The following is a 72,089-nucleotide window of genomic DNA, read 5'->3' as shown; positions in this document are numbered from 1 at the left end:
CACTCAAGGACGTGAAGGTTGTGTGCACTGAATGCAGAAGGCTTTCTACTGCAGGTTTGATTGGCAACACAGATGCAGCGAGACATGCCCCATCCCCTGTCAGTCTGCTGAACTCTACCAGGGCATTGGTCTTACCATCTCAATCCCTCTGGAGCTCAGTCCTCACTTGTGATTGCTGGGAAGGGATGGTGCCGTATCCTGTATAGCCTTTCAGGAGTATGCCTTCTTCCCTGATCAAGTCCTATGCATAGAGAACAGCACAAAGGACCCTAAAGATGTCTATAGGGGAAGACAAGTTTCTATCTGGTCTGTGTCATGTATGGAGACAAAATACTGGGAGAATGACACCAACATATTGCTAGCAGGTGTCTCTCACTGACGGGCTGTGGGGATTTTGTTTTATTTCTCTTTCTTTAACTGTCTTCATTAAAATTTTATTAATGAATGTATTTTTCTCACCTGCATAAAATATTAAATTTAATAATCTATTCATTCCCAATAGATGTTGTTTATTAACCTCAAACAACTCTGATTCTCCCCGTGTTCCTTAGGCCTGTCAATCAAATCTATCGAGCTAACTAGGTATTCATCCATGACTTTTTCCCCCAAAGTAGCATACAAGCAAGGATTTCAAGTAAGGTGTAGGAAATAGAGAAAAGTCTGGAATTATAATAGTAAAAAAGGACCAGGAGAAGAGAGGATATGTAAATATGTGTGAATACTTTTTCTTTTTTGATACAGGGATTCTCTGTGTAGCCTTGGCTGTCCTAGAACTTGCTCTGTAGACCAGACTGTCCTCATATTCAAAGAGAGCCATCTGCCTCCAAGCATGTGCTACCACCACCTGGCAGTGTAAATACATTCTAAGAACAAGAATCTATTGTAATTTGAGAACAACTTTGATTCTGAGCCTCTGGGTCGACAACAAAGATGGATTAAGACAATCTCTCAGAAGCTAGGCGATCGTGGTGCACACCTTTAATCCCAGCACTTGCGAGACAGAGGCAGGTGGATATCTGTGAGTTTGAGACCAGCTTGGTCTACAAAGCGAGTCCAGGATAGCCAAGGCTACCCAGAGAAACCCTGTCATGAAGCAAACAAACAAACAAACAAATAAAATGTTCTTAGGGTAAAACACACACACACACACACACACACACACACACACACACACACACACACACACAAATGAAAACAAGAGTTTGTGGACCAAAATCTTTTCTCTGTTTAAGAGCCATAATCGCCAGTATTTTCAGAAATGGTGGTTCATGTGGGCATTCCCTAGGATTTCTCTCAGAGAAAAGCAAGGTAATAATAGAATTCAGTTAATGTTTTGTGGGCCAATAAAACATCATGGCTCAGGTAACATGGCTTTTGAATGGTTGAACATGCATAGAATCCACATAAGTAGTGAAGCATAGACAATTCCTGTTCTGGAAAGAAACCTGCTCACCTTCCACTTGCTCTTTCCACAATGATGCCAACGTCTTTCTACTTATATTGAGTTGTTGGTGTAAACCATATAGTTTATGTATGGATGGATTGCCTGGAGACAGAGAACATATTTTCTGATTTTATTTTGGTATACCCACATGTTACACACTGGGGAATTTATATCTCACTAACTGGTTTGATCCAGTGCCACAGACGGATTCCTTTTTATCTGTAGGTGTCAATATGTGAATGTCAAATGCAATTTATTTTTCACATTTCCTTTTGGACAAAAATCAGTATGATGGTTCAAATTATCTAAGGCACGATAACAACACATTAGAGCTAAGACTCCGAGAGCACGTGGCATTCAGAAATGCTTTACTGTCAGAAACTGGGGCTGGAATACCTCATTCACTTGGCACGTTCCAATCACCCTGCATGTTCAGGAGGCACTTCACGCTGATGAGGTGCTAACTCATCAGGATGTTTGATGTCAAAAGGCAGTTACTGCCCTGATTACCTTTATGCCATCTCTTTTACAATTGAAAATTTAAAGCCTCACTCATTCAGATATGATTTTTAAAAGTGTGGGGATTACCAATACGCAGAATAACCTCCTCGTTCGCTTTAGGGTTGGGTAATGGTAACAGCTGTACAATGCAATCACTTCAGTAAGCCTTCTCCCAAATAAGCATTGCAGGGTCAGTGCGGTTGCTCAGCTGGGGAGGCGTTTGCCCACAGAGTCTTAACGACCTGACTTGCGTCCCTGGATCTCACAGGGTGGCAGGACGGAACCACATCTAGAAAGTTGTCCTCTGACCTCCCCGTGCTCACTGTGGTAATTCTGCACCTGCACTCTCGCAATACAATAAATAACTAATAATACGCATTATAATATTCTAAACAAAAATCTTTGTTGATATAAGCCTAGGAAAACTGAAAACTGCAAGGTCTTAAAATATCTCCATTCCCCCCACCCCTTTTGTAGCCCCCTACCCCGTTCGTATTTGTCTGTTTGACTCTTTCTCTTTGTTTCTGTTTGTCAGTATCTTTCCCTCTCTCTGTCGTGTGTGTGTGTGTGTGTGTGTGTGTGTGTGTGTGTGTGTGTGTGTGTGTGATGTAAGTCAATGTCTGGTATGTACAGGTGCATGTTCAGGTATCGGCTAGAAAAGAACATCTCCCAAAGCCTTCCTCGGTCCCATCAGATGTGGCCCTGACACTGAGCCAGTTGTTACTCTTTCTGCTAAGCTGCTTGGTCTGTGAGTGTCTAGGATCTATCCATCTCTACCCCCAATGCTAGGGTATGGCCACTGCAGGGGCAGCTTTTTAAGGTGCCTGCCTGAGGTTCAGTCTCAGGCCCTCGGACATGCACAGCAAGTGCTCTTCCCACTGGGCCACACCCCCAGCCCTACAAACTGATTTCTGTGTCTTTATAACTGTGCCTGTCCCCTCTTCCTTCTGTCCCGCCACAGAATCACTGTAACCCATGGGAGACTACATCTGCATTTATGTTCACAGCTTATTTTAATTTGACTTCTTTCACATAGGACTTGAAGTAGTTGCAGATGAGGTATTTATTACATGTTAGATACTAATGAACGTTCTTGAGCAGTCTGAAAATTCTTATATCAAAGCCTTGCCTGCTAGTCCTGCTGCCCTTTTGAGTGAGCTGAAGGTGACTCACACTCCGAGGACAATATTCTGACTCACTGATAACTAGCCACTCTTGGAGGTGGACCAAGCTGGAGCTGCGCGGTGCCAAATTCTAAGACTGTAGTGAACTGTGCAGTCCAGAGTTTGATTTAACAAATACCGAGATGGGACTAAAAATAATCTTTTAAAAGTAAGGCACGCATTTTAGGCCTTCATAAAACTTGAAGCAGATTTCAGAAGGTAATTGCATATGTTCATATTATTATTGTATGCAATTCAGTGTTTTTTAAAAGCAGATTGGAGACAACAAAATAAAGACAATATAAAGGGTTTTTATTTTTGTGTTATATTATTGGTGATTAAATCCAAGGCCTTATATGGTCCCCTGCCACTGAGATACATACTATTTATCTATGTACTATTGATAGTATTCATTTATGGAGATCACGTCTGGCCTTTAACTCAAGATCCACTTGCCTCAGTCTCCCAAGTACTGGAAGTGTACCACCAAATCCAGCTCCCTAATTTTGGGTGTGGGTTGCTGGAAGCAGTTTAAGAGGAGGTCTCACTATGTAGCCCAGACTGCTGACCTTGAATGCAGAGAACCTCCTATCTTTGCTTCCAGACTGCTGGGATTAAAGGCATATTCTCCCGTGCTTGATTTTGTTTGTTTTTCTGGTCAGGGTCTGATTAAATTGCCTAGACTGTCCTTGAATTTACTATGTAGACCAGGCAGGCCTTGAACTTGTGACCCCTGCCTCAGCTTCCTAAACAACTGAGATTACAGGCTTGTTTCCCAGACCTGCCGGAATATCTGTATCTGACAAATAGCTTAATTATTACCAACGACAAGTACCCTCATTTTCCTATGTAATGTCATCCTCAAAGCTTCTCTGGTTCTCAGTTAATTTTTAAAGGAGCCTGATAGATTAAGAAAGCAGGTTAGTGGGTGCTGCTGGAACCAACATTAGTGAACAAGGTAACTGAGACCCAGAAAGACAAACACTGAATACTCTTTCTCACATGGAGAGGCTAGATTTGAGCCTGTTGATGTGTCCCTTTAAATTAGAGTATCAATAGGAGGCAGGAGTAAGGAGTAGTTGGGACAAGGTTTCAAAGGATGGTAAATAGAACTCAGGTAGTATGAAAGGGAAAGGGGGGAAATGGAACAGGAAGGGTTACATGGGTTGGGTTGGGAGAGCCAGGTAGAGAAGAGATGATGGGGAAAGAAAACTAACACTAAAGACCTTTGAAAATGTCATAAGCATACTAGATAGAGAAGAAGCACTTAAAATATATGCATCTACATACACATATATCTATTGTATACATGTCTCTCTCTCTCTCTCTCTCTCTCTCTCTCACACACACACACACACACACACACACACACACACACACACACACATACACACTATTTAACTGAAGTTACCCTGGAACATGGGGACAATGCTTCACTCAGATAACATATTCTACCAAATAAAAATCCCAGCATCAGCCATGAGTTACCTCTTTTTGAGTTGTTGGTCAGTAGGGTCCCTTGGATGCCCCCTAAATATTATAGTATATTGCCCTTTTTTTTTTCAGTTACCTTCCAGAATTTGATGATAAAACCCTGTTGCTGAAGACTCCACATACTTGGGTCATAGACCATGGGGAAATCAATCTGGCTCTAATATGGACGCTTCATCCACACTAGCTAGCCTTCATAGCGTTGAAAGGTACCATGTTTGCTGCCGGGCAGAAAATTTCTCAACGGTCTTACCAACCTGTGAAACCGACAAGCTGCAGCAATGACTGGCCTGGCAAGATATACCCACTGGTGCAATAGTGGCACAAATGTTGTGGGAGAAACTAACCGCTTTATGATTGGACTTCAGAACTGCTCTACAAGATGGAACCCATGCCTGGTTCTATAAACTGGGCAGCCCGTGAGAGAATCTAATACCATTACTCTTCTAAATGGGAATTGTAATGAATTGTCCCCTAAATTTCTTTTTAGCCATAGGTTAGTGAATCTCTCAACCCTCAGCAGAGACTCTTCTTTTTACAACAGTGAGCGAGTATTGTAGAGAAACGCAATTAGTCAACATGCAGAAAGTAAGAAACCGTGGAGAGCTTAGTTCTAAACTATATTATATCCCCTAAGTTCAAGACTCAGGGACCACTGAGGCAGAAGGAAGTGGGCAGAAGGCTTGTAAGAGGCAGATGTAGTGGACTTCGGCAGTATTTGTGGGACATGACAATACCACTGCTTACATGAACCCGCCACAGCTGTGCTTGAATATAGCAAGCCTGCACAGCACCAAGCCAGTCAAAATCCCAGCACGGGTGGTGGAGGGGCTTATGCACTTCCACCACTAGCTGAGGAGAACTTCTCAACTGATGGTTTGATGGCTGTTGGGGAAGAGAGAGGAGATTTTCTTCAGGCATGTGGCCCCTGGGAGGTTACCCATGCACTTGTAGGCAACGCTGAGTGGACTCAGTGGATTTTTAAAAAAAATAGCATATGAAGTGTGAAAAAAAAATAGTGGTGGTAGAGATAGAGGAAGGATTGAAAGGGATTAGAAGGGCAGATGTGTTTGATGAAGACCAATGAAATGTGTGTATGAAATTCTTTTTTTTTCTCCTTTATTAATTTATTCTTGTTACATCTCAATGGTTATCCCATCCCTTGTATCCTCCCATTCTTCCCTCCCTCCCATTTTCCCCTTATTCCCCTCCCCTATGACTGTTCCTGAGGGGGATTACCTCCCCCTGTATATGTTCATAGGGTATCAAGTCTCTTCTTGGTAGCCTGCTGTCCTTCCTCTGAGTGCCACCAGGTCTCCCCTTCCAGGGGACATGGTCAAAGGTGAGGCACCAGAGTATGTGAGAAAGTCATATCCCACTCTCCACTCTACTGTGGAGAGTGAAAAAAAAAGAGACAAGAAACATAGATAGTAAATTTATAAACTCAGAAAAAGTCAGTGGGAAAATGACTATAGAATAATTAATGACCAAAACGTTATAATTATTTAAATCTACATGGACTGCCTGGGGGTCTCCCACACATCCACTGAGGGGTTTTGTTTTTGTTATTTTTGTTTTATTTTGTTTGTTTAACTAGTTGGGGTAGTATATGAAGTATCAGGAAATTAACATGACCAAGTTTCCTAGACATTTGTTTCCTCAATAATCCTGAACTACAGCCATAGAGACAATAGAGTTTTGGTTCATTTGTGAATGAGATCATTAGAAGCATGCCACTGTTTGGATCATAGATTAAGAAGGTAGAAGCCTTTTGAGCCAGTCATCTGAAATATCTTTTTATTAATTTTAAATTAACCTCAGAATTAGAGTTGCTTTTGGTAATTATCTGAATAGTCACTAGCCTGCAGTTGCTTATGTAACCATCAAGGAGTCAATAAGTGTCTTCCAGTTTCAGGATAAAAATGAGCAAGCTTGAATTCATCCTGATTTCTAAAGGCGTAGTACTTCCCCCAAATTAGTGTGTCCCACTTACGAGAGTGTAAGGAACAGGCAATGGAAGATGTGGCTGCACAGAGTCAGCCTGGCTTCTCCTTTTGACCCACATTCTAGGTCTGGAGAAGGAAGCACTGTTACATAATGAGGTGTCATTGCAGCAGCTGCATCCAAAGCCTTGAACCCCACACTGTCTACACGGCCAGTTCTTAATCCATAGAACCTTTCCAAAGGAACACTGTCCAATACGCAGCAAACACTGTCTTCTGATTGCACGTTTAGTAATTTACCTCATTTGCACATTTATTTGTAAACATAAAAGGATTCTTAGCACAAACTATTTAAAATGAAACAGCAATAGCTGCATGTAAACACTTACGTGGTGAAGTTTCAGACATGAGGGATTTGTTGAGTGAAAGTCAGCTTCCACACTAGGCAGTGTTCTGTAGCAGTTCTAAATGCAGAATAGTCATGTGGACGCATGGTCATGGGGAAAAAAAATGATAAAATGTCATCGGTAGTCTTTCTAAAGTTTATCACATTGTATTTGTCATGCGTGCATGTATTTGTGTGCCTGTGTGCACAGGCCATGGCATGAAGTGGGGGTCAGAGGTCAACCTTCCAGAATCCTTTCTTTCCTTCCTCCATGCTGGTCTGGGGGACCACCAAGCCACCAGGCACTATTTCATGCTGTGTCTTCTCATTACTTGGGATCTGAATTACAAAACCAATAAGACCACCACCACCACCAACACCAACAACAACAAAAACTAAAATCAATATAGCAATATAACTAATATCAATATAATGTTGATATTCTGAAACTTTAAAAGATTGTCCCCGAGGAGTGAGGGTCTTATCCTCTCTGTGGATTTCCACATTCCTCTGATGTTCCTAAGTGAACAATGACACAATTTCAGGTCCTGTCTCTTTGTAAGTACTGACTCTGGGTATCAAGTGTGTTTTCTAAGTTCTCCATCTCTTCCCCAGCATCATGTAGCAGGTTCTTGTGTTGGTTCGTGTCTTTCATCTGGGCTCTGTTGGTAAGGCCAAGGGGTTGCTGTGGTAGAAAGTTCTTTTTCCTTTCAGTGGTCCTTGAATACTTATTCAGCATTGGAGCTAAGTGATTAATACAGTTAAACAACAACAACAACAACAACAACAACAACAACAAAACTTGGAATAACCGACTGTAGGAATCCTTCTCACCAGAATCTTACTAACCCTCCTGGTGTCAGGGTAGATGGAGTCCTGGGAATGATTAGGATGTGGGGATATTAACATGAACCTTGAGAATTCAGAGATGTGTCCTGTTCTGACATTCTGCTGAGATACTAGACATACTAGTAGAAATAAACCATAGTCGGTCTTGGTGCCTTTTTCTGTAGCCTGTCACCTTTGGACATTAGACCTTCTTATGTTACTCAACCAATAGGCACTTGCCAGGCTGGAGCTCCCCTGCTTTGGGGCACTGGGAGAGGTAGGAATCTACAAATTTACCCTTAGCTCAGAGTTCGAGGCTCTTTCTGGATACCACTGTGTTGGTGACTGTTAAAGCCTGGCTTGAGTCGAAAAAAAATTAAAGGTCCTCGTGTTTATTGCATTGGTATCAAATCCTGGTGGTCTTTTTTGGGGTTCTTGAGATCTGGGTACAGCACTGCCAAACTGCCTTTTACATTATAAAAATGATCCCTAAGTATGGGGCATAGAGAGAAGAAATATGTGGCCTTGCCTTTGAAGGGAGACAGGGATCAAAAGCTTCTTAAGAAGCTAGATTTCTGACTGGGTAGGTTAAGAGTCCCAGCACTAAACATGGACCAACTTAGGAGAGAGCATAGTAGAGCCTTCTCTGAGGAAACCTCATCTGAGTAGCTTGCGTGGGCTCATTTTCATGCAGTTAAGTTCACTTCCTGTAATACATCATTGTTTACATCATAGCAATTTGTTCAAAGCAGCCTAATATAATTCACGAATCAGACCTTATTTCAAGTGCAGTTCTTATGGGCTGCCTCAAATTGTCTAGGAGCATCATTCATACATGCAAACAAGCATAAATACCCTATACAAGTCTTTTGCTGTGAATTTGTGTGCAGTCAACTTTGTCCTCAGTTGGACTGGTAGGCTCAGGATCCACTGTGATTGAATTTCACAAGAACACACCTGGCTGGAAATGCAGACGTTGAGCAGATAGACTTATTTATCTGCTGCACCTGTCTACACCATGGTGCGTGAACTGTGAGTGAATGTTTTTTTTTTTAAATGCATTTGAATACTCCTAGTTCTATAACTATCTTGTAATATTGCTTCCACAATTATTTCTATATTATACTTATATACTTGTGCTTGTGTGTATGGGTGGCCATCTGTGTATATGTGTGCAAACCACAATGTGTATGTGGAGGTCAGCTATTAGCTTTGATTCTTCCTTACTGCATTGTGGGTGACAGGCATTGAATTCAGGCCATCAGGCTTAGCCATAAAGGTCTTTACCCGAAGAGCCATCTAGCAGGCCCAATCTGTTAAAGACCATTGGTAATTTGCTCTAATTTATCTTCAGATGGTACTCAAACACACTGAATTTACTAAAACATCCCTTTACTCTTGCCCATATGGGGCAGCTCATACTTTAAAAGATAAATTCTTTGAATTCTTCTATAGATGCGTACGAAGTTAACAGTCAAGCTATCTTTATGCTATTTTATGTGCCCTATCACCTATCTATCTATCTATCTATCTATCTATCTATCTATCTATCTATCTATTATTCATAAGAAGTTTCTGGAGTTATTGGTATGGATGTCTGCTCTTGTTTCTCGTCCATCTCCTCCATTTTGTACATTTCTGGAATGATTACTTCCCAATGCCAGCAAAGCAAAACCAAGAAAGATTTGGAAAACTTAGTTTATTCTAAACTTAGATTCCATGGGGCTTTGAGCAGGTCTAAAATTGGCTTTAAAAAAAAACAAAGCAACAAAACAAAACAAAACAAAACTTTTCTCCTTCCTACCATCAGCTTGTTTTACAGTCATCTGGACTTGATTTTTCAGAGAACCTGAAAACCAAAATTCAGCTGCACAGTTTGCTGCTAATTCTTGATTTTACTGGGGTTCACGTGTGTCCATTGGGCATGCTCATATGTGTGTCTTAAATAAAAACAAACTAGGTTAAAAATAGTGATGCTCATACCCAGTCTCAGTATTCCCACTGATCAAGTACTCAGTAACCCAGTCTCAGTGCCCCCACTGCCCCAGTGCTCACTGCCCCAGTCTCAGTGCCCCCACTACCCCAGTGCTCACTGCCCCAGTCTCAGTGCCCCACTGCCCCTGTGCTCACTGACCCAGTCTCAGTGCCCCACTGCCCCCGTGCTCACTGACCCAGTCTCAGTGCCCCCACTGCCCCCGTGCTCACTGACCCAGTCTCAGTGCCCCACTGCCCCCGTGCTCACTGCCCCAGTCTCAGTGCCCCCACTGCCCCCGTGCTCACTGACCCAGTCTCAGTGCCCCCACTGCCCCCGTGCTCACTGACCCAGTCTCAGTGCCCCACTGCCCCCGTGCTCACTGCCCCAGTCTCAGTGCCCCCACTGCCCCCGTGCTCACTGACCCAGTCTCAGTGCCCCCACTGCCCCCGTGCTCACTGACCCAGTCTCAGTGCCCCACTGCCCCAGTGCTCACTGACCCAGTCTCAGTGCCCCCACTGCCCCCGTGCTCACTGACCCAGTCTCAGTGCCCCCACTGCCCCCGTGCTCACTGACCCAGTCTCAGTGCCCCCACTGCCCCCGTGCTCACTGACCCAGTCTCAGTGCCCCACTGCCCCAGTGCTCACTGCCCCAGTCTCAGTGCCCCCACTGCCCCCGTGCTCACTGACCCAGTCTCAGTGCCCCCACTGCCCCCGTGCTCACTGACCCAGTCTCAGTGCCCCCATTGCCCCCGTGCTCACTGACGCAGTCTCAGTGCCCCCACTGCCCCCGTGCTCACTGACCCAGTCTCAGTGCTCCCACTGCCCCCGTGCTCACTGCCCCAGTCTCAGTGCCCCCATTGCCCCCGTGCTCACTGACGCAGTCTCAGTGCCCCCATTGCCCCCGTGCTCACTGCCCCAGTCTCAGTGCCCCCATTGCCCCCGTGCTCACTGACCCAGTCTCAGTGCCCCACTACCCCCGTGCTCACTGACGCAGTCTCAGTGCTCCCACTGCCCCCGTGCTCACTGCCCCAGTCTCAGTGCCCCACTACCCCCGTGCTCACTGACGCAGTCTCAGTGCTCCCACTACCCCAGTGCTCACTGACCCAGTCTCAGTGCCCCACTGCCCCCGTGCTCACTGACCCAGTCTCAGTGCCCCACTGCCCAGTGCTCACTGACCCAGTCTCAGTGCCCCCACTGCCCCAGTGCTCACTGACCCAGTCTCAGTGCCCCACTGCCCAGTGCTCAGTGGAAAACTGTCGGGAAGTGGGTCTGAGCATCCCAGAACTTTTCCTTTTTTGGCATAACTTTGAAGGCATTAATCCATGCAGGAAGTTTATGCTTTTCTGTGATTTCTTGGTCATAGCACCAATACCTTTATTTGTCTAGGATATATGTACATAATGAAATTTATAGATTTTCCACAGGTGCTTTTTAGCAAGGACAACAGTTTTTTAATTTCCATGACATGAGTGTTTGCATGGGTGAATTGTTTTGCCTATGAAGATATTTGGAATTTTTCATGACTAAAATAATTTTGAATTGACAAATGAATATGCTACAGTATGTACTTTTGTATAAAAACATATTGTTAGTTACTTGTTGATCCCTGAGACCACTTCACTTTTCTCTCTTTTTAGGATTTATTTTTATGTGCATCGGTGTTTTTTCATGTATGTATGTCTGTGGGACGGTACCATATGCCCTGGAGCTGGAGTTATAGGCAGTTGTGGGTGCTGGGAATTGAATCTGGATTCTATGGAAGAGCAGTGAGTGCTGTAAACCATGGAACCATCTTCCCAGCCCCAATTTGTTTTTCTTAACACAGTCATAAAAATACCCTTAAAACACACTTTTAGGCCTGTCAACATGGCTCAGTAGATAGAGATGCCTGCATGGGGAGGCCTGATAACTGGAGTTTGACTCCCAGATTCCACTAAATGGAGGAAAGAAGTGATTCCAGACAGTGTCCTCTGACCTCTGAAGGAGAGAGAAACTTCAACTTGTTTCCCAAGTGTGGGATGGTGAATGGTCTTGTGAGAGAACAGGTGAGGTTAATCCACTAGAAGACCAACCACCTCGTGCGGGCGCTTGATTGTTGCCAGCTGAAAAGATCCAGTAACCAGACTCTGGAAGGAGATATATAAATGAGCCCAGAACTGGAGGCGGAGCTTTTCGGAGACTTCAGATAGTTTTGGCTCTTCATCGCTGCACTTTGAGATGCTCCTAGAGAGAACTGCTGGAGGGAAGGCTTTGGGGCTCCAGGCTCCTGCTGAGGTTCCGGGTTCTGGTTACTCTAGGTTCCAGCAGAAGAAATCCTGCTGATTACACCAGGAGAATCATTCCTCAGAACTAATATCCTTATAGTTTTGTTATTGTATTCTTTAAATCTCTTTTCCTATGGTCTTGGTTAGTCGAGTTATAAGTGACATACGCTCTGTTAATAAGTTGTAATAAAATATATTGATTAAAAAAATTGAGCCTGCAGACCTCCACACCTATGCCTTGTCTTGGCACATCTGCACAAATACACACATGTATATATGTATATATATGTATATACATACACATGCAATAATTAATAAAATGAGTAAGTAAATAATGTAAACATTATTGGTGAATATTAATTGTACAAAATATTTTGTCTCATTTCAAAAATAATTTTAAACTAATACACAAAATGAGTTATTCATAATATTTATAATTTTGTCATATATGTGGACAGCATGTTCTTACCATGTTCTCTGCCATTGTTCTGCTCCCCAAAGCTGTCCTTCTTTCCTAATAGTCTTACTTCTATTTTTGTGTCTTTTTGGAAAATTCCTTTTTTTTTTCCCAAAAAAAATTCCTTAGGTCTCTTCTATTCACATTGTGTACTTAACAGTATTTGTATTAGTTAGTGTCTAAAACTGACCTCAGTGATTCACACTGCTTTTGATATTCACACCCTTACTCCTCCACAGCTAATGAAGGCTGTACTTTTTTCACCAAAGAGTATGGGAGAAACCATACAGGACTCTCAAAGTTGTTGCTGATTTTACACCATCACCAACCCCCAAGCCCTGAGCTCCCAGCTTGCTCAGTCTCCAAGGGAAGTTAGCATCAAGATAAGCCACTTGAAGCAGCTAATGTGGAAAGAAACTGAGGTACTAAATGGAACCACCTTGGTACTTGACACCCAGGGGCAAGTGAAGCCCCCATGCCTGTCACCCCGCCCTAATGTGACTGCAACTCTACAACAGCCCTAAGTGAAAACTAACCAACCAATGTCTTCAATCTCTAACCTAGAATTTGGCAACATATCAAAACATTATCCCATGCCATTAGCTTCTGGAGTAATTTGTTCTGTAGATACAGTAACTAGATTCATATTTACAAGTTGAATTTAAGAGATTTTTGTTTGTTTTAATTGATTAGTTCTGGTTTAGTTTTAGTTTTAGTTTGTTGAGGCAGGGTTTCATATAACCCAGACTGGTCCCAACTTTGCTATGTAAATGAAGCTAATTTTGAACTCTTGATCCACCTGCCTCAGTCTTCCAAGTTCTGGGATTACAAGGGCAGGCTTTTTCTTCCAACAAGATTCCATGCCATTTCTCTCCTTGGAAATGTTTCTGTGTGGCAAGTTTTTAGTTCCTTGCTGGCTTTGTTACTGTTTAACATTGGAAGGCTGCAAAATACCTGAACTGTTTGGATGGGTTTACTTTGTATCCATCTCCGAAGATGAGCTCTTTTTACAACTACTGTGGCCAGTGCCCTTTGGGTTTGGAGAATACATCTGATAATAAATACACCAGTAAGGGGATTAGTGACTAATATGCGATAAATATATGAACCAATGTACACACTTTGACACCTAACTTATCAGCTTCTGTGATCCATGTTTTCATAAATTAAGCCTGATTTTCCCACTCTTGAAAGCCTTTTGAATATGTACAGAGTCATTTACAGTGTTTCATGAACATTTTTATCTTCCCAATTATTTCAGTTATTAGGGTAGAGGAACAATATCAAGGACAAAATAAATTTTTTTAAAAATTTACAATCTTCCTGAGATGGTTTTCTTGTTTAAAATATAATAGGCCTTGGGTTTGTATAAATAAAACCTAAGCGCTACCCACTAGCTGTGAGAGCTCTGAATGCCCCAAGAGATATAAGCCCTGAATTCAGAGAGCTCTCTTCTTGTGGGAAAGATTACAAGAAAGAGGAGAATTATTCAAGAGCAATCAGGGCTGCACAGAGTCATAAAATAAGGTGATGGGGTTGAAGTTGTTGCGTGGGTAATTTAGATGTCAGCTAGAACGAAGTCTAAAACACGGGAGGAAGATGAAACATGTATCCCAAGCAGAAAAACACAAGGCTCAAAAGGCTGAGGCAGACTTGTGGCAAATAAGGCCAAGGGGAGAAGACTATGCAATGGCTGATCACTATGATGAGGTCAACAGGAAGACTAGGCCAGTCAGGCATCCTTATAAGAAATACAAAATGAAACCTTTCCCCTAGGAGTACTGAGAATACAACGAGAATTTTAATATAGTGATTTGACATATTTGTCCACCACCTTCTGGGTGTCCATATCTAGAGAAGAGGGTATTGGATGGGGGCAAAGTGAAGGCAAGGAATTGTTTTCCATCTAGTATGGTAGTACAAGGAGGCTGGTGAGAGCAAGAGAGGTGAATACATACGAAGCGTGCCTTGGAGGAGGACCCTTGGGGACTTGACGGATTGCATGTGGAAGACTTCCTGCCAGACCTCAGCTCATTTGTCACTGTCACCATCCTGGCCTGGCCTGCATTATGCATGTGGTCATTCCCATGTTCATTACCCTTTCTCTTCATACTTTGTAAAACAATAAACAATTGAAAGCGTCCAAATGTTCGTATTAATGATAAGGTACGAGTCTCACAAACATATCTCAACTCAAGGAAGGCTATACCATTAGCTATGCTTTAGGCAACAAATTCTAGCCTCAGTTGGTTTCTCAACTAAATATTAAGTAGTTAACAGTATGTTTAGTGTTTGAAGGGAAGAAAATTTAAATATTGGGCATAAGCTGCATAAATCTATTGTTGTAGCTTGCTTTTAAAAATCAGTCTAACATTTTGCTTTTTTTTTTTTAATCTTTTTCCTCTAGACATTTGCTGATGACAGCTAAGTCTATTGCTAAACTTCAGCATGATCTTGCTGTCTTCATGGCTTCTTACTTTGAAAGGCTGCCAGTCTACTGGTACATATTGAATTCTAAAGGACTATGTTATTTTTGGGAAGTGTTTATTTGGGCTTTAAAAAAGACTTATTTGGTTATACTGTATCCCAAGCACTTGCTATCTGTTTGAGTTATAAAAATGAAGAGATTAAGTGAACTACAGCTGTTGCCTTTTTAGGGCTAATCGTGTAATGAGTGTTCATACATACAAACAGGCAACCGACAATAATGCCTACAGCTGACATGGGCCACCCTCAGGCTGCCTTAGGAACACTGCTAGGAAAATTAAGATGGTGGATGAGGTAGGGTGAGAGATGGAATCTGAAAGCTCTTTTGGGTGGGTAATGCCCAGGCTGAGGCCTAAGCTCGACGTTTTTTTGGCCATTGATGGAGTCATTGGTAAGAAGTGGCCACTTTGATTCCAAAAGAGTCTGATATTCATTGATCCAGGGAGCACACTTCACACCTTTCCCCTCTCCAACATGGCATGTGTAGTGAATCTCCCAAAGATAAGATTATGTTTATTTTTAAAACTAGACTCGAGGGAAAAAAAATACTGGTTAAAGTCAAACATGGAAGCAAAGAAGCAAGTCAGTGTGAGAAATAATATTTCAAATGTCTCTGACTCTCTCAAAATGGTACATTTGGGTTTATCATGGCTTTCCTTTATCAGAGTATTAGTGTATCACTATGACCAAAATATCCCCGGGAACACCTTAAAAGTCAGAGGCATTTTCTTGCCTCATGGTTTCAGAGGGTTTGTAGATGACTGCTTGGCTCTAGGCACCTGGGCAGAACATCAATATGGCAGGAGCAGGAAAGAGAGAGAGACAGAGAGTCAGAGAGACAGAGATCAAAAGAAGGAGAGAAAGGGACAGACAGAGACAGATAAACACACAGAGAAAAAGAGAGATAGACAAACATATACAAACACAGACATACATACACACACACAAACAGAAAGTGAGAGAGAGGGAGGGAGGGAGGGAGGGAGGGAGAGAGAGAGAGAGAGAGAGAGAGAGAGAGAGAGAGAGAGAGAGAAATCAGACTACCCAAGCTTCTGTCCCTCGATGACCTAATTCCTCCACTGGATCTCACACTGTCAAGTTTCCACAAGCCCCCTGTGCTGACCAGTTTTTTGTTTTTTTGTTTTTGTTTTTGTTTCTGTCAATTTGACACAAGCTGGAATCATCTGGTAAGTCTGGCCCTCCATTGAAAAAACACCTCCATCACATCAGTCTGTGAAGGATTTTCTTGATTAAAGATTGATGTAAGAAGGGCCTGCTCCCTGTGGGCATTACCCACCCTGGGCAGATGCTCCTGAGATACTTCCATAGGAAAGCGAATTGACTAAGCTACGGAGAGCAAGCCACTAAGAGTTCCTCTCTGGCTTCTGCTTCTGTTCCAGCCTCTAGGTTCCTCCCTTGAATTTCTGTCCTGGCTTCCACTCCTGATGACCTATACCGGGGCATGCAAGCCAGACAAGCCTTTCCTCCCATGTTGCTTTTGCTCAGTCTTTATCACAGCAATAGACACCAAGCCAAGCCATGTCCCAGAGGAGCTCCCCCATATGCAGGAAAGAGCCAGTGGCAGCACTCATAGTCAAACCCCAACAGTGGGGCCATTCAGCATCTCTGACTTATACGCTGCATAGAAGCAAGAAAAGAAACAGGGAGCCAAGCAACAGGAACAGCAAACTCAAGAGCCAGTAACACACTCATTAACAGAGAAATAAATCATTGTGTCTGAAAAGGTACATATGTGTTCACTTGTGGTTTTGGCTTTCGTTTCGAAGGAAAGTGTTGTGATGTGGTGAAATGTACAGTTCTGATCGTTTGCAAAGTCTTGGTGACCCTGAAGGCCTGCGTGCCCTCTGGGTAGGTCTGCTATCTTCTCTAAAGACAGGCCTATAGAGAGCTCTGCACTCGGCTCTCTCTTCCCACCAGTGGCCTGGTTGCTCTGCCTCTCCACGTATAAGCTGTAACATCCTCGGAGCTAGAAATCAGAGGGCTGATTTTCAAACATCTCAACTCTTAGGCAGTCCGTTAATTTACTTTGCGCAAGCAATAGTGCACACACCTGGCAGCATCCGTTCTATAAATAGCTCCCCGGTTCGTTCCACATTCCACTTTACAACCACCCTTATTCCCAGGCTATTTGTTGGCCAGGAGGTTGGAGTGCTTATAGCGAACTGGATACCCTCAGGAGCCTTTCTTTTGAAGTTAGAACCCAGCTCCCCACACAACAAGAGAGAGCTTGCTGAGGATCAAGAGCAAATGTAGTGTAAGTTGTCATCTGCACTGTTCTTCCATGGGCCCACATTACTCCCATCCCCGAAAAAGCTCTCGCTGTATTCAATTTATTCAACTGGACACCAAGCAGCAACTGCTTAGGAACCGCTTTTCTTTGGAGATTGTCTAAACTACCACCTCAGCTTAGATAATAAATGGGATTGCATATGAACAGGAATCTAGTTTGGGACAAGGGATGTAGCTCAGTGGTTAGAGTGCTTGCTAGCATCCTCAGTTGCTGGAGAAACCAAACCCAAACAACAATAAAAACCCCATGGAAGCTCAGTTCTGATCCCCCAGAATAATGCAAAGTAGGGAAATATTACATGGAGTTCTTTGTTAAGGTTGAAAAACACTTAGCAACATGACAGACCAGCTTTCTCTCTTTTGGATATATGTATTTTCTCCTCGTTTATCACTTGGCTTATGACCTTGCCAATGCTTATAAAAGTAATTTGAAGCTTGATTTGAACTGCTAAGGTGCCAGTTAGTATAAATCTGGCTCCGTTTCACTTGCTACCAGAAGTAACCCAAGTCCTTTGTGTGGCTCAGTATTTGACCAAAGGTATCACCTTGGTGACAAGCTGAGAAGTGGGGCAGAACAAACCAAAACCCAATCGTGCACACACAGAAAAGCAGCACTGTGCTCTCTTTAAAAATGATGTTTTAGTTATTATTGTTGATGGAGAAAAATGGTCAGGAAATAAATTGGCTTTGTCCCTTGTCCCGTCACTGGCCACTGAACACTGGCGGACAATGCTCTTTGTAAACACCTTTAGGTTAAGTCCTTTGGAACACTGGTGCTTATTTGTGATGCTGGTAGTTGCTACACAAGCAGGAGTCTATGTCCTCATTAAATTTTAATCGGGTAACTTCTAATCCTGCTGTTTATAGTGTAGTACAGCTTATAACGGTGGAACTATTTGATACAGTTGCGCCTACTACCAAAGCCCTTAAGATGACGCCTCCAGTGTTTTTTTAGTTCAGTTAAAACCCAAATGTATCTTGCCCAGTGTCCTTTCCTGCATGACTTCCAAATTCATGCAAATTTCAGGAAAATTTAATCCGTATGTTTCTGATTCGTTCGTTCTTAACTCATCATATTGTTGTTTTCAAAAACAATTTCATATCCAAGAAATTCAAGGAACATTTATTTTAAAAAAGTACATATAATCTGGTTTGGGCCACGCTTTCCTTCAATCGGAACATATGCATTGTGTATTGTTAAGAATTAGAGATTACTTCATGGCTGCCCCCCCCCACCCCTACCCCCATTTTAACTTCAAAATATACTGGGAAGAGGTAACTTCCAACAGCAATAGAATGTACGATGGCTGTGCTTTTCTGCCAGCAGCTGCCTTGCCAAGCCCAGCCTGACTCAATCAGCGTGAGCCGGCGGAACACAGCCAACTTCGCCTCCTAATCGCCTTCAGTCTACTAGAAGCTCACACAAACTTCCTCCACTGACTCACCATTTAAAAAAAAAAAAAATGTCGTCTGCAAGGATCCAAACCTGCCATTTGGTAAAAAGTGCAAGCTAAGGCCTGTCTGAGCCCTTCTGGAACGATACAGTATCACATTTGGCAATTATTTTGTTTGAAAATGGGGAACTCCTTTCTCTCAATCTTGTATAATATGGCTTTGTTTTGTTTTGTTTTTAAACATCATTTTGGGGACATCCAGTCTCATTACAGAGGACTTCAGGTTTCATTAAAAAAAAAAAATTAGTCCGGATACCAAAGACATTAACACGTGAATAACAAGTAAATGTTTATGCATTGGCTCCTGGTTGAAGCAATATGGTTGGCACTTTCTCAAGAGAATTATTTAAATTTTAAATGGAACAACATCTCGTTTTGATTTCTAGAAATATGCTAGGGCACAGAAGTAATTTATATGTACATGAAACTCTTCATTTAAGCACCTGGGCACTTGACGATAATTAAAATACAAAGTGCTCTTATTAACTTTCCCTTTTAAGTTTCTATGCTTTTGCTTCCTCACTGAGAGTGAGAGGGGAGTTCTAGAAAGGACTGTCAAATACCTAAGAGTCCCCCCACCCCGTTATTGAATTTTGGGCTGCGGTCTCCCCTATCTTCACTTTTCCTTACATCCTGCAGAATCCATACTGTATTCTTCCCTTACACACCCATTTTCTCTTCAGGGTATTTTTGCTTCCTGAACTTTCAGTCCCATTTACCACCACTGTCAGAAACATTATGCTTATTTACTTGAACGCCCACAGTATAATTGAGGAAATCAGTGGCAGAATGTGCCCAAATGATGGACATTTCTGTAAATCAGAAGTTTCTACGACAGTTTCAATACCAGGTGTAGATTATCCCCAATTCTTATGTCATTGGCCATTGATTTCATTCCCACCATTACTGGTTGTTTTGGAGGATGTAACTCATTAATGGCTCCCTAAATGTACCCAGAAATGCAAACGCTAGACTCACTGTAGGCTTACTGAATCAGAAACTGTAGGCTGGAGAACCTTGGTCTGTGTTTTAACAAGGCCTTTGGGGGATTTATCTTAAGTCCTGAAGTGTGTGTGGTGTACGTGTGTGAGTGTGTTCATGTGTGTACATATGTGCATGGGTAGGCCAGAGGTCAGCACGAGGTACTTCTTCAGTGGCTCACCACCTTATTTTTTGAGAAAGGGTCTTTCATTGAAACCTGAGGCTCATTGGCCTAACTCACTTATGAGAGCCCAAGGGAGCCTCCTATGTCTGCGGCCCAGAGCTGGGTTTACCAGTATGTGTGTGGTGCCTGGCTTTTTAAGGATGATGGCCTGCGAACTCAGGTTCTTAAGTTTGCATGGCAGGTACTTGACTGGCTAGGCCTTCCCCTACAATTTAATGTGTTTAACTCAACGGTTGTTACAGTTTCCATTTTTATAACCTCATCCCGCTTTGGTTGCTGTTGTTATTATTGGAGATACAGTCTCATATGGGCTGGCTGGCCTCAAATTCCATAGCTAAGGCTGACTTTGACTTCTGATCCTTTTACTTTCCCCCGAAGTGTTGGGATTGCAGCCCCAAACCTCAATTCTTCTCACTTTAATGATCTTGAAGTCATCTTTCCCTATTGCTTTTTTTTTTTTTTTTTGGTCCACTATGATGATATCACAGAAATGTTTTTAAAAGCCTAGTCTGCAACCCAGAATTCCAACAGACATCCTTTGTTGTTGTTGTTGTTATGAAAATATTTGTCTCATATGCACGCAGACTTTTATTGTCCCCAAAGTTGCCCTGGAACAGTGACCTTGTATTTTGAACCCGAATCCAACATTCCTGTGTGAGCAAGGGGCCTTTCCCAAGAAACATCTCATCTGTTCATCAGTTTCCCTCATTCTCAGCAAGCAGCTCACACACCCTTCTTACTTTCTTTTTATCCACAATGCCTTCCTTTTCCTTCCCATCGCTCTATATTCTCTCCCTATTGGAAAATCCAGTTCACACACCTCACACGAGGGCTCTAACTTCTCAGTATTCAGTCCTATTCTATGATCATCATACTAAATCTGCCCCAACATATTTTTTTCTTTCCCAACATTATTTCAGGTATGTATCGTACAAGCACTTCTCTTTAGCCTCTTACTTTTTGTCTCAATTAAGCTGTGTTGCTGTGATAAGACACCATGAGCAAAAGCAATTTGGGCGGAAATGGTTTCATTTTCCCTTGTAGCTTGAAAGTCCATCACTGAGGGAAGCCAGAGCAGGAGCTGGGGGGGCGGGGCGTGGGGGGTGGGAGGGAGGGAGGAGGAATCTAGAGGTAGGAAGTGGAGCAAGGCAGCAAGCAGCACTCCTCAAGCCTCTGCTCGGTCTCTTGGCCTATACAGCATGGAGTAAGTAAGGCTTACACGTAATTTGTAGCAGTGGCTTAGGTTTACCTAGTAAGATCTGGATGTTCACAGTCCGTCATCTGTGGCATCAGTTTCCATGTCATCGCTGTGTACAGAATGATCCTTTATTGCGATTGTCTTTCAGGATCCAATTTGTTAATCAAGAAATGCGAAATGATGAAATCAATGTGTGTTCATGTATATATGTCTGTGGCCATTTACCTTCTGCTATCATAGGCAAGTCCATTAAAGGCATGAAAAAAACCAAATCCAACAGTATTATTTCCCTGGCTTCTTGAAATAAAACAGAACCTATTTATTTTAACATATATATGTATGTGTGTGCGTGTATGCGTGTGTGCGAGTATGCGTGTGTGTGTGTGTGTGTGTGTGTGTGTGTGTGTGTGTCTATGAATGATTTGGCAGTGTCCTTTATTTTTGTTTTAATTTTTAAAAGGCAGTGAAGAGCAGATGTGGTAGAAGGCCATGAAAGTGGGACACAAGTTAGTGATAATCAGGAAAAGTAGCAGCCCACAGTCGACCGTCCAAGGAAGAGCCAGGTAGGTAGCAGGGACAGGGAGCATTAAGGGAAATCTGTTTGTTCAATCCTGGCAGAAGAACATGGGGATTTTTTTTTTTAAACCATTTTACAATTTTCTTTTGAGTAATTTTACTTTGTGAAAGCAATGCCTTTATCCTCGCCATATCATTTAAGATTACATTTGGAATATAAAGGGAAAAACTTTTGGAAAAATTTAATTTATCCCAATTTACTTGAGCAGAGAAAGATTTATGAATTGGGCAGCCCTCAGAAGCAGAAGAGATTTGCGGGGCTTGGCGGTGGCGGGGGGGGGGGGGGGGGGCGCTCCACCCAGCACTGTAAGCAGACAGTACTCACAGATGGAAAAAGGCAGTGCAGAACCAAATCAGCCTGGTTGGCTGCATGGCTTTGCCCTATTCTGGGATGGTGTGATGAGACACTGGCCTTATATAGACATGGTCTGATGGTTTGGTAACCTGTGATTGGCTGAAGTTCAGCTCCTAGCTAAAACTCAGCTACTTGATTCAGGAAAACGCTGTTAGTTACACCGAGGCTCACTCACACACTAAGTTAGAAGGCAGTGTGCTAAGAACAGAAGCCGCTTTAGGGCAAATTGAAGTGAACAGTTAGATCTTCAAACATCTGCAGATTCTTATGACTAAATCCATACGGGCCCACAATTGCATATCGGTGATTTAAGATCTGAAAGTTGTGGAAACTATTTTTATGGCCCTTAAGTGCTAGAATATTACCTGATTTAAATCTCTCTAATTTGGTGGGAGAACTAAATTAAGGTAAATATTTACAGCCTTTATTTATCCCATTTGTAGCAACAGTCATATATTTTCCTGTTTGTAAAATATTTTTATTACAGAGTGAAATTCTAGACCCTTATCTGTAATAACATTAAAAATATTCTGAAATTGGAATCATGCACTGCCCTAGTGACTTGGTGCGAGTAATTGTGGACCTGAACTCAATTTTCCTTCTTTTATGGGGCAGAAGTTCTCAGTTATGTACTATTATCCTGAAAATATTTCTTTGATATCTGAAGTTCATGGTTGTCACTAGGACAAAGAAAATACCTAAATTAGCCATGGTGAAATGACAAGAGACAAGATTCTCAATTTAAGATTAAGATTATGGAGATCTCAAAAAAAAAAAGATTATGGAGAGCTTTATATATTTTATCCCTTAATTATTATATTGGCTCTAATCTAATGAATATGTGATCATTCCATAATGAACACATATGGAATATATATGCTTGCAATATACAATACATGTCTTTCATCAATTTAACAGCAAATTGGACAAAAAAATTGGAGCTCATGTGTGTGTGTGTGTATGTGACATGTATAAACTTAGCATAGATCATAGACATAGTGTGTGTTGCAGGGTATTTGATCTCACTGTGAACTCTTGAGTTTGTCAACTGCAAACACCTGTCTGCTGTTTGGTGTAGTTCAGCCCTAACACACACCTTCAATCTAAGAACTTTCTGTTTATTGTAACCAGGTGATTATAGTGTGGCTCAGCCCTAGCACACTCCTCTAATCCAAGAGCTTTCTGTACACAGGATTTCATAAAACTAACCCTAGGTCAAGAAGCAGAGCAAGAAATTAGCTGACAGGGATTAAGTAGAAAGGGCGGGCTTTGAGTTGAAGGGTATTTAAGACAGCATGGAGAAGAAGAAGGGGTTTTTGGAGCTTTGAGCTAGCAAGCTCTTTGGCTTTTAGTGTTTTTGGCTTTTCCTCCTGGTCTGTCAGCTGAGGTAGTAAGTTTTTGGTTTTTGTTTTTTTGTTTTTGTTTGTTTGTTTGTTTTCTCTGAGACATGAGCTGAGTAGGAAGGTCAGCTGGGTCCTTTCTCCGTCTCTCTGAGCTAGCAGGATTTTACCCCAGCATCTGGCTCCTGAGTCTTTATTGGTAAAATAGAACATTTGGGATTTCCTTTTTTTTTTTTTTAATATAATAAGTGTGTTAGATAAACTCTTTTTATCACTTCAACCAAATACCAAACTAGCAAATTAAGAGAGGAGAATTCCATTTTGGGTTATGGTTTGAGGGGACACAGTATTTCAAGGGAAGGGACATATCTCATGGAGCAAGAACTCCATGGTGGTAGGAATTCTAAGGAGTACTAAGGCAGCTGCTTAGTAGGTGGCAGCAAACAGGAAGCAGAGCGACTCAGGCCAGAACTGGTGAGTCATACGCCCCAACCCTGTGCCTATCAGTTAGGTACCACCTCCCCCAAATGCCATCTACCCCTCCTTGTGGTGGTTTGAATAGGAATGAACCCCATAGAGTCATGTCTTTGAATGCTAAGGAGAGGCATCACTAGGAGGTGTGGCCTTGGTGGAGGAGGTGCGGCCTTGGTGGAGGAGGTGTGGCCTTGTTGAGGTAGGTGTGGCCTTGGCGGAGGAGATGTGGCCCTGTTTAAGGAAATGTACCACTGTGGGGGCAGGCTTTAAGGTCTCATATGCTCAAGCTACGCCCACTATGGAACACAGTCCCCTTCCGCTGCCTGCAGATCAAAATGTGGAACTCTCAGCTCCCTCTCCAGCACCATGTCCTCCGGCATGCTGCCATGCTTCCCACCATAATGATAATGAAATAAATCTCTGAAACTGTAAGCCAGCCCCAATTAAGTGTTTTCCTTTATAAGAGTTGCTGTGGTCATAGTGTCTCTTCACAGAAATAAAACCCAATTTAAGACACGCCCTGAACAATACTGCCCTCTAGGATTGAAGTATTCAGACGCACAGCTTGTGGAGAACGGAGCACATTGAAACCATCACAAGTAGTTCAGAAAAGTTTCTCCTTATTGTAGATGTAAGCACCCATCGAAACACATAAGCTGCAGCCAACACAGACCATCAGTCACCTAACATTTCCAATTATATTATACAAAATTGGTGCTTTTAAATATTCTCTTCAGCGAAATCAAACTAAAGTTGGTTCCTAATGTATCATGCCAACTGTCTTAGAGCATAGTTTGGGGTGGCTCTTGTTAACTGAGTAAAATTCAGACAGACAGAACATGGACTTACAGGAGATGCCCTGTAAATATTGGGAAGAAGCAATGCAAAGCTAAGTCTTTTGATCTGCTCTGGACTTGACTTGAGGCAGCATTACCTGATTTCTTTATTACAAAGAGAGCAATGGGTTTAAACTGTCAATCAACATTTACTACAGGCTGGTCAGATGTCAAAGTCTGAAGCAGAGCCTGGGAGTTGTTCCTGGCAGGTGGCAGAGGAACTCTTGGTAAGAACCCATAGCATTAGTTTAGAAGAGGACAAGTGCAAACTGAAGAAATTGTTGGGGTGTTTTAATAAAGGGCAGTGATAGAGTTTTTCATGCCTCATAATATCTAGTTTTGTAATATATCCCTATGAACAGTATCAAGTCTTTGGACCTTGACCACATTCACTCCTTCATGCACCTGGGGACTTACTGCAAGAGGTGCTGCTTATGGGTTAGGGTGGTGTGGTAATGGGAAAAGGATGGCCAGGCAAAGGTGATTTCCCAGCATAACTGATACCACTCAAAGCGCCAAGTGATGAACAGTGGTAAATGAAGGACTGCTTCTAGACCTTTGGGGCTCCCTGAGCCCCAGGACTTCATCCTGTCGGCCAGTGAAATGCTTCTCTGTTTACACTGTAACAAATAATGGCCATTGTTTTAAAGCCTCCTCACACAAACTCAGAATTTTTCTATTATTTGCCATGACATTAAAAAAAAAAAAAAAAAGCCTAGGGATTGTTTTTCCTATAGAAGTTGCGTGACCCTTGCAAACGAGCCAGAGAGGGCCAGCAATGCTTCATCTTGAACAGCAAACAGCATCCTCTGGGGACAATCTCAAGAACTCCTAACTGAAACTCATGTTCCTAGTGTAAATCTTGAGGCAATAACTACTTATCTAGCCAGGAAAAAAAAAAAAAAAAGGTCCAAGTCCCAGCCTATTTGCAGCTGTCTACAAACCATCAATGCATCTTCCAGATTGGACCAAACTACAGACGGGCCGAAGAGTCAGCTCTCTAATACGGATGTTCATTTTGGCATTCGGCAGTTTAGGCAGGAATCACAGATGGTTGCTGTCTCATTCGTTGTAATCCAATCACCCTGGCCGCCACTGTCTCATACTTAGTCTCCAGGAGTCCTTGAAAAACTCTGGTGACAATTCTTTCTTCTTCCAGATGTCACCCATTCAAGAAGCGTGCCTGCCTTCTCTCCCTTGACCTAGGATGTGCTTCTGGCTCTTCAAGTCAGAGTCGCTCCGAGTAAGGTAAGGAAATGATGTCTTAGCACTGCCTTTTGCACTGTCCAGAGCTGGTGAAAATGACTATGTCCTAGAAGTGGCATCTTTGCCAAAAGGCAACTTGTTCTTTCTTGGCTGGGTACCATATAGAAACCCTTCTCTGCTGCCTGCATTGCGCGGTAGTGATTGCAGTGCAGAGGCCAGTGCCTGAGCACTGCATCCTGAAAGGTTTAGCTAGTGCCTGTTTCCAAGGTACCAGCATACTTGTAAGCTGGCTTTTAGTAGTAACACCTGCACTTCGGTTATCATTTTCTGAAATCTTGACAATTTGTCCTCAATCTTCTTCTCTTGCATGGGTGGCTTTTATTTTGGTCCCTTCTAAAGGATGTGCCAGATTTTAAAGGCAGAGCATTGACACATTTTAAACTGTCGGGATGAGGGTTTCTCAAGGCTAGTAATAGTTATATTTTATTTTAGTGTTTAAAAAAAACCTTCCTTTAAAAATCAGATATCCTCAAAACAAGAGAATATGCAAATCCTCAAAGCAACTGTGTAAATAACCACTGGTTTTCACAATAGAAAGAGCCAGGTTTAAAGGAATGACAATGGGGGTTGGGTGCGGGGGGGGGGGGAGAATCAGAATTTTATTTAAAAAGAAATAATGATTTTAAGTTAATGCTACATTTTAGTAAAATGCCAACACTGTGTATATTTCCTCAAGCTTTTTTTCTGCTCACTGTCATCAGTACCACATATATCATGAGCAAAAATTATGTGGAGTACGGCAATGGCTAAGAAAAATATTTCTAGGTTACTAAAAAATATTATTTCAGGAAGAATATTTCTAATGAACTTGTTTTAAAAAGTTTTTAAAAACAATCCCTAATTTATACATAGCTTTGAGATGGAACTGACAATAATAACTTTTCTGGAGAGATTAAAGAAAGTGAAAAGATAATATTCTTTTCCTTAAGTAGCTTAACACAAAGAGTAAGGAACCTATATTTAGTGTAGGATCACACACACACACACACACACACACACACACAGAGAGAGAGAGAGAGAGAGAGAGAGAGAGAGAGAGAGAGAGAGAGAGAGAGAGAGACAGAGACAGAGACAGAGACAGAGACAGAGACAGAGACAGAGAAACAGAGACAGAGACAAAGAGATACAGAGACAGGGTGAGCCGGGGAAGGGATTATTTACTGCAGACTTATCCAGATAATTTAGAATCTCAGAATTCTGCATATAGACTAAGAACCTTAGAATATTAGACTAATGGGAAAATGTTCAAAATCAGTGAGTTGACTGCTGGATTCTCTCAATGGATCAGCACAGCTTATGAGTTAATTTTTTGCTCATTGTCAATATTATCATTACAGAACTGCAATGGCCTTATAAACTAATAGTAATGAAAAGTGACCTTCATCCAAAGGTAAGTCTAAGACTCAACAAAATTCTATTAAGTGCCCATGATGTGCCAGGCATTGGGTTAATTGAATCTCCCACCCCCCACCCCCATCTCTACAATTTAAATGACAGAAGCTGACTCTATGGGAAGTCTTAGCCAAAGACCATTTAATTAATTTGCTGTCTGGAGAAACAGCACAAAACCTGGGAAGAAAGCCCAGGTGTAAGGATTGCTACGTTGTTGTCCACAATATAGTGTTTTGTTGCCCAGAATGCAAGGTACTCTGTGTTCTCCATGTCTGCATTAAACCAATGCAACTGCTCTGTAAAAATCCATGCTGTGTGTTGAGAATGCCGAGGCACACCATGGTTTTTATATCTTTGGCATTGTCACCTTAGCGTGTTTCACCCGGGTGGATACTTTAGCGTGGAGTTGCTTTTAGTAGGGTTAGGTTAAGTTCTGTACTAAGATCCAACTCACCTGAGAGAGTTGTATCTTACTATTTCCTGTAAAAGTTGTCATGTGAACTCAACAGCAAGCCAATGGTTAGTGGCCGGGCAGGGGGAGCAGAGAAAGGATTACCTAATGGAGCATGCACAGTACTTAATGCTCCAAATTTTATAGACTGCAGGTACAAACTTCCATGAAAAATGACCACAACAGGACACAGAATGTTACTGCTCAGTGTCATCTAAAAAAAGAAAATGTATCTTGACCTTAGATCCCACATTTTTAAAAATTTTGTTTTATGTGTGTGGTTGTTTTGACTGCGTGCCACAGTCCTGTCTTGTGCCCATGGAGGCCAGAAAAGGGTGTCAGACCCTCTGGAGATGAAGGTATAGATGCTTTTGAGCTGCCATGTAGATGCTAAGTTGTACCCAGGTCCTCTGGAAGAGATACCAGCGATCTTAACTGCTGAGCCATCTTTCCAGCTCAGAGTCCACAACCTTCACTCATAGACTATGACTCTCATTAGACGGGGCTCTTGCTTTTCTTCTTCCCTCCATCATTATTCAAAATATATTCATTGAGTATTTACTAAAGCCCAAAAATGACTTCGGATGCTAGAGAATTAACCGTGACAAAGAGTGAGTGGAGACTGAAAAATGAATGCCTCCCACGTCAGAAACACAAATATGAGTAGCCTTGAAAGCTGTCAGAGTGGCAGTGAGGTGGGAGAGTGGCACACGGATGAGATCGTGAACATACACGTTGGGCTCTAACACAGCGGTTCTTAACTTGTTGGGCAATGACTCCTTTGGGGGCCGAGCTACCCTTTCACAGCGGTGGTCTAAGACCATCAGAAAACACAGATATTTACATAACACTTCATAGCAATTATGAAGTAGCAGTGACAACATTTTTACGGTCGGAAGTCACCACAACATGAGGAACTGTATTAAAGGGTGATGGTCAGTGTTAGGAAGGCTGAGAACTAAGTCTCCAGGAAGAACGGTGTCATCCGCAACAAGAGCATCTGTCTTTCAAAATTGCAAAAGGGATTCTCTTTTTTCACAGAAATGGGAAGAGTGATTGTGAAAGGACCACACCAAGATTTCCTGGGAGGAAAATTCTTGTAACCCTTCGAAGAACACGTTGTCCTGACTCCACTCAAATCGTTTGTGAATCTAGAGAAAGAAGAAAAATTATAAGACCTTCTGACGAAACACACTTCCAAAAGGAGCTCATGATCTCTGTAAATATAAAGTAACCTTGGCTAGGGACATCATAATGTTTCTGGACAGCTAGGGAAAGCATTATAGAGCTATTATTGATCTCCACCCCAATAATAAATTTTCAGCAAAATCACCACAATAAAAATATTTAGATTGCTTTAGGAAGTTAGCCAAGTAGATTGGACTAAAGAGTTTGAAAACAAGATGAGAAGGAAATGGCTTCACTAGATTGTTCTTTAACCAGGTATTATTTATGCAGCTTTACCTAGGTGTAAATACAAAAGTTACATACCCTAACTGTTTATTGTTGGATGTGTCTGGAAGGATTCACCTGTGAGAGTGTGATAACCCAGACAGTAGACTGGCTCGTCACTCCCTCAAGGCTCCACATGTTCCCTGAGGGCTTTGCGTGTGTGTTCACATGTGGTAAGAACTCCTGACATGAGTTCTGTCTCATAACGCATGTCTGACTATATACTAGAACATACATGAAGCTTCTATAGTTAAAAGGCTGCGGTGTTGGTTCATGGGTTAGTAGAGAGATAAATGAGAGAGAATAGACAGCTCACAAGTGAAGGTGTCATGGGAATATGTAAAAGGTGTCTTGAGGAACTGTGTCACCCAGAGCTAGGAAATGATGGGTCACGTGTAAAACAATGCAGGTCCGCAAACTTATCCTAGTTGGGATAGTTCAAATGAGTAAGGAGTGGAGTGGTGCTTTGCTTTTTTTGTTTTGTTTTGTTTTTTTGTTTTTGTTTTGTTGTTGTTGTTGTTCTTGTTGGCGGTGTTGAAGATGAAACACAGGACCTCACATAGGCTAGAACACACGCTCTGTCAAGGAGCTCATTGCAGCTCAAGAATATAAAATAAAAAAATAAAAATAAAAATCATAGGGTAGCATAAATAAATGAATAAATAATAAGCATGTAACTTAACTCCAATGTAAAGGAAACATGTGTGGCAGAACACCTATAAATGGTGGGACAAAAGTGAAACATTTTCAGTTTTCAACATGTGTGCAAGCAACTACTTCCCCAAGGTATTTGAATGGATGCTAAAACCACTAGGTGAAACATTTTGAGGGAGTTCTACCTCAGTGATGACCTCTTATTTATAAAGGATAAACAGGGCCATTAAGATGAGTAGATCTGGCAGACATTACCTTAATCAAACTGACCATCACTTATAATTGGATGAGTTAGTTTTATGTGTCTTCTTGTATCAATAGCTTTGTGTCCCTGTGATACAACATTTTAGGGAAACAATGGATGCTAGAGAGAATGTGTTGGGTTTGGTCCAGCCTGGCTAGGAAGAGCAGCTCAGTTCATATCATGCAACCCAGGAATCAGAGATGGCAATTCTGGTACTCAGCCAGGTATCTGGCATCTGGACCTGATCAGCCCATGACATGGTGCCACCTACATTCATGGTAGGTCTCTACCTCCCCCTCAAGCCCCAAGCTAGCCATCCACAGAAAAACCTCACTGACACCATCTTCTAGGTGATTCTAAACCCAGCCAGGGACTCAAGATTAACCTTGTGAGATACAGTGAGAGATACACAATTTCATCTTCCTTGTGAGATATAGTGAAGGAAACACAGTATCTCCTTCCTCCTGAGGTGCAGTGAGAGATACACAATATCACCTTTGCTGGGTTCTTTCCAAAGAATCTAACCACAAGGAATCCATCAGAAAAATCCAAAGTATGGAATGCAAGGAAATGACAAACAAATGTGCATTTTAAAACTTGGATCAATCCTAGGATACTCAGATTTTGGGCAACTGGAGAAATTTAAATATGGACTCTAATGAGTAGCATTTCATATCCACATACAACACGATGTGTGGTAATAGCTTTGTCGTTTTCTAGAATGATCTTGTTTTTATAAGATTTCAGGCAATATACTTAAATTTTTGAAAAATCTGTTTATTTTCTGCCATTGAATAATAAGTGTGTTGCAATTTCATATAAATGCTGTACTTTATGCCTTGTCATGTCTTTTTGCAAGGGCTGTTGTTAAATTTTAAAGCATTTAAAGGGGGCACAAATAAACATTGGCATAAAAAAGCCGATTTTGAAAGTAGGCTGACTATATACCATGAGATGTGTGCAAAACCTAATGCTAATCTATGTCCTGGTAGTTGTTTGTTGATTTCTGAAATACTTTCCTTTGAGTGGGTCTGCAGAAAGCTAAACAATATTGTTATTAAGAACTGTACGAGAGTCTTTGTTAATGAGCATTAGAAACAAATTACAGCTTTCACTGATGAAAGGAATTTTGTTCAAAATGGACAAAGTTGAGCAGGTCCATACATGAATAAAAGACAAGAATCTCGCAAGGCCAGTGGAGTGGAGCTGATGAGAGATGCTCCAGGCCTTTTGACTTCTGCATCCTGTTGTCACAGGACTTTCTGGAGAAGCTGTTTCTCATCTTGTGGGGGATGGATGACTGATCTCTACTCCAGGATGTCATTGTGATAAACCTGACAAGCTCAAGGTCATTGTTAAAGTGTTACCAGACAGAGGAGGAGGCCTCATTACATTTTAAAAAAACAGACTGCTTTGTGACTGTAAATAAACACTTTTTTAAAAACCTATAATTTAAAGCAGGACTTAAATATTGGAAATTTTACTACAAATTTAAGTATAAACTTGTTAAGACATACAGTCAAAATGCTTTCATTTCCCTTTCCTTCGTTTGAAAGTTGAAAAATACTTAGCGCAGAGAAGGGACTAGCCACGATACTAGCATCTAAACAGTGTCTGTTAGGGTATTAAATGCCTTACTGGAATTACATTTTTGTAGGTGCTGAGTTAAGGAGGGCAACAGGAGCTCTCATGCCTCATGTCTGGAAGCTACATAAGTGTCTGGGGCTCCTGGAGCGGTGGAACCGAGGATTGTTTGAGTAGTGGGCCTCATACGGTTCTCTGAGTTGTACGGCTCGGGACAGTTTCCACTCCGTATTCCATGCTGTTCTTTTTCAAAATGGCCACAATGGCCTTCAATTTGGTAGTTAGCTCTGTTTCTCTTTCACCTTTCATATTGCACACTGTAGGGACTGGACTCGAGAATACACATTATTTTGATTAGTCTTGGAATATAAAGGAAACTGGGTTTCTGCAGGGTTTGACTTTGTTGTGTTTTTGAGGGAGAATCTTGCTACGCAGCCTAGGCTGCCCTCAAGGTCATTGGTCTTCCTGTTTCGACTTCTCGGCATGCGCCGGCACATCTGGCCCCCTAACGTATCTCAGACCTTTTTAAATGTTGAGGGATGGGGAAGGAACTTTGCAGTCTGGAATTTACTAAAAAGTACAATCCAGTAGCTGAGAATAGGGAAACTAATGTCATTTCTCCCCACCTCCCAGACATAATCGAACTTTCTGAACTAGTGCAATTGTTTTAATCAAAGTTTATATCCAGACTCTGATGTTTGTTTCCCAAAGAATCTAAAGAAAGCAAATATTCTGAACACTGTGCTATTATTCTGGCCCTTTAAAAAGAAGTTTTCTGGATTCTCTCTCTTGCCTCATTTAAGGTCTTTCTATGAGTGCCCTTTACCTTGGAACCATATGCTGCATCACACGATCTCCATAAAACCAGTATCCCTGCTTGCTTTACATAAGTACATGGGGATCACAGCCAGCCGTCCGCCATCTTGCCAGCTACCCATCCACCCGCGCCTGTTGACAGAGCCGACCCCACCAAGATGCCACAGACAGACAGTGGTCGGTTCATCGGATCCGATTCTCCTTTCTTGTGTATAAGAGAAGTTGGGCAGTTGCCCATGCAGTTGGACGAGAAACCAAGAGAGAAAAACAGACTGGAAACATTTATCAGTGGCTCACGGGGAAACAGTGACGCCAGGTACCTAAAAGCCGAGTTATTGTAGGTCCTGAACGGTGGCAAAGGAGCAGAGTGGCTGTGAAGACAGTTTGCTTAATTAACTTGAAATTTACTCCACTTTCCTCACCGGCAGAGGAAGTGTTCTGTTCCAGGTGGCGTGAGGGAGACCAGCGGACATAGTGAGATTTGAAAGATAATTTAAGATCTTAGTTCTGCAGATAACATTTAAGCCACTTTCAGCACATGCATGGGTGTGGATATGATTAATACTTTGATGATTTCTTAGGGTGTTGCTCCTCACTTTCCACCTCTTTTGAGGTGGGTTCTTTTGGTTGTTAGCCACTGCGCATGCCCGGCCTCCTGGCCTGCAGAGTTCACGCATTCTCTTGTCTCTGCGTTCATCTTCGATTAGGAGCGCTGGGATTACAAAGGTGTATTAGAGTTTCCAGCCTTTACATGCGCTCCAGGGATTAGAACAGAGATGCCTGACAAACACGGTGCCCCATGGCCGCGAGGTAGGTTGTAAGTGGAAACATACCTTGGCTAATTTGATGGGAGAACAATTTTTGCTTCAGTGTGCACTTCTTATTAGTGAAATAAATGGTAACGTGTTTCTTTCTGTTTTAGTTTAGAAACACTAATCTAGTTGTCTGTCCAATTCCGATTTGGAATTTCTGCCTGAGAGAGAAACTGAGAGAAGCCAAGTTTCTGTTTATCATCTGGATGAGCTCCTAGTGTTCGGCATATCTCTGCACCTCAGTAATGGGAGAGATTTGTTAAAATGCAGCTGCCAGGGTTAAAAAACAAAAATAAAGTCTGAGAGAGGACATGTAAACTGACACCAAATATGAAGACTATGAACCAATCTGACTTTGATTAATGGACTAGCATTTTAAGTGGAGTCTAAGTTGTCTCACTTCTGTGATGTAGTTTTATCCCTGTCATTAGAAATACAAAGCACTCCATGATTGGGAGAGAGAAAAAAAGCCATTGGGAGAAAAAAAAAAAAAGCCTTCGGATGATCAACCTTGAGAAAGTCACATATTTTGTCTATGCCCTGCTTCTTCTCGTATGGGGGCAAACATAGTCCTAGCTCACGCGTGTGCTTGAAGGCAGAGGCAGGCTGTCTGTTCAGTACGCGTGGCTGTGTCATAAAGGCGCTGGTGACCCCTGTTCTTTTCTGTTTTTTTTTTTTTTTTTTGGTTTTTGTTTGTTTGTTTGTTTGTTTGTTTGTTTCAAGACAGGGTTTCTCTGTGTAGCCTTGGCTGTCCTAGACTCACTTTGTAGACCAGGCTGGCCTCGAACTCACAGCGATACGCCTGCCTCTGCCTCCCGAGTGCTGGGATTAAAGGTGTGCGCCACCATGCCCGGCTCCCTGTTCTTTTCTTTCCATTGTTTATTCTTGGCTGTTTGCCCTCCGCGCACCTCCTCCTTCCCAGGAGAACCCGAATGTGCTGTGGGCAGAGTAGCCTCAGGAACTGTGTTCCTGCCTTCCTTTTCTTCTCCTTATTTTCACTAGTCCTTTGAGAATTTTCTGCACTGTATTTGGATCATATCCACCCCTATTCCACTCACCTCTCCCACGTCCTTCCTCCTTTTCCTCCCCCCCCCCCCACCCAGGTGCATGTGCTTAAAAAAAAAAATCCACCACGTAAAGTTTGTGAGACCCTGATACTCTTGGCTATATGGCCACCGTCACTGGAGAACAGTCAATCCACCAATGGTCACATCCTTAAAGAAGAAAACCAACCCTCTTTTTGTCTGGCTTCAGCTGATGCAGGTCTTGGTGCATGCCACTTCATCGCCACGAATTCACGTGGGCACCTGGCCAGCTGTGTCCAGAAAACCCTGTTTCCCTCTAGTCAGACGCCACCACCTCTCGCTCTCACGATCTTTCTTCTCCTCTCTCCCTTGAGTCTAGAAAGGTGGGAGTGGCTGTGATACAGGGACTCCATTTAGGACTGGACACCCTGGAGCCTCTTATTCTCTGCACTTTGCCCGATGGTGGCTCTCGGTGTTAATTTCCATCTGCTATGGAAAGAAGGGTTTGCGAGTGCACTGATTGGACTTGCACTAGACGAGGAAGCAACTTTTCTGACGATTGACTTATTATTGTACCATAGAGGTGGCCTTTACCTGGGCTCTGGACTCTGGCTCAGTCATAACAGGTGCTCCTGAACTCAAGTGTCCTGGAAGTCTGCGCTTCTATCAGTGCTTTAAAAAACACACCGACTCACCCAGTTTATATTCACGGAGCACCTATTATGTGCCAGAAACCATATCAGGTAACTATAACTACATCAGGGAGCCAAGTCGGCACATTTCTTCACGCCCACTGCCTCCTTAGTACGTCCATAGAACCAGATCTAGGCTTGCTACCTTTCAACAGTTATTTAAGTAACCATATGCGGAAGGCATCCGTCTGCTGTATTATTACATCTCACAAGAGAATTTTAAGACATCTATGAAGAAAAGGGGGACTGTTGTAGAAATCATGCCCAATCAAGCCAGGGTAGCAACTGAATTGAAGGGAGTCACACAGCTGGAGTAGTTTGAGTCCCCTAAAGGCTTGTATTGTCGGGTCAGGAGAGCGTGGGTACAGGCTCAGAATTTGTTGAGTTTCCAGTCCAGGGACCTGGGGGACTCAAGAACCTCGAACTACTGCAACTTTCCATTTGTCTTTCTATCTGTAGGTGTGGTCGTTCCTTATTGCCAACTCAATAAAGAAGAGACACTGACATTAAAAGACTTTGATCAAAAATAAAAATGAAAATGATGAATAGTATGAGATGTAGAAATGAGAAGCGTCCACTCCTAGTTTGGGAGACACGAGGTCTGATCGCCAGCATTCTATGTTCCAGCAGAAAGGTGACAATGCAAAGACCGGCAGTGGAAGACAGTTTGGGAAAGCAGCTTGCAAAGCTGTGATCACGTCTCAGGCTGTCACAAGCTACAGACTGGCACACATGTATCCCACTTTCGCAAGAGCTTTATGATTGCATGAAAAGAAAAGAGGGCAGAAGCCTTGGAACCTGGTGCCTAGCTATTGTCATGCTGCAATTTTGTCTGGCTTGAGCCTATGTGTGCCTTGTGCACATTGATAACGTTCTGCACTAGGTAGAACATGGCGCATTCTCAGTTCGGTTGATCGCTTCCTGCGGTTGGCCAGACCCATTGGGGTGATATTTGTGAGAATAGAGAATATTAAGTCCTTCAGGGATAGTTCTTAAGGAAGTGAGGTGTCGCCTGAGACTTGAAACAACAACAACAACAACAACAAAATAATTTTCCAAAGCAGGGAATAGCTCCTTCTAGCAAGGGGAGTGGAATTGCTTTTCCTTAGGAATCGGAAAAGGCTTGAGTGGGACCTGGGCTCCAGCATAGAGGGAGACAACTCAGGAGCCTTCAGAGACTGGGGACGACCGTTTGTAGGCTAAATAACACTGTGGATGGGTTTTGAGTTTTCTTCTAGTCTGAGACTGAATCATGGGTCAGGATACATGGAGAACAGAGAATTAATGAGGGTAGACTACCTAGAACCCTTTGTTGCTGGTGTCATGGGGTCATAGGTGTTGTCAAAGATCAAGAGCCCACTGCGCATGCTCCCCCTTGCTAGCAGGCATAGCGAACAGCCTCCTCACTCACTGCCCATGCGTTATCTGGTGCTGCTGCGGGATGCCTTGTGGTCTGAGTTCACGCCACAATCCTCGTCCCCACTTCCCACCTCACTTGAATACCCCCAGAGTACTTTAAACCCCCTGAAACTGTGATCAGTGACTCCAGGAGGGAACATGTTTCTTATCGTAAGTGTAAGTCACAATTCTTGGCTGGTAGAATTCCTTACTGTAAGAATGAAAGACAACAAGGATTGCAAAGTGCCACCTTGCACACGCGGGTGTTAAACAAAGCCTGTAACCCTATCCGGTGGGCATTGAGACAAACCTCAAAGTTTTAATCATTAGAACACACTCAACTATTGTAAAGCTGGTCACTAGTTAAGTACATTTGTTAATTGGTGGTGAAAGATAAACATGTAGGCGTAAATAAAACAGCATAATGAATTCCATTTACATCTCACCGAACTTCACAAATATTAATTCACAGCTGATCTTCTCTCACCTACATTTCTTCCTTGCAGTTTTCATTTGGAAACTTTCTCAAGTTTTATGCTATTATATCCACAAGCATCTCTCTCTCTCTCCCTCTCTCTCTCTCTCTCTCTCTCTCTCTCTCTCTCTCTCTTTATATACATATATATATATGTATATATATATATATATGTGTGTGTGTGTGTGTGTGTGTGTGTATCTATAAAAGCAAGGACTTTGAACACACGCTATACGTGTGCTCAAATATGTTGGGCTAGAACCGATTATTTGTGTGCTTTTATTTTGAGTTTAGTGTGTGGGGATTGGAACATCACATGGACAAGTGAAGGAGGGCTGAGCCCTGTCACACACAGGCCACATGAGACATTATCACACCATTAAAAATGAAGAATGCTTTAATCACTAACTATTCAACTAGTCAAATATCTCATAAATGTCATTACATTTTTTATGGTTTGCTTGATATAGATCCAAATATGCCTCCAAAGAATAACAGACATTTTTGCCAGCAGCTGAACATGTAGATTGCCACAAATCCTTACTCTTAGGTATTGGATGTTCTTGTGATGCAGTAAAAATATTTATGATATAGTAAAGTTATGTGTGCAGCTACTTGGACAGTGTTATTAAGCTGCTTCCCTTTGATAACTTAATATGATTTCTGCAGGTGTATGTTTGTGTATGAGTGCGTATGTGGTGTATGGAAACATGCGTGTCCAAGTGTGCATCCCCATGCACGCACATGGAAGCTAGAAGAGTCCTGGGTGTGACCGTCCGTCAGTCTCTACCCTATTCCTCTTGAGTCAGGATCTCTCATTGAGCCGGGGTCTAGGTTGGCAGTCAGCAAACTCCCAGTGTCCTCTTGTCTCTGCCTCTGGCAGCGAGGCAGTTATAGGCACATGCATGCTCACAGCTGGATCTTTATGTGGGTGATGGGGATTCGAACTCAGTTTTTTATGCCTGTGCAGCAAGCATTCATATACCCTGAACCATCTCCCCCAGCCGCACATTTCCCCCCTAATTTCAACGTGCCACTAACTAATGGTTATACTCATGAACCATTTGCTCAAACTATCTAAATATCAGTTTTCTGAACTTAAAGAAGACTGTGCTGAGTTAGAATTGATTGCTTTTATTTTGAGTCTACTATGTAAAAATTGGGACATCACAGGCCCAAGGAAAATAGGTTGGAACCCTGCTGAGCATGGGCTATGTGAGCTGGGATGTCTTTCTTGGCTGACTTTCACCTTGGTTTCTGATCCAGTGAAATGTGGAGGGTTGTCAGCTAAACGTGGAGAGATTTCTGTGTGAGCACATAGCGGTGAGGTACAGGGAAAGCTGAAGAAAATGGGAATATATGGTCATGCTGATGGCTGCATAATAACCCTCCAAGTGTAGTGACTATAGATTGCCTAGTAACTGTTGGTGAGGATGAGGCTAGAATGACAGGCAGTGACTGGAGCTCCATTGTTAGCTGTGGTGCTTGCTGGCCACATATGGCTGCTGAGAACTTGAGATATGGCTACCTCAAATAGAGATGTGTTATATGTAAAGTGCATGCTTGGTGCTTGAGATGTGTCATGAACAGACAACGCGGTAATTATAAATGCCTAGTGCGTGCTGAAATCATATTATCTTGACTATATTGGGCTAAGTAAATAAACAAATACTATTAAAATTAATTTTGCACTCTCTTCCTCTCTACCTCCCCCTCTCGAAACGAGGTGCTTCTATATAGTTCGGGCTGTCCTGAATATTGCCACATAGCCCAGGATGGCCTCAAATTCATGATCTTCCTCCCTTGACTTTCTGAATCCTATGAGTACAAAATACAACACCGTGTACAGAACTCATACTTTATAGTTCTTGATGAGGAGCAATGAAACAATTTAAATTACATACGTGGCTTGCATTATTTCTTTAAATTTTTTTTAAATTTATTCACTTTACATCTCTATTGCAGCCCCTTCGCTCTTTTTCTCCTGGTCCTGCCCTCTCACCTCGCCCCCCCTTTCCTCCCTCCCCTTCTCCTTAGAAAAGGAGAGTCCCCCCCCTCACTCAGCACATCAAGTCACATCAGGACTAAGTGCATCCTCTTCCGCTGAGACCCAACAAAGCAGCCTAGCTAGAGGAAAGTGATCCAAAAGCTGCTAACAGAGTCCATGTCAGAGACAGCCTCTGCTGCAATTGTTAGGGGACCCTCAAGAAGACCAAGCTGCCTACCAGCTACATATGTGTTGGGGACCTAGGTCTAGTCAATGCATGGTCTTTGGTTGGTGGTTCAGTCTCTATGAGCCCCCTCGGTTCTCAGTTAGTTGACTCTGTTAGTCTTCTTGCCCTCCTGGTCTCTCTATCCTTTCCCCAACTCTTCCACAAGACTCCCTGAGCTCCACCTAGTGCTTGGCTGTAGCTCCACCGAGTGCTTGGCTGTAGGTCTCTGCATCTGTTTTGATCCACTGCTGAGTAGAGCATCTCAGAGGACAGTTATGCTAGGCTCATGTCCGAGAGCATAGCCGAGTATCGTTAATGTTGTCAGAGGTTGACTGTCTCCCATGGGGTGGGTCTCAAGTTGGGTCACTGTTTGGCCATTCTGCCAGTCTCTGCTCCATCTTTATGCATAGTAAACTTTGGGTGGAAGGTTTGGGTAGATCCAGCTATACCACTCCTTACAAGGACATTTGCTCAACTATGTTCACAGCAGCTTTATTCGTAATAGCCAGAAACTGGAAACAACCTAGATGTCCCTCAACCAAAGAGTAGATAAAGAGAGTGTGGTACATTTACACCATGGAATACTAGGCTATGAAAAACAAGGAAATAATGAAATTTGCAGGCAAATGGATGGAACTAGAGAAAAAAAATCACCCTGAGTGAGGTAACCCAGACTCAGAAAGACATACATGGTATGTACTCACTTATAAGTGGATATTAGCCATAACGTACAGGATAAGTTATGAAGCCTCTTTAAGCCTCATCCCTGCCCTCCAAAAATGTCTAACAATACAACTTGCTACTGAGAAAATTTACAAGGCTTGAGTGAGGTAAAGCACCTGAGGTATCTTATATAAAGTAATTATGGTAAATCCTATTGTCAAGTATTTCCTGCAGAAATGTCTCCTCCATCAACACACACAACCCCATCCATCTATCCCGGGTCTCTTGTATGGGCTTCAACGACATTCTGAACAGTCCCCTGTCACAGGTTTTCTGTCTGTTGTGGCTCTCTGTTTTCTCATCATTGCCTTTCTGTTGGTGTAGTAGTAAATAATACTCAAAGAACTACAGACCCAGCACTCCCTGGGAACTCACTAGATGTGCAAATTCCTGGGACTACCTTCACAGCTACTGACTCTGTAACTCAGACAGTAGCCCCAAAATGTTAACAGACCCTCAAGGCAAGGTCTATGATTGTACATTTGAGAACAATTGCTGAGCTTGGTCTTATTCAATCCATCTCACAGTGTTACCCAAACTCAGTGACTACTTGTCAAATGTATAAGGTGTTTGTATGAATCCTGATGACAGTGTGGGGCCGTGGATGGATGGCAAGCAGGGGAATGCTATCGTTTGATTGTCTCCTAGGTTAGTTCTTAGAAGCTATATATGGTAGAAATTAGATGAAGTTACCAGAAGCCAATGAATCTGCTAATAAAATTACTATTTGGATTCATAATTTATGTATAAAATAGTAATTTTTTACAAAAAGAATACCTTATTTTAAAAACTTATGCATTCATAGTAAAATGTATTCTCTCAATGCTATGATATATATAATGTTTTATATGAGAAAATATGCAAAATTTATGAATAAACAAAATGTGATATAATATCTTTAAAAACCAGTTCTAAAATGTAATATGAACTTAAATTAACATTTGTCAATTTTCTGTGCAGTATAATCTGATGAATTATGAAAGTAAAATTCCATGGCAAGTAAGTTGCAATACAAAATTAAAATATATTGAAACTTCATTGTTAATATAGGAATAAAAGTTTTGTGTTGTTTGAAAAATATACTAGTATAAATAGCATATGTTATTCATTTCATTTTGTGTCAAAATGAAATAAAGTAAGCCCCTAGAGGCTTTTAAGGTAAAAAGAAAATAAGTCGATATTGACACACAGTATAGCAAGTACCGCGAAGTCACACAACTCGACACATTTATGGGCCAAAGAAGCCCCAGGATTGTCTCCTTCCTCAATAATTAAAAAAAAATAAGAGATGCTGAAGTGAAATGTTTATAATTTTGTGACTTTACTCCTGGAAATAAACTTTTAACTACCCAATAAAATAAAAACCAGGATTCTAGCTTTGTGATCTACTATCAAACTGGTTCTGGGAAGGCTGACCATTAGAAGAATGAATGAACTAAGTTCCTATCTCTTACAAAAACCAACTAGAAATACCTTCATGGAAGGCTTGAAACTACCAGGGAAAACAAAAGAAACCATTGAAGATATAGGATTAGGCTTATTCTAAATAGGACTCCTGTAGCTCAAAACCAAAGCAAAACACCAGTAGAATGAATTGATTGAACAATTGCATCTCGTACAAGAGACACAAGAACAAAGACACTAACTACAAAATAGGACAACATCTCTGCAAATTATTTGCCTGATGGAATTAATATCCATAATATAAAAACCCCAAAATTAAAAACTCAGAAGAGCACAAATATCTAATAAACCAAAAAGAAATTATCTGAACACTTTTGAAAAGAAGTAAAATAGACAATCAATATATGAAAACACGTTCAGCATCTCTATCCATCAGAGAAATGCCAACCAAAACCATGTTCAGCTTCATCTTACCAAGGTCAGACTGGAAATCACCAAAAGGAAATTAAATCCAATGAAGTATCAATGCTGGAGGGATTGGGGAAGAAACAGATTCGCAGTACATCGGCAGGAGTGTAGATTAGTGCAGCCACTACAGAAATTAGTTTAGAGAATCTTCAAGACATAAAAACAGGCATGACGCATAATCCGGTTTTGTCTTTCTTATACACAAAGCAGCCAAAGTTAACACCCAGGGTAGACAGATGTGTACACATCTGTTGCGGTACCATCAATGCGCGGATGGATAGGGAAGATGTGGCACACAAATACAACGAGGTACAAATCCACTATAAAGAAAAAAGAATTGCTCTCTTTTGCAGGAAAATTGAGTTTGTACTAAGGGAAATAAGCTGAGTTCAGAAAGATAAATGTTCCATGCAACCCCAACAGGAGGACAGAGCCCAATAGATCCCCAGCACTAGTGGACTCAGTGGGGATCCTTCCCATAAAATAATGTGGAGACAGAAAAAGACACCTCACAGTGATTCCGGGCCTCCATATGCACATGCACACATATGCACACACACAAAGATGTACATGCATGTACAACACACACAGAGAGACATGCATAAAATGTGGTGATCATGCATCCACATATCCCTGTGTGTCTTGTTGGAGAGAAAATCATGAAAGGAAACTAAGTTCTGAAGAAAGAGACTGAGAGTCAAGAGGGAAGAGACTTTAGGGAATAAAGCCTGAGAGATACAAAAAGATAAGGATGGGGATGAAGGTGGAAGGCAGAAAGAAGAGATTTGGTGGGCAGGCATGGGGAAATGTAGACAGAGACTAGGTGGGGTTGAGAAGGATAGATTGAATTGGGATGAGGCAGGTCCCAAAAGCCCCTTAAACAAGCTTGTTCATTCATTTTGAAATGGTTGAAAGAGGTAAATTCTTGCTAAATCTGTCCATTACGAAAGTAGATGTGGTGTGTTATACAAATCACCTTCCCTTGCTACATAAAGTTAGGTGTGGGGTGTTACACTAATCACCTTCCCTTGCTTCTAGTGGGGAGCACCTTCTGTGCCCAAGCCCATTAGATTGGCTCAATTCAGGGAATCTATCATCCAGGGAAAATTGATTCCTAAAGTATTGTGTGTCGGCTGAGCAAGAAATGATTTTAAACAAATTCAAAAGAATAGAGAATAAATCGAAAATTCCCTGTGTGAAATGTTGACATTTTTGTTACATTCATAAGAATGCATTTTTAAAGATAGACGATGAGTTCAGCAAGTTTTTATTGTTTCGTGGATTTTTTTAAGTGTTTCTTCACATGAAACACATACTTATATGCTTTGCTCATTTTTCTATTAGTTTGTTTGCCTTTTCTATTTGTAGGAATTTATATGGTAGTAGCTATCAAGCCTTTTCCCCCCTGTGATATATATGTTTCAAATATTTTCTTCAAATCTCTTCCTCGGCTTTTAAGCCTTTAATCCATTTTGAAATTTATTATGGTGTTTGGTACAAGACTGGAATCTAATGGGATTTTTTTTTTCTAGCGGGAAGCCAGACAGTTTCACATCTTTTATTGAATAATCCATTGGTCTCCATTAATCTGTATTGCTTTCTGGTGAGGCTCACGTGTGGAAGGGTCCGTTTCAAGATCATCTATTGTGTTTTAATCAATTGCTCTGAAAATTCTATGCTATATATGTGTAGGGGGTGTTATTTCAAAATGACCTCCTTCGTTATTTTTAGTATTATATCTGTGGTTTATCACAATTTTGGCAGATTAGAATACTAATATTGGTATGGTGGTCTACATTAATTGTCATCTTGAGAGAATCTAGAATTACCTTGGAAGCAATCTACGCATATGCCTATGAGGGAGGGGGATGTGGATTATTTTCACTGAGGTGGTAAGACCCACTTGCCGTGCTAGCAGCCCTGATCCAAGGGCTGGGATGCTGTATACAAAAGACTGAGCTGGGAGGCCAGTGTTCATCTCTGTCTCCTTCCTGACTACAGACACAGTGTGACAACCTTGTCTCAAAGTCCAGTCATCATGCCTTCCCTGACCCAGGATATTATACACTCCAACTATGAGCTCAAATAAAACCTTTCTTCTTCAAGTTGCTTTTCTGTCAGGCATTTTGTTATAGCAACGAGAAAAGTGACCGGCACACTGACATGTAGGAAGTTTCTTCAGGCGAATGGAAGATCATTGTATGGCTGCATGGGTTCTACTGATTCTTGGTGTCATGGTGTGATGTGGCAGCTCCCTGTGTCTGTGACACTATCACAGTGTTACTTTGAGTCCCTTCCATCCACACGTCCCCAAGTAACATGTCGCTTACCAATGCTACACATCAACTATTTATCTTTTCACTGTCAAGCCAGTTACCGTGTGCAGGAGCTCAGACCGTTGGCTCTCTCTTCCTGATTCTCCACAGGTGGCTCTGCAGAACCTTCTGGTATGTGTCCTCTTATTCGACACTGTTTACTACTTGTCCCTGAGCACGTGCTGCCTGGCATTCAAGCAGGTGGCATAGTGTCTCTAAACATGATTTAAAAGTGGACATGGGATGAAAGTAGTTTATACTCAACGCTTGGAATGGCTTGGTGGCTTGTAGCCCGTCGATTCTTAATTTTGTTTTTCAAGTATATATAAACTAACATCCTACCTTTAAAAATGACCAAAGTCACTGCCATGAACAAAGCTAGAGCCAGGCAGGAACATCATACTGCCAGGGAAGGCGACACCATGCTCTCTGGGCCGGCATTGAATCAGGAGTTTTCTCTAGAGAACAACTGGGAGACAGCCCACATTCAGTTAAGTATTCTCTAGAAAAATACCCGACATAGCTTTGGACCATGGGATGCACTCTGGCCTGGGTTCTTATTAACTTCCTGATACATATTTTTAAAGATCGACTGACTGGTTTTTATAATTGCGTGTGTGCATGTGTGGGTTTATGTGCACCACGCATGAGCAGGCACCTGCAGAGTACCAAAGAGGGCAGATGCTGAGGAACCAGAGGTGCAGCCAACTGTGAGCCACCTGATGTGGGTTCTGGAAACTGATCCAAACCTGGCTCTTCTGAAAAAGCAGTGAGCACCCTCACTGTTGGACCGCCTCCCCAGCTCCAGTTTTCAATCGCTTTTAATAAGCCATGTAAGTTCTCTTATTTCAGTGTCTGCATTTTTCTAAGGGAAGTAATAATAAAAAAAAGGAGTTATCGTGAGAAAAAAAATGAGATCATTTATGGACTTTAAAATCACATTTATTTGCTTATTTATAGCATGTATGTGTGGGTGGGTGAATGTACCCCAAGTGTAGGTAGGGGCTTTCTCCTTCCACCTTGTGGGTTCAAGGGATCCAACTCGGTCACAGGGTTAGGGGCATGTAAACTTACACACCGCGCCATCTCTCCAGCCCAGCCTATGGGTTTTAATGGTATAATTTTTCAGTTTGAGGCATTTTTGCCACGAATTGTTTTTTTTTTTTTTTATATTACTCTGGTTGAAATTTTTCTCTACAAATTTAAGTTGCCAACACAATTTCCTTGAACAAAATTATGTGTATTTACAATTAACTTCCTATAAATTGAGTGTTTATGCAATTTAACTTCACTATGAAGGCAGAGAATTCCATTTTACTATGCAAATTAATTCCAAAAATAAATCATCTGACTTTAGAGACGGAAGGAATGTTACTCGGCAGGCTTGCCGACAAACCCACAGAGGAATGCCCAGTGCACACATATCATCTCAACTGTGGCCCAGGACTAAGTAGAGATAGTAAAAAGTATTCCTGTTCTTCCTGGCTTTCTGCACACCGCAGTTGAAGATTTTGAATTATGTTAGTTCATGAGTAGAAATTTTTGTTTGTTTGTTTTTGGTGGGGGGAAACTTGAAACAGAATCTCTCAGTGTGCTCTGGCTGGCTCCAGACTTCTCATCCTCCTGGCTGCACCTCCATATTGCTGGGATCACAAACGTGTACCCTCACTGGATGGTGGTGGCAGCACATGCCTTTTATCCCAGCAGGTGGGAAGCAGAGGCAGACAGATCTCTGTGAGGCCAGACTGGTCTGCAAAGCGAGTTCCAGAACAGCTGGGGCTGTAACACAGAGAAACCCCATTTCCGAAAAATGAAAACAGAGCTGGACTGTGTAAAAAGCAAAGATGGAACAGCAGTCAAACCAATGTAACCCTGAATCTTCACATGATTTGATCTGTATTTACAAGCAACAGCAACAAGGTGTGATATGGCACACATTTATTTGTTTGTTTGTTTGGTTGGTTGGTTGTTGTAGTAGTTGTTGTTGTTATTTTTTGAGACCTGACTATATAGCTCAGGTTAGCCCCAAATATTTCAGTCCTCCAGCTTCGACTTTTCAAGAACTGAGATTCTGGGTGAGGGCTACCATTCCCAGCAGGTGTAAAGAATATGAGATAATTGGACCTTGAAGTTGCTGGCAGCAACTAACTGGCTGACCGACCAGCTGCCCGTGATGTTAACCCTCATCCCAGTCCCGCCCAGGTGTATAGTTTTATAGACTCAGCTTTAAGAATAGGAGAAAGACCTCCTAGAGTAATCCTTTTACTTTGTGGTTAAGAACTGAAGCCAAGGGAAGTAAAATGGTTGGTGCACATTTGTGTCTTCTGGCTTCTAAGACCCTGCTCTCTCCATCTTAAAACTTCCCCTCACTCATTAGACAGAGCTACCAGGCTTACAGCTGAGACGTCAGATGTAATTAAGATTGCTTAATGATCAAAGTGGATCTAAACTTGATCAATTGTTATTGTTTCTATTATCATTATTTGGTGTAGGTTGTGTGTGCTTGCATGTGTTTATGTGTATCATGCTAGTGCAGGAACCTACCGAGGCCAGAGGGAAGATGCTGGGATGGGAGTTCCAGGAGGGCGTGGGCTGCCCGGTGAATGCTGGGAACTGAACCTAGGTCCTCTAACAAGAACAATAAGCACTCTTAACCAGTGGGCATCAGATGACCAGATGACCTGTTGCCGGACATGGGGACATCAGATGACCTGTCCTCATATGCACAGAGTGAGCTGCAGAGCTTTGACACACAGTTCAGAGTGATCTCTCTCACAGCAAACTTGGTCTGTAACCTCTCAGGGTGGGCGAGCTGGAGACCCTGTCATGGTTTGACCTCAAAACTCATCCTTCATGCCTCAATACAGACTATAAAGGTAATTATTTTTTAATTTTTTGTCCTTATCAATAAATGGACAGAATACAGGCAAAAATTAAATATTTCGTTAAGCACAGAGCGTGAAGACATTAGGCTTTTAAAAATTATTATTCTGGACGTTACGTCTCATCAACATTTTTAAAGTGGAGTCATCGAGGTGGCTCGGTGCGTTAAAATTTCTTGGCAATAAGCCAGAAAACCTGGCTTGGAACCCTGGAAGCCGTGTGGTTAAAAAGAGAAGGCCAACTCCTGCAAGTTGGTCTGTGGCAGTCACATGCAGGCAATACAGAGCAATTTAAGTGAATAGGAGATGGCTAAGGATGACCTAAGTGTAGGAAGGGAGTTAGCAATCTCACATTCCTGTGTCAATTTTTATTTCCCTTTATCACTGGCGAGCACACACATGTGTACAGCACTGTGGCATTTTCACACACTGGTGTCATTACAATCCACTCTCACTCATCCCCCTCCCCCTGGGGCCCCTCCCCCAATCTTCCCCGCCTCCCTTTGCCGGTGTACTTCCTCCTTAATCTACCCTGCTTTCATGCTGCATGGACCTCATTGCAGTAAATATATTTTAACGAAAAGGAAGAGAAATGGCAACATACTGATCTATAAAGTATGAAACGGAATGGAAAGGAGTTTGCACGGCGCCGTCTCATTATTTAGGAATAGACTGCACGGTGTCCGTGGAAAGAAGCCTAGAAAATCTTGCAGCAAGCCGTGCTCTCCCAGTGGTGGTGACAGAGAACCTTCATTTTCTTCTTTGCACATTTTTGCTTTGTTTTATTTTTCTTCTCCAAACAATGCAGACTTTGCTGCAAAGAAAAATCTTCTATAGCACAGAAGGATGACTTGGCTTGGTGACAATTAATTGGCTATTTCAAAACAGCTAGTGGTAGAGATCTGAAATGCTCCTAACATGAAGAAGTAATATACATTATGTCTGAGATGGCAGATATGCCATTGGCCTGAACTATTCATTACATATCACATGCATGTGTTGAGATGCCACACTGTACTCCATAAATAGCCATAATTACTGTGTATCAATTAAAAAGTAAAAATCTACTCCATTGCAAGGAGACACATTAAGTAAGAATATACTTTTTAAAAATTTGGCTCTCGTAAATTTTGTATATTAGCCCAATAAATAACATATATATCATAAATTCACAAGCCTGGTGTGCTAATAGGTGAACCCTTGTTCTGATTATACACAGAGCACACTTGTTTGATGAGTTTGCTTCATTTGTTAGATAACTCAAGTTTACCATCATTTTTCATTGTAGAATAAACTACATTAATCAATAAAGCTCAGTTCGAAATACCCAGTTCGAGGACAGCGGGGCTGTCACACAGAGAAACCCTGTCTCAGAAAAACAAAAATCCCTTAGATATAAAAGGGAGAAAAAGAACTATATAAATGTACCCTCTCATTGCAGTTATTCTTAATATTCTGTTAAATTTCACTCTAGTTTTAAAAATGGATTGTTGATTCTTTAAACATTAAGATTCACTGAAACCACAGAGAAACTCTGCTCAAAACACACACACACACACACACACACACAAGATTCACTAAAAAACTATGGGATGATCTTTTCTGGGGAAAACTATGGAAATGTACAAAATTGCCCGAAGCAAGAAAATAAAAACAGATTTCAAATATGATTTGTATAGGAAACTTGGTCAGCTAGAACTACTGAATTCTAATAAAAAGTCTAAGATGCCTTCTTCCGATGGATAACCTTGTTCGGGAGCCATTATTGATTCAACTTTGGGTAGCAAAGAATCTGTGAGAAAAAGAGCTGTTTATTGTAATCGGATATAAGACGCCAGGCATGCTATTAACTTCCTCTTCATGCACTCCCCATTGGATGGAGCCTGCTTTTGCACTGAGACTCTTCACAAATGATAAAAGAGTTGGTTACAGAAAAGCAATGTCAAGTGTGGAGCATACGTGTTTGGAGTAGGGAGACACTTAAAACCCAGCTCTTTATATTCATTCTTGCCTTTTGGTCAGACAGTGACGGCAGCACACCATCAGCTTATAGGAGGAGACTATTCATACACAGTAGAGGTCAGTGAAGGTCCTGGGGTGTCTAACTCAGGTTGCATTGTTATTTTCTGTCAGGACACATGAATATTTGTTTGAAAATTCAATAAGTCCTTAACCTATTGAATCTTTAATTGGGGGGTTGCTTCTGGGGATGAACAGTATAACCCTTTAGTTTGAGAATTTAGGCTTGTCTGAATTTGGAGATGAGCTTTCCTGGTAAGCTTAAAGTTTTGGCCTTCAATTTTGGGTCAAGTTTCTGGTCTGTTTCAACAGTTCTGTGACCCGGAAGATCAGATTCAGCAGCAGAGTTGAAATATGTGCATCCAGTTAGAGCAGCAGTCCCCTTCTGACATCTCTCCGCTGTGCTGTGCAGGTTGGTCTGCATAAAACAGTATTGTTTACAACCCCGCTTAGTGTGCTTGAGTGCCTGCCTGACTCATAGAGGTGATCCTGAATTGCTGGTACCCTGACCTCAAGTTTTGTACTTGAAATTGTGTTTTCTTTATATTAAACCATAAACAAGGCTTAATGGGTTGTCACCAATATATGCATATACAGCTTGGCAAGACTAAACCACCTTCTTCAAGCAGCTTAAAGCTAGAGAAAAAAAAAATCTCCAAGTGTTGCCAATAGAGGCAGCTCTATAATGTGGAGTGTGGTGGCATAAACCTTTCATTCCAGCTCTTGGGGGACAGAGGCAGATGGATCTCTATGAGTTTGAGGCCAGCATGGGCTACATAGTAAGTTCCAGGACAACCAGTGATATAGAGGCAGACACCACCCCCCCACCCCGCACACACACCTGTCTTAAAACAACAAAACCAAAACAAACAAATGAACTAAAAGTGGAGGAAGGAGAAGAAATGTACACAGTGACTTCAGGAAGATGCATCACAGTCCTTCCCCAGTTATAGACAGACCCCATGGACAGGTTGACCTAATTGCCATTAGCTGAAGGACTCTTCATGCCATAGAAGAAGGATTTGATGTGAATTCTCTGTTCGCTTTCCAAACCTATTGAGTGAAATGGAAAAAGACTGAAGGGGGCTATGAGTAATGCCTTCAGGAGACGCTGCCTGAAACTTGCTAGGTAGATGTCTTTCATATTATCCTCTGCTGTCTCTGGCTTGCTAGTTAATAAATTACCTCCACACTGTAGGAAATAGGGTGATTATTTTACTTTCTGCTCTGCAAAATATCACATTTGCCTGCCTACATTACTTGATTCCAGGATTATATGAACACAACAATCATTTGATAGGCTTTAAAGTAAAGAAAAAAAGGAATTTTTAGGGGGCTGTTATTATTTACAAAGGGACTTTGGTGGCATATCAGATACATTCATTACTTTAAAGTTTGATTGATCTCTTCCTTGAAACTAGCATCACGTTGAAAAGCCATCAAAAAGGCAAAAGGGGGTCCCTTCACAAGCCTGAAGGCACCAAGACTTGTGGTCCTGACCTGTAAATAACTACATTTTGATATTTATTCAGGAAAACTCCGATGTGACAACTATGGATTTAAAAGTGTTTCCAGCCACACCTGTCATTGATGGTTTATTTCACTTACAGTATTAAGTCATGCTTCTCATGATGACTGCCTGAACACACCAAATGATACCACAAGAACAACAGAACTTATTTCCAAGTTAAGCATGTGTGTACCAAGAGAAATAAAATTAACATCCAATAAACCCATCAATATTCTTATTTCTAAAGACTCAGAACTTAATCCTTTCATTAATTTCATTAATATTTAATACTTTTATAAGTGAGATTCACAATTCAATAGCAGGTCTTCCTGCATGGACTGTGTTTTCCATGCAGGTCTCCATCCATTCATCAGAGGGAATGTGGGGAGACAAAGTAGGAGTTGGGGAAGAGGAAGGGGTGAAATAATGTAAAAAAAATAGTATTCAAGTGTAAAGTTCTCAACTAAAAATAAGAAATTTTAAATATTTATTATTATTATTAATTCATCTATTTATTAAGTATATAGTGTTTTGCTTGCGTGCATACCAGAAGAGGGCACCAGATCTCATGATAGATAGTTGTGAGCCACCATGTGGTTTCTGGGAATTGAACTCAGGACCTTTGAAAGATCAGGAAGTGCTCTTAACCTCTGAGTCATCTCTCCAGCCATAAAAATAAAAAATTTTTAAAAAATTTAAAAAATGTAAAAAAAGTTTAAGAATTTAAAATGCGCCGGGTGTGGTGGCACACACCTTTATTTAATCCTAGCACTCGGGAGGCAGAGGCAGGTGGATCGCTGTGAGTTCGAGGCCAGCCTGGACTACAAAGTGAGTCCAGGACAGTCAAGGCTACACAGAGAAACCTTGTCTCGAAAAACCAAAAAAAAAAAAAAAAAAAAAAAAAAAAAAGAATTTAAAATGCCTTTTTGCAGATTAAGATATATTGATCTTGCATTAATTGCATTTCAGATCAATAAGTGTTCTAAACACAATCATATTCTTTCTTCTGTTTGCCATTCTTTTGGTCTCAACAGAAGTCACTTACTTTGTTTATAGGTTGTTTTTTCCTCTGATTGTAGAAGAATGCGTTTGGGATTACGCTATTTCCATGACTATACTTCATATAATCATTACATCAGCTGGTAAATAAGACAAGATGGGGAAAAGAATGAATGTGTACTCCATCTAGTATATCCAAAACACTCTTAGGGGTTGAGCTTGTGATGCATTCAGGGAAAGGTTTTGGCCAATTCTTCCCATACAGGGCTGTACTGATACCCACAGAGCCCACCCTCACCCCCACGTACACATTAGCCATTGGCTTATATAGGCTTTGCTGCCTTAGGAAATATTTTCTTTCCAAAATCTTTCCCTGAGTCTGAAGATGGGGTAAGTAGTGTATTTACAAGTCAGTGTTTTTGTTTTTGTTGTTTGTTTTGTTTCATTTTTGCTTGTTTGTTTGGTTTTTGTTGTTGTTTGTTTGGTTGGTTGGTTTTGAGACAGGGTTTGGCTATCCTAGACTGGATTTGTAAACCAGGCTGGCCTTGAGCTCACAGAGATCCATCTGCCTCTGCCTCCCCACCTTTGGACCTCTCCATGTGTGCTGTGGTATGTGCATAGCTGTATTTAAAATGTGCATGGACACAAGTGTATGTGTGCATGAGCCAGCACACACAAAAACACAGAGAAAGAGAGAGAAAAAATAAACATTAAAAAATAATATAATTTCTAAAATGTCTTTGTTTCTCCTGGTGATCTTGGGGGGTCAAAATAAAAGACACTAGCAAAAAAAAAAAAATCCACTAGCTTTGCCAGTCACAAATAAGTTACAGCTCTCAAACATATTTCCTTCACTGCAAGTGGAGAGACCTGGTGAGCTTACAATGACATCCTGAGAAACCGTCTGAGCAACAGTTAGCACACTACAGATACTCGGGGAATGATACTTCCATCCATCTATCCGTCCATCCATCCATCCATCCATCCATCCATCCACCCATTCATCCATCTATTCAAAATGTAGTCTTCTCCTCTAATCTTTTCTCCTTTTCTATCCCCCACTGTTTTTTAAAAGCACATCAGTCAAAGTGTGGGTGGTTTTCAAGCATGTTAGATCTCTCAGTGGTAACTGTTGTTTATTGCCAGCTTAAATCAGTCTTATATCTTTACTGTCCTGATGTAGGGATAGGGTGAGCTGCCACCAGCTGAACAGCACACATATCCAAGTGAATTACTAGTTGCCAGCTTCACTGCTGTTAGTAAGTCCCTGTCAATTGATCTTAGGCCTTAGTCTCATCAGACACAAGCTCTCCAGTTCTCTGTTTCTCAGAGAACCACTGGACACCCCTTTCTTTCATGCCACCACCTCAGTTCACTGTTTTAACTTAGGATTATGAAGGATTTTCAGAAGATATTGAAATGATAGTTATTTTAAAGGAAGAGAGAAAACATTTGGGGGCATCAAATGATCCAACCCTTAAGATTCAATTGTCTGACACATGACATGTAGGAAGTGTTTAACAAATGCTTGGTAAGGAGTATCTAGTTCAAAGGCAGATGTATGGTGGCATATACCCCCAATCCCAGCACTCAGGAAGCAAAGGCTGGACCATCATGAGTTCCAGGCCAGCCTGGGCTACATAGCAAGACTCTCAAAATAATGAAAATAAAAGAGAGATGATTTCAGAGAGAAGTGGTTCAGAGTCCACAGGATGCATCACCCTGAGTGCTCAGGACAGTCTGATAACCATCATCACTGCTTAGCCCTCCAGATCATCTCTGGACCATTTGGGACAATTCCATGTATACAACTTAATAATTAGTGACTATCTACAGCATTGGTCCTCAGCCCTCCTGACACTGCACCCCCTTAATACATTTCATCGAGTTGTGGTGACCTCCCCAACCATAAAATTATTTCATTGCTACTTCATAACTGTAATTTTTCTACAATAAAGAATCCAAATATATCTACATTTTTACAATAGTTTTAGATGAGCCCTGTATAAGGATCATTTGATTCCCCCACGGGATGAGAACTGTTCCTCTACAGCATAACAAATTTGGGCTACATGGTTTTACAATTGTGGATAAAAATGTTCTTTGTTATATGGATATGGTTTGACCAAACATAAATATTTCTTGGTAAGCTAATAAAATTGCCTTGGAATTCCCGTTGACATCATATTGGTGGGCTACGTTAGGTACACGAATGGCTCAAGTTTAGATCCTGTAACTTGCAAAAACAATGTTAAGTAGAGTAAATGTTGGAAACAGACTTTATCTCAGACATAGACTTTATTACATTATTCTCTATGATAATAACGATGATGTCTAGATAATAAAAAAAATGTATGCATTTATTAAAGATAGAGTACACTGATTGCCTCTTCTGGCATATACACACTCCTAGAACAGCCCAAATATAATTCACACCAGACAGGATGCCTTTTTAGCATGTGTTTATGTCTAAAAATAACACACACACACACACACACACACACACACACACACACACACACGTGCATACACTCACACATACAAGCACACACATGCGCGCGCTCACGCACATACACACACACCTATTCTCTGCTTCTCCTTTGATATAATTTGACATGAAGGAACCCCATGCATGCCCCTTTTGGCTCCGAGCAGCATATAAGAAATAACATAAATGGAAGTGAAGATAAAATGGCCCAGAGTGGATCTCATTCTTAGGACCCTGAGTGGAGCACAGCTGGTCCAAATAGCAGCCAAGCGGTGTGGGCTTTGCTGGCTCACAGAGGTTCAGATCCTGAACAGCCAGAGCCTTTTTAATTTTCTGTAACACCTAACTCAAAACCATAGTAGGCTCACGTGTTCTAAATGAATCCAAAAAAGTGTGTGTGTCTTGGAGTTGGGTCCCATAGAAATCGTAAGTAGGAAAATCAAGTTAAGCCGCAAGCATGCGGGAAATGAGACAGTTGGTGTTAGTTTTCTTTCTTAATTATATTATGTAATGATCAGAAAGTCAGAAAGGAGAAGCGGCGTGTCAGCTCCACCATTTGTTTATACTAATAAGCGATCATATAAAGCGAAGCTAGGCATCTCTAAACAGATTTCAGTGTTTGTCGAGTATGGAAACTATTTACTTATAAATCTGCTGTATTTGGCTTCCGAATACAAAGATTATGTAATTTTTAAGAAATATTATTCTTCTTGACTTGGCAGTAATCTTGTCTAATATTTTCAATCTGTTTTGCAAACAGCAGGAAAACCCAAACATAATCTGGTACTGCTATTCAGTTTTTAATGGCCCACACATAATTAAAACACTTGGGTTTATTGATTACATAATATGAGCCAGGGCCATTGTATATATCCCACTAACCTTTACGACAATTTTGTGAGGTATTATATTCTAATTTCTCAAATGTGGCAAACAAAGAGTGTGTGTGTGTGTGTGTGTGTGTGTGTGTGTGTGTGTGTGTGTGCGTGTATGTGTGTGTGTGCTGTAGATAACTACCAATGGCACCTTTGCATAGATACCAGGGAGCTCTCTGGGGATGCTCAGGAGGAAGAGCAGCCCTTACAGCATGGAATGGAGGCAGCCCCCCCCCACACACACACCCCCCAGGCAGTGTGAAGAGCTCAAAGAAGCTGAAAAGAAGCTAGGATGATCATTGGAAGCTCTAGGAAGCCATCCCTGTCTCCTTCTGATCACAAAACGGTTTCTCCTCTTGTGGTCAAATGACAGACATGTCTAAGACACGACCTGGCAAAGAACAAGCAAAGGCTAAATATTTGTGTCTAAACTTGGTTGAAAAATAGCAAATGCCTGCTTCCACTGTTGACAAGAAAGGTACAGGGTGGCCTTTTATTTCCAAGTAGTTGAAACAACTTTCGGGGGCTATTTATGGCATGCTCAGGGTACAAGCCCGGCATAATGGCTGACCCATAGTAACATCAATATATATTTGTTTTGTGAGTATGGCGGGAAGTAATGAAATGATGAGACGTACCAGAGGCTTCCTTCAATGTAGCAAGTGTATTTATCTTTCAAATAGGCAACATAAGACAATGGATTATAAGGGAGGCTGTTGAATCTTCACACTAGGAGGGTTGAAAAATAAATAATTATTTTTATAGATTATTATAAACATTAAATGTTGTGATATGATTACATCGCATGGCATTTCACTTTCATATCATATATTTACATGAATATATCATATGATATATTTATAAAGATAGATACTCACGTATAAAGTGGGAGGATAAAGATAATTTTGATGTTGGCCAGACAACTACTCCAGCGTTATCAACCCAAGATTACCCAGAATCAAGGCCTGTGCTTGTGCCTGTGTCATGCTCTCCTCTTTTCAAAAGTGTAGTTGTCATTTCCCCATGAGCACAGGAAGCAACTGGACTGTTTTGATGACTTTTGCTTCTCACACTGAATACATTGATCATGTCTGTACTAAGAAAGCTAACCAGTGGGCTGGCAAGGTAGTCAGTGGTTAAGAGCACTGGCTGTTCTTGCAGAGGACCCACGTCCAATTCCCAGCACAACAGCTCACAACTCCATTTCCAGACGATCCAACACCTCCCTTTGGCCTCTGTGGGCAGTGTAAGCATGTGGTATAAAAAAATATATGTGGGCAGAATACTCACATGCATAAAATAAAAAAAATACATCTTCAAAAAAATAAGACGGAAAATGAATCAAGCTTTTTCTTTCACCTCAGCCAGCAGTTGTCAACAATAGTCATTATCTCTAGTGCCAGTGTTATTTGTACTCACCACTTACTTTCATATCTGTTAGTCTGAAGTCTTTTTTTTTTTGTTTGGGCTTTTTGTTTCTTTGTTTGTTTTCAAGACAAGTTTTTTTTTTTTCTGTGTAGCCCTGGCTAACCTAAACTCACTTTTTAGACCAGGCTCAAACTTACAGCGATCCACCTGCCTCTGCCTCCTGAGTTCTGGGAGTAAAGGCATGCGCCACCACTGCCTGGGAAGTCTGAAGTCTGAACTTCCTACTTTTTTGCATTGTTCTTTAATACATTCCAATAAAACCCATAGAAAGCCTTGAGGTTTTATTTGGCATAAATCTTGTAAAGGTGTAAATATTAATACATTTCAAAGAGAGTTACTGAAATGAAAGAAAGGGGTAGGGGTGGCTGTACATGGCTGTTTGGGATATGGCAAAATTGTGCAAGGTCTGTACAAGAAAATAATGCTGCAGAAACTATGTTTTCCTCTCAGCTGCATCTATAGCACACAAAGTCTACTATATCCTGGCTATCTCAGATGCACAGAGAATGCCAGCTCAAGTGCCAGAGAAAGTTGCCTGTTGGGCATTAACAGACTGGTTATTTCAGTGTTAATAGCTGGGAGTAGTTTAATAAGTGGGGTTAGCCGGGCATGGTTGCTCATGTCTTTAATCTCAGCACTTGGGAGGCAGAGGCAGATGGATCTCTGTGAGTTCGAGGCCAGCCTGGTCTACAAAGTGAGTCTAGAACATCCAAGGCTACACAGAGAAACCCTGTCTTGAAAAAAAAAAAACCCAAAACCAACCAAACAAAATAAAGTGGAGTTCAGACTACAGTCACATATGACACCCAACATGGTCTTCTTTGTTTTTCTTTGAGTAAATATGTAGGTAGCAGACTAACATGGCCAAATACCTTAGGGAGGTTGTCATACTGTCACAGAGTCTCTCAGTAGACACGTGTCTGTGTGGGAGGAAGGCAGCAATCCTCTGGGTTTCTACGTCAGGGAGTCTTACCTGTCATGGGCACCGTGCTCTTACTGGCATTGATGGACCAGCAGATTTATGAGAACTCTGTAATTGGATCAATAGTGGTCAGATCTATATTTTAAAGCAAACAAGAATCTCTGGGAGAGGGAAACAAGATCTAAAACTGTTTTCATTAAACCAAATAGCATAGATAGCTTGAATTCTGGCTTTGAAACTCTCTATACACTTAAAGTTAATGTAGATGATTTCCCACTTTAATTTTTTTTTAAATCCTTTATAGGCATGTGCCCGCGTGCCCGCCTACCTGTGTTGCATAGCAGCAATATAGACAGTAGGAGTAATACCACAAAACCAAAGCAACGGCCAGATCGGCTTAAACACATATGAAATGTGAGCATCCCTGCGACAGAGAAGCAGAGATTGTTGAGTCTATCCTGGGCTACATAACATGACCCTGCCTAGACCAATAAGAAAACGGTAAGAACACGAGCACCTGGCAGGCAGAAAAGCTGAAAGAATTAAGAACTGTGAATTACAAGGCATGAGCTCTGACATCACTGCCTCCGTACTGCCAGGTCTGAAGGGCTCCTTGCTATTGATTTGTACCTATTCCCTGAAGAAAGTTCTAAATTTCAACGATTTACCAGTCCCAGAATATATGCTGCTTTCTCCTCTCTGATTCTGTAAATGACTTCATTGCAAATGCTATGTCAGTTTCAGGAACATTATTTTAGTGATGGCAATTGTTCTTATTCATAATCTTACCAATGAATTATTCATTACTGGCAGTTAACCAGAGCTTCCTTTTTATTTACTTGCAGTTTCCGGCTTAATTTCAATGATATGTGGACGCCAGATTTTAGCATATTGTTTGTTCAAAGACAACTTTATCTATCTGGATCTGGATAATTTTTAACGGTACAACTGGATTCACTTACCTTGGAATTGTTATGCTATAAATATTGTGTCAGCGCTGCATCCCAGGATGAATCACTCAGTATACCTTATGACTATAAAAAGCACAGAAGTTAATGGAGAGCGGAATGCGCCTAGTAAAGAATTCATGAGCAGAATTTTACAAAACTTCTAAAATGTAGTATTTCTGGAAATGTGTTCCATAGAATATTAGTTCTGAAGAATGCGGGTGTTACTCTTCAAGGAAAAAAATGTTTAATATTTAAGAGTATTTGTAGTGTCCTGGGGCTGGAGAGATGGCTCAATGGTTAAGAGTATTTTCTGTTCTTGAAGAGTACCCAGGTTCAATTCCCAGGACCCATGCCAAGCAGATGACAACTGTCTGTAACTCTATTTCCAAGCAAATTGATATCCTCTTGCAGCCTCTGTAAGAATCTGCAAACACATAATCGGGTACACACATGCATACACACAAAATTAAAAATAAATTCTTTTCAAATAAAAAATTCCTTGACTCTAGGATGGAAGTAGACCATCTCATGATTTCAGCACGTCATAGTCTTTTGCACATTATTGTGATCAAGTCAACATTTTGCCACCGGTGTTGATATGCCATGCTAATGGCACAAATTCCAAGTAACCTTCCCCAAAACGCTGTTGTACTAATCTGTTACTGGCTGAGGAAAATTTAAAGTGTAATATATGCTGTGCTGATTCTCTAGCATATTTAGGTGGAAAGCAATTACAGAAGAGGGTAGATTTGAAATCGCTGCAGATCTCTACACCAAAATTAGATTCCATTACTGCAGCACCATATTTATTTTGGGCTAGAGAGCTTTTTACGAAATTATTGCTTAAAAAAAAAAAACACATCAGTTTCTATTTCTGTCACCAGACCACCAGACTGTGGCCTTGTAACACAGCACTTCTACAAATTAATGCACATTTGACGTACCTGCAGATCTTGTTATGCTGCAGGTTCTGGCTCAGAAAGGGTAGGGGGGCAGCCCAAGGCTGAGCATCTGTAAAAATACTCATAAAATGCTAATGCTGTGGGCTTATGGGCCACATTTTGGGTGAGATGGGTCGCCATGGTTTAAGGTCCAGCTTTGGATTATCAGCTCTTCAATTCTTACATCATCACTGTCGTGCATACACTCTTATCTGAACTAAATGTAAACAGATGAGTTAACTTCCTTAGCTGTCTTCAACATTTACCACTATTAATAAACTTAAAATATCTCTTGTGCCGGGCATAGTGGCACACACCTTTAACCCCAGCACTTGGGAGGTAGAGGCAGAAGGATCACTGAGAGGTCGAGGCCAGCCTGGTCTACAAAGCGAGTCCAGGACAGCCAAGGCTACACAGAGAAAACACCTGTCTTGAAAAAAAACAAAACAAAACAAACAAACAAAAAACAAAACAAAACAAAAACTCTTGACGTAAAAGAAATACAACAAAAACATGAGCAAACAAAGAGAGAGGGGAAAGGAACACCCTCATCCCCCACTTTCACAAATATGCATGGGCAGGGGGAGGGGGAGGATCAGAAACTAAACCATCTTTTAAAATTCTCTCTGATAAGTCTTTTTTTTTTCCCCCCCAACCCTGGAAATTCATTTTTATAAAAACATTCGTTCACTCACTGAGAAATGCGCCTCTAACTTCCTGCATTTCAGATGGCTTCTGCAGCCTGTGTGGTGTTGGTCAGTTATTGGCTTAGAGAGATAACCCCTCCCACCCATCCCCTGCGTCTGTGAACTAGCCAATAGGATTGCCGCTTTCATATCTTTCTCAGTTTTTTTGTATTTCCGTAAGCTTTGACTTCCATCCACTTGTCTGCTCTTCCTGCTAATTTCTTCTACAGGGTTTGGCCATGGAGATAGCAAAGTCTTTTGATTGAAGAGCTAGAGAGATGGTTCAGAGTACTGACTGCTCTTCCAGAGGACACCTGTTCAGTTCCCAGCACTAACATGGCAGCTCCAACACTTGTTTAACTCCAGGCCCTGGATCAGATGGCCTCCTCTGACCTCTGCCGGCACCACGCACACAAGTGTCACACATACACACAGACAAAACACCATACACCTACAGTAATTTTGAAAAGTGTGTATGGGGGTGTGTATGAAGCCTTTGAAACGACTTTTGAGACTGGAGATATGGTTCAACATGAGAGAGCCCTCAGACCGTTGCGGAGGACCCAACTTTTGTTCCCAGCATCTACGTGGTGGCCTACAACCTCTGTAATGTCACTGCCAGGAGATCTGGGGCCTTCTACTGACTCCCCAAGACTGCATGAAATGCAGAGAGAGAGAGAGAGAGAGAGAGAGAGAGAGAGAGAGAGAAGAGAAGAGAAGAGAAGAGAAGAGAAGAGAAGAGAAGAGAAGAGAGAGAGGAGAGAGGAGAGGCAGGCAAAACATTCATGCACAGAAAATAAAATAAATAAATCTAAAAACAAATTAAATCCTGAAATTAAGGTTTTTTTTTTTTAATCCTTAATGAACACAGCATACGGTAGCTGTGAAAGCCCCACAGTGTTGCTATTTGTCTCCTAATTAAAACTCTATTGGCAGCACACAGGAAAGTGACTTGTCACATATATAACAAAATCCGGTCCTACTGCAGTCTCAATGCAGAGACTCCACCGCCCCTGCAGAAACTGAGGGTAGAGTATGCGCCTGCAAAATGAACACTCACATAAGAAATTTATAGAAACATTGAAAGTGCCTAAATAAATTTGTTAATTAAGAAAGATTTGGTTGATTAAGTACTTTTTAATATAATGAGAATTAAGTTCCACTAGTAAATCAGAGCAGAAATCTCTCCAGACTCCCATCTTAATATCTCGCCGTTCTGCAGTGTAATTGCCATGTTGATGTCTAGGATTAGGGTTCTGACTGCTCAGGTAATTACCACTGTGTTAATCTTGCTGAGTCCGAGAATCGTGGCTGCCCCCTTTCCTTCACTAAAATAGTTCCGTGACACCTCTTGATGCGCAAGAATTAAAAATAATCCAGAATGTATGTTTTAGTGCAAAAAAAAAAAAAAAAGAGAGAGAGAGAGTATATTTCGAACATATCAACTAAGAATATGCTTGCTTTAGACTATACACAACCTCCCGGGGACAAACACCACCCCATTTTATTACTTCCCCACCACCCCACAGTTAGAACTGGGCAGAATCCTTTCTGGTGTTTTGATTCATACTTTCTAGCATTAATATTTTTATATCTTAAATAAAGATAATGCTTTCATGTATGATCAAGTTTTCAGAAATATTCTTCAAGTGATACCATTGTATTACTTTTAATGTAAACCCACACATATGGTCCTTTAAATAATTTTTATACAACAGAATTATTACTTATAAAAGTTTGCTGATAATAACAAAATACATAGGGAGACTGTTGTTCCTTTCCAGTCTGGGCTAGAATCCTGTCTCAGGCTTTAGGAGCTTTGGTCACTGATCCAGCTCAGCGGCTGAACGGAGCTGTTCTCATCCCGCGCTGTTTAGAATCGCCTCGGCTGTCAAGACTGTCCTGCAAGTGCGACGAGGTAGTTTTGTTTTTGTCAAACATCCCAAGGAAAAATAAATGCACTTCCTGAAATTGTTGCTCTATAAATTTTAGAACCCAAATAGCTGGGAAAATAAGACACAACAAAGGTATCCACACCCGGTGGCAATAATAAACAATCATCAGTAAAGCAGAGAGATGCGGCTATGTTCACAAAAAGGCCGTATGACTTTCTTCAGCAAACTCCTGCTGACAACAAAATAAGAGATCCGCCTGCCTCTGCCTCCCTGAGGGCTGGGATTACAGGCGTGCACCACACTTTTAACAGAGGATAGTAAATTTGTAATTTTTCCTATGTATTGCTTCTTACTCACCTGTTGTTTCTTATATATGTATCTTTGTCCTATGTGAATGTTCCTAGTTGTTCATCAACAAAAAACTCAAATACGTCCTGAAAAGCAGAGCTAGTTACTATGTGATTTTTTTTTTTCATTTATCAGAGGCTAGAAAACACAGAGGCTGTTCTCACGGCGAAGGGGCGTCATGGGTTTATCTACCGATGGACAATGTGTGGTGACTTCTGTGTTGGATCCGTGATAGAAAAGCTGATTTTATTTTTCTTTTCTTTACCGAGTATCTAGCCTTACTGGACCTTACATGTGAAAAAAGTGTTGACCCTGATTTTCAAAACAGAAAATAACTGTCAGTTATTAGTGATTTTGATTCTGAAATGGAGCTTTGAGATCTTCAACTCTATGCCCCCTTTCTTTACCCTTTGTCACCTTGTGCCCACCCCCCGTGATCAACTGATGTCGTGTTCACAGCCTCAAAGGACTCAGGTTTGCAAACCCTCGGCACCTAGGGTTACGCCAGTCAAGGAGGCAGTATATAGGAACGGAAGGAAGCCATGCTGTCCTACATGAGTGATGCCCTCTGAGACCCAGCCCCAGGGTGACTTTCGCCAGAAACCTTTACTCTGGTGAAGGCAAGTGAGGTGCGGTGGCTAGTTTGAATTGCCAACGTGACACTACGTACTATCATGTGGAAAGAGACCCTCGTTGAGGCATTGTCTACCTCAGGTGGCCTGTGTGCATGTCTGAGGGGAATATCTTGAGTGCCTTAATTGATGTGGGAAGGCCCCCTCTAAAGGTGGGTGAGGCCTTTTGCTGGTGGTCCAGATAAAAGAGAAGGGAAGAAGCAACCCTCTCTGATCTTTTTGTTTGTTTGCTCCAGGCTTCGCTCTCACCGGTGACTTCCTCTATCTTCTTGTGAGAATCAGCCCTTCAGGCTTCCCACGCCGACTGAAGACCAGCAGCTCCCAAGGAAAACCCTCCAGGGCCCTGGTGCCGGAATGGACTGCTGAGGCAAGACTGGGCAACTACCAGGTTCTCAGAATGTCCACTGTGAGACAGCCCGTTGTTGAGCCGCTCTGTGACAGTATCGTCGAATCCAATTTTATAAATACCCATTTAATATAGATACATTCTCTTGGTTCTGTTTTTATAGAGATCCATGGCTACAGCTCTGTGATTTCTGACTTATACGTGGAAAAGACTTTCAGAGCTGGAATTTATTAAGATAAGACTATAGCATAGACGTAAGCATGGGGGTTTATAAAGAGAGAGGCCACTGGGAGTTTGATCATGCACCATGAGTATATGGCCAACACAAATTGGACTTGGTGGGGATTTTTGGGGGGTCTATGGGGGGAGGCAGAACAGAAGGATTTGAGAGGGACCTCGGAGGAATGGGAAGCGAGTGCAATCTGGGTGCGTTGTACGGAATTCCCAAATAATTAATAAAAATATTACTTTGGGGGGGGGGAAAAGAGGCATCCAGGGAAAGATTAAGACTCACCTGAGAATGTCACCGTGGCTTCTCAAGGCACCGCTGTACACATCTTAGCTATAGCCACATGGGCGGTTGCTGTTGTTGTTGTTGTTGTTGTTGTTGTTGTTTATGATGTTCTCTTTTTAAAATTTTATTCAAACAAGTACAAAGGACTGGCATCCTCAGAGGCCTCAGCACCCAGTTAGTTCAGACAGTCCCCTCCCTTGGTTGACCAGGTCCTAAGTGATCTTCACAAGGTCTCTATAGTCACATCACAAATGTGGAGCATATGTGACTAAACGGCCTCGCTGGACATACATCATCGTCATCTAAGAGATCTTCAAAATCAATTTTTTTTAAGTCTGTATGAACTGCCTTCTCATTGGCTGCCAAGTCCATCAAGAGCCCAGATCTTCCTCCACATAGGGTCCCGGCACTCGGGGAACATTTCATCCACAGCCGGCTTCATCTTGAGACTGTGGCTTTAGGCTTACTTCTGGCCAGCCCCATGGACAGTTTCGGTCAGTCTAATTAAGAGTTCAAAGAATTACTAAGAAACGTCCTTTTTTTTAAAAATATGGAAGATTATAGGGTGGCTTTAGAGGTGCCATGGACAGGATTGCAATGTAATCTGATAAAACTATGGGCCACAAAAGGTCAAACCTTTCTGAAAGATAGGTGGGGTTCTTTGTGAGAGTCGTAGAAAATTTTTTGTTTACAACTAGAAAAGGAGAAAGGCCCTCTACACTTAGACCATAACCTTGGCTGGTTTGGATTTTAACATTGTTATTTAATATTTGTCTATATAAATGGATATTGTCTTTGTATGGTCAACCATTGGAGCAAATGTTACTTGTGTTGCAATTCTTGGCTCCCAGCTGGAAAAGACTTCAGTCAGATTCCTGAGTGAGGGACTCTTTTTTTCCTTGACATATCCCCTCAGTCTTCCCTGTCAGTCTTGCCTTAATTCTCAATAAGTCTGAAATGAGTTCATGCGCTCATAATGAAGATGCACCCAGGACTCGAGCATAGTAAACAATATTCCTCCTCTAGTCCTGAGTCAGGTTGTAATTGGTCATTTCCAAAAGATGTTGTCAAGCACTTTAAATTCTATCCTAATAGGTATCCCATTTGCTCTTTCCTAAAATGCTTCCTAATCTTTATTTGCTAGGATTTGAAATTATCAGAACATTTCATGTTTTCAGTCTTTTACTTGACATTAATATAACTTCAGTAAATTGAACGTTATACTGAAATGATAGAGGTGGACCTGGTGGATTATTTGCTAGCATGTTTTAAGAGGCTACATTGTTATCAAGTCTTCCAATGAGTACACCCATGGTACTCGAGTGTGACTTTCCAGCAGCTCCTTCTAGGAAGTTGTTTTAAGATCACATAGATGCTAATGAATGATGGCTCATATTTGGCAGACAATTTTCTGTTTGGTTCCCTCTGGAAATCTTGAAATTTCTTTCTAGTAACCATGTACAACATGGCATTGTACAATTGCATCAGATAAAAGTTTTTGCTTATTGTCAGGTTGGTGGGACCTTGCACTACCATTAGCATCCTTGCACTGGGAGTTTTCTCACTATATTTATCAGGCTACAGATTTCTCTCTTTTTCCCTCCATCCTCAGCTTCCAGTCTTTGTACAAGACAATTCCTTTGAAAGTTTGACGCTAAATTGAGGCTGAACAAATATTCTTCGCCAAAGCCAGTAACAGACCTCAATCACTGTGGAAGTTTCCACAAACAAGAGAGACCACTATCACTAGAAACAGAGCTCTAAATAAGTCGCCCTGAGATCTGCCTGAGTTAGCAGAAGTCAGAGGAATATTTGATGCAAACTCTCTTGCCTCCATCTCAACACTATCACTTTACCTATATGTGGTATCTTCCTAGGGGTCGCCATAGGCAGTGCCCTCTGACTCTGTGTTATGGTTAGGATGGGGTAACTTCTCTTTCCCATGGTCCATGCCCTAGAGCTAGGTGATAGTGGGATTTCCTTAGCTATCTAAAGTGAAGGAAGCTCACTTCTTGGAAAACCCACAACTAGAGAAGTAGTAAGAGCCCAGCTCTGGTCTCCTATGAAAGGAGTCTCTAACGGACATGCCCAGGCTTGGTCCAACATCAACATAGCTCCTCGAACACAGAAGAAGCCCTGTGGAACACCTGGACTGGCAGTTCAAGGAAGATATAATGCCGTAGGTCAGAATATAGCACGAAATGCACGTCACAGATCTCTCAAAAACTAGCAGTCAATTGGAAAAATTTGACCCTTTGGAATACAGAACATTTAAAATATGAAATTAAAAAAAAATATGAAATAATTTCAACCACAGAAGAAAGAGCATTTTAAAACAAATATATAAATATTTAACACTTTCCTTCAAACAAGGACTATTAATATCTTGATAATAGTTGATAATCATATAAGAGCAGCTGTGTGTGTGTGTGTGTGTGTGTGTGTGTGTGTGTGTATGTGTGTGCACATGTGTGTGTGGAGAGAAAGAGAGACAGAGAGTATTTATATATACATAAATTTAGAAATCATGGACATGAAAAATGCAGTCATTGCTATAAAAAGATAAGTACACAAGATAATTAGTGGTATAAATATGACTGAAGAGAAAGATTAATGATATGGAAAAAGCATTGAGAAGCACACTCAAGATTTATCACAGGGAGTGGGGAAAACATGGACGGCATTTTGAACTATGGAAGATAGCTTGAGAAACACCAAGAACCATTTAAATAGAGCATACAAGTACACATAAAGGAGAGAAAATGTGTAGATACCATGGCTAAAGGATTGTTGGACATGCATGCCTGCCTATATGTTTCTAGGTTTAACTAAGTGGCAAGTGTAGTGGTGTCACTCAGATGCGGAGAGAGAGCAGGGAAATTAAGCGAGGAATGTGATGAACACAAAACTGTCAGGAAGAGTGCAGGAGCACAGGCTCTTCAGAACGGTGGTCTGCATGAGTCACCGAGGCCTCCGCAAGTAGTTTCCCCCACCTTGCTGCACCCCAACTTCTGCATGATCTGGCCTTGCTGGTTTTAAATCTGATTTATAAAACAAAAGCCCAATTGAAACTATAAGCCATAAATAACCAAGAAGAAACAGATCTTTCCAGGTCTAACATTTCCGTTGTCTTTGTAATACTGCCGACCAACTGAGACCACAAAATAAAACGCTAAGACTATATAAAAATAATGGATAGGACTTCAAAGCATTATGTTAAATGAAATGAACCAGACATAGAAAGATATAGCATCTTTTCTCCATATATGGCATCTAGGTGTGTGTGTGTGTGTGTGTGTGTGTGTGTGTGTGTGTGTGTGATGAAAGCAGTGAGGAGACTATGAGAAGGGAAGACAAGGTCTCAAGTAGAGCAAATAAGAGAAGATAATGCAATATATAGATATAGATATACTATATATAACTATATATGTATATATACACACACACATATATGCTAAGAAAGCAGATAGAAGAAGGAAACTTGGGAGGAAAAATGGAGCCAGCAAGAAGAGGGAAAGAGAAGATGAAGAGCAGTGGGGGCTGGGCAAATAATAAAAAGAGAAAAGTGTAATTTTATATGCATGAGGCTATCACAATGAAATCTCTCCCCCCTCCCTTTTTTTTCAATCTAACCAAAACATTTTTCAAAACAATAGACACCAAAGAACTTCATAGCTTTGCCCAGGACTACTTTGAAAAGCCTAGATTCTTTAGCTAGAAAACGGAAGAGAAATGGGAATTCTAGATGCCTGCAAACCACCAAAGTTAAACCAGGAAGAGGTCAACAGCTGGAAAAGATCCAAACAAATACAGAGATTGAAATATCAATAAAAAGCCTTCAAATGAGAACAGTGCAAATGAACTCATAGCAGAACCATACTAAATTTTCAAATAATTACAACCAATAGTTGTCAAATTGTTTTTTAAAAAATGGGTACAGAGGTAACACTTTCAAACACCTTTTACTCTCTCTCTCTCTCTCTCTCTCTCTCTCTCTCTCTCTCTCTCTCTCTCTCTCTCTCTCCTCTCTCTCTCTCTGAGCCAGATCTGGGCCTGTGCTCTCCTCTAGGCCCAGGGTTGACTGGGAGACATATTTGTATGCTTTTCAACAAGTCTTGAACAGAAGATCTTTTACCTTGTTCTGCCTTTTTAGGCTCAGGCCAAATGTGAGTTACACCAGGGGACTTTCTTGGGTTTCACCCAACTGATCTTCCGTAGTCCTTAAGACCCTTAAACCACTCCACGAAATTAATTACCCTAGTCTCTTTGATCAGTATGCAGTACTGATTACTGAAGGACTGACCTGCTAACGTCCTCTACCTGACCAAGTTCAGGAAACAACATATGCAACCAAACCACTGTTCAACATAAGCCTAGAAAGCACACAACCGATGGACTAAATCCAAATGCCTAGAACTAAACATCATGAAAGAGAAAGACAACATTTCCTCTGCAAAGATAACCGGTCCTATAACAACATTCTCCAACGGGAACTTCCTAGGCAAAACATAGGATGCATAGCTTAAAAGAATAATTACATGCATGATCGGAGAATTTGTGGATTTGGCTGACAATAGTACACACAATTTTAATTTCACTATGCAGAGGCAGAGTTCTGCATGAAGGAAGGTGGGCAGGACTGTATGAGTCCAAGGCCAGTCTTGTCTATACACAGTAAGTTCTGGGCCAGTCAAGGCTACATAGTGAGACACTGTCTGAAAAAAGAATTCAAGAAAGATTGAAGGAATTAAAGGTAAACTCAAAGACCCGAATAAACTTAAAAAGTGACAGAAGTCCAAGAAAACACAAACAGATTAATGAAATTATGAAAACAACATAGGATTTGAACACTGAATTCAATAAATCGATAGACATACTGAAGAAAACTCAAGCTGAAATGATGAGAGAACTGAAAATGTCAAAGACCATTTGGAAAACTCAGGGGAAAGCCAGGTGGTGGTAGAGCACTCCTTTAATCCCAGCACTTGAGAGGCAGAGGCAGGAGGATCTCTGTGAGTTTGAGGCCAGCCTCGTCTACACAGTGAGTCCAGGACAGCCAAGGCTACACAGAGAAACCCTGTCTCGAAACACACCACCCAAAAAAAGGAAATAAAAAAAAAAAAAAGAAAGAAAAGAAAACTCAGGGGAAAGTCTTTCTAGTACAATGGATTAAGTACACAATAACAAAAGTTGAAGATACAGTAGAGAAATTATAGCAGTCAATGAGAGAAAATGAGACATAAAACCCCCATACACACAGAAAAAGGTATGCATGAAATATGAGACACAGTGAAAAATGAATTCTATGAATTGTAGACACACAAGAAAGAGAAGAATCCCAAGTCAATGGCATAGACCAGGTCTTCAACAAGAACACAAAGAGAAACATCCTTAAATTAAAGGAAGACATACTCATACAAATACAAGAATAACACAAAACTCCAAACAGACAGGACCCAGAAAAGAAACTCCCCATAACATGCACTAAATACACATAAAAAAAGAAAGTTCAGATACTAAATATACATCACACACACACACACACACACACACACACACACACACACACGTGTGCATGCGTATGGAAAGCTCCTAGAGAAAAGTTACAACTCCCATATGAAATCATACCCATCAGAATAACCCTGATTCCTCAGTGGAAACATTAAAAGCCAGAAGAAACTGAGCAATGTACTTAACCTCTAAAATACCATAGGCAGACTACTTTACCTAGCAAAACTACTGGGCAGAATTGACAGAGAAAAAAACAATATTCCATTAAATAAACAGGCTGAAAGAATCCTCATCTACCCAACCAGCCCAACAGAGAATACTTTTTTTTTCCAACAGAGAATATTGGAGGCAATATTTTGGACTAAAGAGAGGAATAAGCACAGCCAAAGGCTACAGAAATAAAGCAAATACAATTACAATACTGAAACACAAAATAGAACTAAGAATACAACAACAAAACGACAAAATGACAGCAATCAACACACATCTTTCAATAATTACATTAAATATTAATGATCTTGACTCCACAATCAAAAGGCTGTGAAACAAAATTCATCTTTTTGTTGTCTACAAAACCCACCTTATCTTCAAGCTTAGGTGCCATTTTAGAATGAAAGAGTGGAAAAAGTATTCTAAGTAATTGGGACCAGGAAGCAAGCAGGCATCATTAAATCAAAAGAGACAAAGGACATTTCATTCTGAAATAAGGGAACAATTAAGAAGACAACACTTCGATATTAATTGTATAGGCACTAAACTCCGAGCACGTGCAAGACTCAAATTAATCCCCAAATCAGAAACAATTGATGATTTCACTTTCTTCAATAGACAGGTTATTTGGACAAAACAGAAGAACATTCGAATTAAATGACATCATATAGCAAGGGGACCTAAAAGAGCTCTATGGAATATTCAACCCAAACACCAAAGAACACACATCCTGCCCTGCAGCCGGTAGACACTTCTCTAAAGTGGGTCACATACTGGGAAATGGCACAATCTCAGCAAGCACAGAGGAGCAGAAATCACTATTGGCCACAATGTGATACATCTCAAAACCAACAGCAAAAGAATCTAGAAATCATACAACCTATGGAACTTAAATAACACACCACTGAGTGATGATTGAATCAAAGAAGAAATAAATATATTCCTAGAATTAAATGAAAACACAACACAATATAACCTCTGTGACATAATAAAAATAATCCTAATAGGGAAATTTATGGCTCTAAGCATATATATTTTAAAAAACAACAAGAACAAACAAAAATAGAAAGATCAGAGATAAATGGCTTAATAATGTTTGGATAAACAAGAATAAGCTAAACTCAGACCCAACTGGCAGGAGGAAACAATAAAAATCAGAAGAGAAATTAATGAAATAAACACAAAGAAAAGAATCAGTGAACCTAAGAGCTGGTTCTGTGAAAATATAAACAGAATTAGCAGACCCTTTGCCCCATTTAAGCAAAATGAAGAGAAAGAAGACTTTAACAGAATCAGAGGTGAACAGGAAAGCATTACAACAGACACAACAGAAATTCAGAGCAGTACTCAGGGGTACTTTAAAAACCTAGACTGACACTGTTAAGTTAGAAAACATAAAAGAAGTAGAATTTCTAAATCCCTCCAAACCACCAAATTTAAAATGGAGAAAAAATTAACAACTGAAAAGGTATAGTAAAACAGTTAATAAAAAACAAAACAAAACCTTCCAACTAAGGAAAGGGAAAAAGAACTCTACCAAACTCTCAAAGCATTATAATCAACACTTCTCAAATTATTTTCAAAAGTAGAAACAGATGGAATATTGTCAAGCTCTCTCAATAAAGCCAGCATTATTCTAATACTAACACCAGGTGAAAACACAACGATGAAAAGAAAAAAATAATAGGCCAATATCAGTGATGGACAGAGATAAAATTTTTTCAAAATAAATACAGGCACAGAGAAAAAAGATCTCTAAGTTGGCTTTATCCTAGACATGAAGGGATGTTAAACATATGTAAGTCAATAAATGTAATATACCCCATAAATGGCCTTAAAGACAAAATTTACATGATTACCTCAATTGATGCTGAAAGAGCTTTGACAAAATTGAACATGCCTTCACAGTATAAGTTCTAGAGAAAGTAAGACTGGAGGGAACATAGCCCAACATACCGAAGGCTATGTGTGACAAAACCACAATTGGTATCATCCTAAATTGAAAAATTAAAACTTGATGCAATTACAATGGAATCAGGAATGAGAGAGGGCTGTCCACTCTGACTACCCCTGTTCCTCAAGCACCAGCTGTAGCAAGAAGACAAGAGAGGGGGTGGGGAACTTAAAGAATACAAATAAGAATACAAGTCTAATTATTCCTGTTTGTAGATGACATGATATTCCACATAATGGATTCCCAAAATTCTACCAGAAAACTAGAGATGACCAACAAGTTAAGCCAAGTGGCAGGATACAAAACCAATTTACAAAAATCAGCCTTTCTATACACCCACAGCAAACGTAGTGAAAGGAATCATGGGAATATGTCCATTAACAATAGTCTCCAAAGACTTGAATATGTGAGACTAAACCTAAGCAAGAGCACAAAAGATCTCTACAATGAAATATTTAATGTGTGTGTGTGTGTGTGTGTGTGTGTGTGTGAGAGAGAGAGAGAGAGAGAGAGAGAGAGAGAGAGAGAGAGAGAGAGAGAGAGAGAGATTAAGAAAGAAATTAGACAATGGGAAGACCTCCCAGGCTCATAAATTTATAGAATTAATATTGTGAAGATGACCATCCTAACCAAAAGCAACTTTGATATTGAATACAATCCCAGTTAAAATCTCCATGCCATTCTTCACAGAAACAGAAGAATTCATCCTTAAATTCACACAGAAGCACAAAGGACCCCAGATATTCAGAGCAATCCTGAGCATAAGTAATTAAACTGGTGTGATGTAAAGTTATATTATAGAGCCACCATAATAACAACAGCATGGTACTGGCCAAAAAAATAGACATATAGATCAATGGAGCAGGATAGGAGAGCCAAAGATGAGTGTATGCTGCTACAGCCATCTCATATTTACCTTCTACTCACGCAGGAATTGAATTTCACTCAAG

The 72,089-nt window shown here is 41.2% G+C and overlaps 1 protein-coding gene and 1 pseudogene across 2 annotated transcripts; one reads left to right on the top strand and one right to left on the bottom strand.

The window, feature by feature from the left end:
• Window positions 1-22,539: 22,539 nt before the first annotated feature.
• On the top strand, window positions 22,540-58,092 carry TMEM244 (transmembrane protein 244; the record flags this gene model as incomplete). Its single annotated transcript, XM_084775230.1, has 7 exons — window positions 22,540-22,566; window positions 25,852-25,893; window positions 44,141-44,208; window positions 46,832-46,905; window positions 51,457-51,582; window positions 53,590-53,643; window positions 57,998-58,092. The coding sequence occupies 7 exons, from the start codon at window positions 22,540-22,542 to the stop codon at window positions 58,090-58,092; spliced, it is 486 nt and encodes a 161-aa protein (XP_084631356.1).
• Window positions 58,093-63,586: 5,494 nt separating this feature from the next.
• LOC311594068 (COP9 signalosome complex subunit 9-like) lies at window positions 63,587-64,170 on the bottom strand (annotated as a pseudogene). The gene has a single exon. The product of its transcript is annotated as a COP9 signalosome complex subunit 9-like (transcript).
• Between the last annotated feature and the right edge of the window lie 7,919 nt (window positions 64,171-72,089).

Source organism: Acomys minous (assembly GCF_964271855.1).
Source record: "Acomys minous genome assembly, chromosome: 3".
Taxonomy (NCBI): Eukaryota; Metazoa; Chordata; class Mammalia; order Rodentia; family Muridae; genus Acomys; species Acomys minous.
This window is presented reverse-complemented; position numbering and strand designations above follow the sequence as displayed.